Source organism: Ostrea edulis, chromosome 5, assembly GCF_947568905.1.
Source record: "Ostrea edulis chromosome 5, xbOstEdul1.1, whole genome shotgun sequence".
NCBI classification, from domain to species: Eukaryota; Metazoa; Mollusca; class Bivalvia; order Ostreida; family Ostreidae; genus Ostrea; species Ostrea edulis.
Genome location: NC_079168.1, coordinates 20,748,087 through 20,820,175, shown reverse-complemented (window position 1 = coordinate 20,820,175; position 72,089 = coordinate 20,748,087). Strand labels below are relative to the sequence as shown.

At 33.5% G+C, this 72,089-nt stretch overlaps 4 protein-coding genes and 1 long non-coding RNA gene across 7 annotated transcripts; 1 reads left to right on the top strand and 4 right to left on the bottom strand.

The window, feature by feature from the left end:
• Positions 1–1,272: 1,272 nt before the first annotated feature.
• LOC125648964 (uncharacterized) lies at positions 1,273–3,367 on the bottom strand. Its single transcript, XM_056166954.1, has 4 exons — positions 3,331–3,367; positions 2,256–2,495; positions 1,852–1,964; positions 1,273–1,599 (listed from the first exon to the last, which is right to left on the bottom strand). Coding segments are annotated over exons 1-3 (324 nt in total). The 5' UTR covers positions 3,332–3,367; the 3' UTR covers positions 1,273–1,599; positions 1,852–1,881.
• Positions 3,368–9,415: 6,048 nt separating this feature from the next.
• LOC125652052 (demethylmenaquinone methyltransferase-like) lies at positions 9,416–24,535 on the top strand. Of its 2 annotated transcripts, XM_048880955.2 has the most exons (4): positions 9,416–9,511; positions 11,456–11,588; positions 19,861–20,085; positions 24,012–24,535. In XM_048880955.2, the coding sequence occupies exons 2-4, from the start codon at positions 11,472–11,474 to the stop codon at positions 24,501–24,503; spliced, it is 834 nt and encodes a 277-aa protein (XP_048736912.1). In that variant the 5' UTR covers positions 9,416–9,511; positions 11,456–11,471; the 3' UTR covers positions 24,504–24,535. The 2 variants fall into 2 exon arrangements, with proteins under 2 accessions (XP_048736912.1, XP_048736913.1); XM_048880956.2 differs by lacking the exons at positions 9,416–9,511; positions 11,456–11,588 and adding an exon at positions 16,578–19,510.
• Positions 24,536–29,923: 5,388 nt separating this feature from the next.
• On the bottom strand, positions 29,924–31,822 carry LOC125652154 (uncharacterized). Its single transcript, XR_007361497.2, has 2 exons — positions 31,557–31,822; positions 29,924–30,693 (listed from the first exon to the last, which is right to left on the bottom strand). It is a non-coding gene; the product is annotated as an uncharacterized LOC125652154 (long non-coding RNA).
• A 4,678-nt stretch (positions 31,823–36,500) lies between these two features.
• LOC125650807 (uncharacterized) lies at positions 36,501–64,571 on the bottom strand. Of its 2 annotated transcripts, XM_048879328.2 has the most exons (5): positions 64,521–64,571; positions 37,997–38,199; positions 36,947–37,231; positions 36,712–36,804; positions 36,501–36,576 (listed from the first exon to the last, which is right to left on the bottom strand). In XM_048879328.2, coding segments are annotated over exons 2-4 (372 nt in total). In that variant the 5' UTR covers positions 37,998–38,199; positions 64,521–64,571; the 3' UTR covers positions 36,501–36,576; positions 36,712–36,718. The 2 variants fall into 2 exon arrangements, with proteins under 2 accessions (XP_048735285.1, XP_048735286.1); XM_048879329.2 differs by lacking the exon at positions 64,521–64,571 and having other exon boundaries at positions 37,941–38,044.
• Positions 64,572–67,221: 2,650 nt separating this feature from the next.
• On the bottom strand, positions 67,222–68,733 carry LOC125652532 (uncharacterized). The gene is made up of 2 exons (XM_048881829.2): positions 68,431–68,733; positions 67,222–67,467 (listed from the first exon to the last, which is right to left on the bottom strand). The coding sequence occupies exons 1-2, from the start codon at positions 68,618–68,620 to the stop codon at positions 67,325–67,327; spliced, it is 333 nt and encodes a 110-aa protein (XP_048737786.1). The 5' UTR covers positions 68,621–68,733; the 3' UTR covers positions 67,222–67,324.
• Positions 68,734–72,089: the final 3,356 nt, after the last annotated feature.

The following is a 72,089-nucleotide window of genomic DNA, read 5'->3' as shown; positions in this document are numbered from 1 at the left end:
TTGTTTTTAAATGTGACAGATGAGACGGGTACTTTATGACAAATACAGGTAAATGTACTCATCTAGCGCCGGCGGGTCTTCCGCGCCGATAAATGTGGTGCTGTTATTGGACTGACGAGTGTGTATAATCATATCACCTGTATATATTGTTAGTGTATATCTTATTTTCTCCGTACATGTTCAAGCGTCCAGCTCTGGTCAGCGATGAATGCTTCAACTTCCATGTATGACATTGTTATTCAATTTGCCCGCAAAACAATTCTCTGATTTTGTTCTGAATATTGCTACATGTAATATCTACATGTCGCTGTATGGAATGCATATCGCTGTTTATGATCGAGTTGAATGTGACGACTCATTCACTTAGCTAATTATCTATGATTCGCCACTCTCCTTTAGAACTGAACTTTTTTTCAGTAGAAGAGAACTGTGGCGGCACAATGCTTGACTTGGTTAATATTGATACAAAATTATTATTATGCGGTAATGTCAATACCTCTGCAAACTAATATAACTATTTTTTCAGTTGTTCATAAATTTATAGAAGAAACTTGTAGATTCGTTTAATCATTGTACATTTTACCTGTTAATTATTACCATGACATATTGTATTATTTTAGGAGAGGGACTTGTAAGTTGTCAGAACTTGTTCCCAATCCTTTTGATCTCATCAATAAAATATGTTCAAAACAAAACACAATGAAACAATGAATAACAGTTTAGCAATAATACACTACATAAAGTTCAGTTGCAAAGCTTCTAAATCATATAGAGCATTGCAAGAAATTACCACACGGATATGGATATATATATATATATATATATATATATATATATATATATACATATACATATATATATATACAGTGTGTGTGTATGTATATACATGTATATATATACATGTATATATATATATATATATATATATATATATATATATACATATATATACACACACACACTGGATATATATATATATACATACACACACACTGTATATATATATATATATATATATATATATATATATATATATATATATATGTATATATATATATATATATATACATGTATAGCTAAAGCTTTACTAAACGTCTTCGTGTTTCATTTTTATTTTTTACCTATACTTTTACCGATCATTGCGAAAAGTAACTATTATCTATCTATCTATCTATGTATCTATATATATATATATATATATATATATATATATATATATATATATATATATATATATATATAAATATATAAAACAATAATGATATCAACAAATGTATGTTAAGATGGTGTATTTCATTTGACCAACAGTACAGGTAAAACAACTAAAGCATTGTGAATTACGTAGGTAACAGACTGTTTCAAAAATCTTCGTTCACTTGGAATATGCAATCAATCAGTTCTTCGTATTTGTCAAAAATTTGAACTATAATCATATGGCTATTGTCATTGAATTCAACTTATGCACATACATGTATATTCAATTTATATTTATGTTGACCATGAAATAGAACAATCGGACAAATAAAAGATTGGAAGGTTATTTGTGATATACAATAATCTGTTGCGGGTTGTTGACGTTGATTCCCTTTCCAATTCTTTCTGGAAAAAAAATATAATGAAGATATCAGATCCACACATACATTCTCCTAGATGGCACGTTAACATTCCAGATCTGAGTATGTTATCAAAATCAATATTGAAAAGAAAAATATTGCATTCTACTTCTGTATCTTATAATATACTAAGTAAATTTCTACATTTTACAATACCTCATTGTTCGGTTCATTGAGTAATCATAGGAGACTTTAAATATCAGTAATTGCCAATGAAAACGTGGCAATACACACTTACTGCTAGATTCCGTCCTTAGATGATCTGCTTCTAGTCCAGAGACCCCAAAACTACTTCGTTACTGGAAGTCAGAGAAGCAATCATCAATGGCGCGAAAACGCCCAGCAGTACGACTGAGGAAAGAAATGGAGCAAAATTAAAGCAAATATTTACAGGTATATATATTCTCTCTTTTGACATTGTAAGCTGAACAATGGTGGCACATGCAATCATAGTCTCTTTAGATACATGACTTTCACGTACGTCAAACCGCTTCTTACTTTTTTCTCTCAAGGCGCATGAACCCTGTTTTTCTGTGACACGGATACTTTTAAGAATCCGCGAACAGCAATGTATTATAGTGAGGATTTTAGTATTTTCTCAACTTTCAAATTACATCGGAATAGCATATTTAAGATTCTTACGTATGAGAAGCAGCGGGAGAACGGAGCCGGTGTCAGATCCATAGAACAGGTTTCCACTTCCTCCCTGTCCAACGGCAACTAATGGTTGCTGAACATACCGTAACTGGGCATAAGCGGGTTTGTAGTACTGGTATTGGTAATGAGGGTATACAAATTGACCACTGTTGTACCCCTGACCATAGCCTCCGGCATAGACACAGGCAACAACGCCCAAGAGAATCAAAGAAAGTACAGCCTTCACTGAAAAATACAGCGATTGTTATATTTATACATATTCTACATCTCCAGCGTTATTGTACAAAATCCAACAATACTGAACAAAGCTAATGCTTTTGTACAAAATTTAGCGCTATTGTACAAAATCCAACAATACTGAACAAAGCTAATGCTTTTGTACAAAATTTAGCGCTATTGTACAAACTCTAGCGGACCTGTGTTAGCGTTATAGCAGTTTTGTGTGCTACATGTATACATATTTGTACTTCAAAGGACTGGTTCGTTGTTTCTGATTGGATATAAATATTTTTCATTTTTGATGTTAAACATTAAAAATGTAACTCATCTAAAGTTGACAACCAAAATTTGGACCTTCTTAATGTAAGGATAAGAGCAATATATTAAGCCTTAACTCTGTGTTTAAAACGGTCAAAAAACGTAACGAAATACAACGTAAATTTCCAAAAATCATGACGTCAAACGACTCGGTGCAAGTTTTTACGCAGTTTGATGGGGATTTTTGATGTCATTATCATTAGATTGTAACGGAATGCTACATATCAACAGAAAGAGGAGAAATTCCTCTAAAACATTTAAAAAGTGAAAAGGTGATATTTTTCACTTAAGGGTGGTTTTTGCTTGACGGTAATATGGTTCTATATTCAATGTTAGGTCTTTTCATGATCCTGGGGCCTGAACACAAATAGTTTAACAGAAATTCCTTCTTATACATGTATTCATGTTGAGAATTATATACCTATGCTATTTTTATCGTTTAATGTTTTATAAGGAAAAAAATTATATATCATATTAATTATCATCTTCCTCCACCAGTAAACAATGAAAAAAGACATCTTACTTTCTTCGCCTTTTGCTGAAGATAAAGGGAAAATTCCTTAATGAACGGGCGAGAATGTATGATTGCTTATATAGTTATCAATCTGACTCTCCCACTGGAAGAGGTTGACCTATGAAACCAATCCTTTACCTTGTTACCTCCGTTATTGTAGAATAGACCCAATGGCAGTTGTAAGTACTATGTAAACGACTTTGGGCAACTTTTGATCATGGAAGAAAAATGTCACGTACGACTACAATTAATTCTAACTATTGGCTCGTGGCTAATGATAGACTCTACGTTCGCTATGTTTTACACAGCGTATTTTCATTCATAACTGATCATGCTTATGTCATATTTGGATGGGGACCAATCAGGCTCTGTATGGTTTGTGGGGAGTCTGGTTTCCCTGTTGTTTATTTGTAATGAGTGTATGTCATATAGAGAAACGAACCATATGATATATGGGTGAACACAAAGAAAATGTTATATAATTCTTATATCATTTCAAAATATCTTCACCTTCCATGCAGAGCATGCACAAATTGTATTTTCTTCAGCATTTGTCTTGGGATCATCGAGTAGGGTTTTCAAGTGACTCTTCAAGAAACATCGGAGTTTGTATCGGATGATAAATTCGCAAGAAGTACCCTATCAAACAATATCATACTCACCCGTGATATGAGATTCTTTAAAGGTTTTTGAAATAATATATCACTTTTAGCATTATATTTGTTTTTGAAAATTACATTATGATAAGTTGGGATACATTATTAATATCCGTGGATATCTTTATAACATCCTTACCCCAGTGCCAGGACTTCCTGTATATTGGATGCATATACATTGTAGTACTATGAATAATACTCGTCGTAAATGTATATATGCATATATCTTAAAATCATAACCTGTAAATGTTCTATTTTTGTTTATCACAATAATTTCAATTAATTATACAGCAGTTAAAAAAAAAACGTTTGAAGGAATTCAACAATGTATGATTTATGATATTTTTGTACAAGTAAGATCAATAACATATTTTTTTAATGAAAGTACTTCGTTTGCCTAGCGGTTCATTAACAGCTTGAGGGCCGGTCTCATCATGCAGAGAGGCTGTCGCCTTGTGATTAATAAGTACATATATTTCCTGTTACAAATATAATTGTATAATTAATAATCATGTACATATACAGGTAGTTAAGTAGAGGTAAAATTTATCTTTATTATCATTAGACTCCGATGAAGCGTGTTACAAAACATCCATAATGTTTCGTTTCGTTTCGAGCAAACCGTTTATCGTTCCGTGCAAATCGTTCATTGTTCCGCGCAAACTGTTTCGTACAAGAATCGTTAAATCCGTAAATAATCAAGCCTTGCACATATAAACGTGCAGACCGTTCAAGTCACGCCCTTAGAAACTTAGAGACCGTGCAAAACGTGTAAACCGTCAAAGTGTTTCGTTTCGTGCAAACCGTTCATCGTTCCGTGCAAATCGTTCACTGTTCCGTGCAAACCGTTTCGTGCAAGAATCGTTCCATACATGATTAAGCCACACCCATAGCAACGCTCAAATCGCGCCCTTAAAAACTTACAGGTCGTGCAAAACTTGCAAAGCGTTGTTTCATTCCGCGCAAACTGTTTCATGCAGAAATCGTTCCGTACATTATCAAGCCATGTCCATAGAAACGTGCTTGCCATTCAAACCACGCCCTTACAAAGTTACAGACCGTGCAGATGGACATTATTGGGAATTTAAAGTAATTATTTCAAAAAAATTCTAAGACGGACTTTCAACTGTTGAAATCTGCAAATGACCGAAACAAAAAACTTATTTTAAAACCACCAAGCAGAACAAAATCCGATACATTCACGAGTAGCCCTCAAAGCAATTTTAACATCCTTGGTAGTCCCCCAGCAAGTGCTGAGACATATAGAATATCACACTCTAACGTTGATCTCGAATGACCGAAAGATTCTTCAATCATGTATGCGAGCATATCTAACGTATGATTTTAATTAGATTGTTGTATTTGCATCAACTTTAAAACATAAAGAAAAATTGATTCATTTTTGAGAGACAAAAATTATAAACACCTCCTTCGGCCCCCGCCGATTTTTTCACCTTCCGTGCGAAAGTTAATTTCGTATACTCGGATTAGCTGACCTCTATTGTGATTTTAAAAAAAGAAAAAAAAACAACAAAAAACTTGGAACTTTATATTAGAGCCTACGGGCTCGGGCCGAGATCAACTCTTGGGGCCAATCCCAGGTCCGCTTACTGTAGTTAGTCATCATTTCTTTTATTTATTCATTAATATATTTGATTTATTTCTCAATCTATTTCATTCAAAATTTGATTGTTTCGTTTTGTTATTATTGTTGCTTCTTATCCAAGGTGACAGGTTCTTATCGAAAGGCTAGTACGATGTCTAAATGCACCCCCCCCCCCCCCCCCCACCGGAGAATATGTTTCAGTCTTGCATGACGAAAAGTTTTTAAAATCATTGTATCTGTTGTCATATATGTATATAAAATTTAACACCTGTCTTTGAGAAAAGGCTTGGAAAATATAAATTTCACATGCATTTTAACGACACTCAGATTGAATGTACAAGTATTGCGAAACAGAAGCGACCATTTCATTTTCAGTTTAAATAAATTTACACAATTTAATAGAGCAATGAATCAATAAAGTTGAATAATTAATATTGCATGACGTACGGTATCATTTTTGCAGCTTTTTGTTTTTATCCCAACGTGTTAGTAAGTAAGTAAGTAATTTTTATTTAAAGTCGGAACTATATACAGGTAACAATAAACACGAGCTAAGAGCTCTTTAACCGACTATATAGCATTAAAAAAACCACAAAGCACTAATGATATATAATTGCATGCATAGACATAAAAACAGAAATTTGAAATAAAACAGGACACATACATGTATACAGACATCACAAGTCATGCATATATATACACAGAGACTAGCTATATTAAGATGCACACGCAGCACTGAAAACAGTTTGCAACACAAACATAAAAATATGGATATATACATAGACTAAATAAATATGCACACCTAAGTGACAGAGCGGAGTAAAAATAATACAGTTAAAATTTGTACATGTAAGCTTAGAAGCATAGTTAGAAGTTAGATAAAAACTTTAAGATTTAGGCAGGAGAGTCTGGAATCTGCATGAGCTTCATTTATAATTTAATTCCCCACACCAATTTTGAATATAATTTGAGAATTTCATATTTCTTTTAGCTGATAAGTACAAATGTTTACCGCATCGTACATGAGCAATCATTTCTTTCTCAACACTTTTTAATATCAAGAATATATTATATTGAAATTATATTGAAATGTTTTCGTTTTTAAACTAACCCAAGGAAGAGCCAAATAGAAAAAAACAACAACAAAAAACACCCCCCCCCCCCCAAAAAAAAATCAAAGTGTACAGGCTATGCCTACTATTTCGTGGATACCATTCACAAAACGCGTCATCCTCTCACTAGAGGGGAGGGTGCGTTACGCAAGCTTCTCTTACAGTGCGAGTAGCGCACGGAACTCTGGGTAGAGAATGAAAACGTGCAAGCCACGCCTACAAATTGGTCAGGATTTCATGGAAGCGCTCTGTGCAAAACGTTCAGTACAAGTAGTTCAAGGGTCTATGTACTACGGCTCAGAAATACACAGCCAATTGTTTTCCTATATACATGTAGCTACGAATTAGGTCACTGTTACGTCATGGCATTATTTTTTGCAGATGAAAAAGGTGATATGGTAGGGGTATTCTATAGATTTTGAAAAAAAAAATTGAAGTATTTAGTTTGATGTTAACGGATTATATCAATTGCCTTGAATAAAGTTCAAGAAAAACTAGTCTGTGCATCATCATGTTTACACGTGTATCGCTCTCGGAATGCATTGTTCTCTCACCAGAGGGCGCGTTACGCAAACTTCACTTACACCTCTGTCAACGCTTGGAATCACGTGACAATATAATCACATGATATAAACCTTTACCTTTAAAAGTTCTGGCAACAGGTGATACGTACATTTGGCTCTTGTCAATGTCCACTGGCACATTGATAAGTACATATTTACCATTTAGCTGTTTGTTTCTTATTCCACAAAATTTATTGTATTTTGACAGCCTTTCTTACTTTTGATTCCAAGTTTACATTTATATCTCCACCACGTGTATGTCCTACATTCATACGCATATTACGAAGTAGTTCCAAATCTAGGACCAGAAAACAGCGATTTTAAAGAATTTACAGTAAGCATCAATTTAACTGCACCAAAAGCATTTCATAATATGACTAGATATTTAGTCGAAACCATAAATGCTGGATATTAGAAGCTTTTACAATGATTTCTGTAAAAAGCCGTTGACAAAGGTATAGTGCGAGTAGCGCACGGAACTCTGGGTAGAGAATGCTCGGAATGGAGGTGATTGGTTTATGCTGAATGACAAATGTTCTTCAGTCATTGATGAATTTGTTTTACAACATATATTGATTGATATTTACGATTTTAGAATTGAATTATCAGTCATCAACTTACTGAATATTCTATTCTAAATTTATCAAAACACCCGCCATGATACCACTCTTGGAGAACAGAAAGAATATCATTCCCCCACGATCTCTCTTTACAGTGTATACTGAGAAGAAAGAGAGATAAAGAGAAAAATATTTCTTGCCGCAGTATGTTTATCTCCGGGTGATTGAGTTATGTAGCCGAACATTTTTAGCCTCAATTTGTCACACTAATTATGCTTATTTTCTCTGTCGTTCGGACCACGGACATATTCACATGGGGAAAAAGGAAGGAGGCTACAATCTTCCCTGACCAATAAAATGGAGAGATTACTCGCTGTTAATCCATTTTCACATGTTCTCTGTCCCGGGTTTGAATTATGTTTATCTCTGTAGGTGGTTGGGAAAAAAAAGAAGCAAAAATTTCGAAGTCGGAAAATTAGGAAACACGTATTTTTACGACAGCGTAATCTTGCTATTCCAATCTAGTAGAAAATTTAAGATAGTGAATCGTTTATACGACTTATAATTAGTAAATCGTTTCTGCGATATAAGCAAGTAAGCAATTACCTTCAAAGTGATTAAAACTGGATATTACCATTAATATGAAATATCATTTGGAAATAGCGAACTTAATACGTAAACAATAAATGTATCATACTACATTGAAGTAATATATCTAATAAAAGTTCCCTCCTATACCCACATGCTAAAGGTATTGCGATATGTGAAAAACAGTACTAGTTTGACCTAAAATGATGAACTAGAACGAATATGGATGAACTTTCTTTAAAGACTAAAACCATTCCGATACATTAAGTTTTTTCTTTTGTAAGCTTAAAATGATCCTTTCAATGTTACAGATAATATGAATAATAGTTCGCAGTAAAGGCCTCATGTGCTATTAATACGAAGAGGAATAAGTGAAGTAAGCATCAGTAATTTGCACGTGATTTTCATTCCGGGTATATTTGAATGTAACTTCATGGATACATGTATATTTTTACAATGACGTATTTCGCGGTGTTCTTTTCTTGACTTAGGAATTTGCATAATTTGAAACATCCGTATTTTAGAATAGTTTTATGAGCTTTGAGAATTTAGAAAATTCGTTAGCAATATTACGTATGCCATAGGCGTAGCTTAGGTTCGAATATTACCGAGGCAGGGGGTCTGGGGGGGGGGGGGGGGGGGGGGGCGTAGCCCCCCAGAAGCTATCGACATTTTAACAACGTAAAAGGTGTTTTTTTGTTGTTGTTTTTTTTTTACCGAGGCAGCTGCCTCGGTTGCCTCAATGGAAGCTACGCCACTGTATGCTGGTTAGGATATTTGTTTAAACATGCTATCGATATGTATATATGAAACAAAAGTAATGCCACATAGCATAATGACGTACTAACAAAAAATTGCAGGGAGATTGCGAGGAACCCCTGGGGACCATGGGTCGCGATGCGCAATATAGTTAATGTTGTAAACTTTTTTTCGTTTTTGAATTTCCTTCTTTATAAAATGTCTTACTGTTATGCCCTCTGGGCCCAAAATTGGAATAAACTTATCTTATCTTATCTTATACAGTATACTTCAGGCGTGACCGGCGTACCATAAAGATTTCATTCTGGTGTTCCATAAAGTGGAAACTGAAGTGCAAAATCAAAAGGTGAGTCAATAGGATAAAGACGGCAAGTGTGTCATCAATCAATAGGTCGGTTATACATGTAATTTGTTTGTTCATTGGCAGTGTTGATTTAATAGGATTTCACTACTGACATCTAAATGTAGATACATTAATCATTTACACAAACTTAAAACGCACTTACTTTAGGACATGGCACCCAATGTCCTAAAGTAAGTGCGTTTTAAGTTTAAGTTCAGAGTACTACCGTTGCATGGTTGACATAAGTCACCATCAGGAATTTTTTTTTTTACCATTGGTACTACAGTGGTACCAATGTTTGCCAGTGAAATTTACCGATGGTAAACATTTCTGCAGATAACCTAGATCTCTGGTAGCGTTGATAATTTTATTCAAGACGTAATAAAAATGGCGGGCATCGCGTACACACTGAAAGCAGCAGACTTTCTCCTTTAAAATCTTCGTAGACATCAGCTAAAGGCAATTTCAGACATATTGCTTTAACCATGTCCCTGCTTAGACGGATGTGGGTTTTTAAAACATCACGTGTATGTGATTATAGTATAGTAATCTGTCACTCTAACCATTTAGTCCGGTGATCTATATACTCATGATGTTTTGAAAGAGAAAATACACATTCGCTACGCTAGCCAAGGGCTTTCGGTCCACTCCGCTCTCCATTTATGGACCGAAAACTCTAGGCTATCGAAGATGTAGAAAATAATCTACAGGAGAATGTAGAATTGCATATTTCTAAACGCATTTTCCTGATGCAAAATTCCACAAAGATAATATGAGCGTATTATTTTTGAAATTTCGTGCTAACTGATCAGCTAGTGGTATACCAATGGTACCATTGTTGGATTTCTCCTCATTTGTCACCCAAACTCGTTCGGAGTACTCAAGGATCCAATAGTACCAACGACTCAAATATTTATCTTTGGCAAATCGGTGATGGTGCCATTGGGTTTACTCTGAAAACACCCAGATGGTGAATGTAATTCTCGTACAATAGATAGTCAATGACATACACACACAGACACACATGCATAGACACACATACACATATATACACACACACATACACACAGACATACATAGATACACACAGGTATAGATGTCGCAGGGTTGCTGTTTTGTTGCAAACAACACAAAACTGGGTCGGTCTCAGACAATTATTTTATTTCAATAGAAGGGGAAAAAACCTAGAAAAAAATATGAAAACATACTCACAAACATGCACACAAGACAATAGACAAACATAAAACACAAGACGTAAACTAAAAGACATTTAAACATTTACGATAAACGATAATATTAATACCACTGCCAGTATAGTTACATATATTTAACAAGTAAATGAATTACAAGATAAATGTAAATCTTACCAGGCATCCAGTATTATGAATGAAAAATATTTAAGTTACATCGAGTGAATCGATATTTTAGCAAGAACTGTCCAATATAACCGTATTGGTACAAGGCTTAGAGTGGGGATTTTGGCGGGGTTTCTAACTTTATATAGTGCACGGGTTAGTAACACATGCATAATTAATTAGTATTCGGTAAAATCCATTGGTCCGCAGTATTATGAACTCAGACCACTGGTCAGTCAAACATAAAGTTGAACTGAAAATAGAAATAATTACCACCTGTACAATACAAAACGTTCACACTGACTCTGCATACTTGAAAAACTAGTTTGTATTCAATATGAATACTGATATAATCATAGCGCATAAATATATTTTAAATAAATTGCAACTGTGACATAGACACACACACACACACAAAATAAAATCCACACACTATCAACTATACATATCTGTATAAAATTCACGCACTACTAACTACACATAACTGTATAAAACTTTTGTTAGCGGAATATATGTCCCTCCCCGTTCAATCTGAAACTAAGAAACATGTCTGTGCCGTGCTCATGGTTATGGTCTTCTATTGTCTTTTCAGGAAGTTGTCAGTCAGTATGAGTCACATCACGGATTACAATGAAGTCTGTACGACGTATGACGAGAGGAGACGGGCGTCTGGTGCATATGTCCTGAAATCCATGATGGAGAATTTTACTGGGAAGAAAATCCAAGTAAGAAATTATTATAACGGCAACTAAGTGCCGCTATTCAAACTACTTATAAATGAGAACGACCATAATGTAAAGCGAAGCGTATTAGCTTTGAAAATAAACACGTGATTTTATTTCTAATTAACTTAAAATGTTATGGGAACACGGAGAATTATATGAGAGCAATAGCAGATAATTGCAACTTACACCAACAAAAACCTCTGCCACATTATTTATCAAAATCATTAATTGTGTGGGACTTCAAGTGAAAGGATATACACAAAATCCGTATGTGTGACAAATTCTTAGAAACCCTTAACATGAGAGAGAGAGAGAGAGAGAGAGAGAGAGAGAGAGAGAGAGAGAGAGAGAGAGGTAATTTTAAAACATCATTGATCTTTACGTATACACTTAGAAAAATACCGTAAGCGGTAACATCAGCCCCCCCCCCCCCCCTCTCTAACCCAAGTATGATGATCAATTTCACACTATAAGATGAATTAACAATTTTCATGTTTGACGTCACTTTATAAAATGATATCACATCACGTGATCTCTAAAACGTATAAAAACACCACTAGTAAATATATTCATTCTTTTAAAAAAAAAATGAGAAGACGTGATATTTTGCAGAAAATTTACGGTGAATAGCTATGCCGCCATCTCTATAAAGTGAAAGGGACACTGCAACTCAATTTCCACACTGACAATTTTAAACAATTTGAATGCATCTATTTTCTATATTCAACTGCGCTTTGAAGATCATCCGGAATTCAAAGGTTTCTTTATGCTGACTCGGACTTTCAAATGCATATTTACATCATGTGATTTGAATGACAGCAAAGGTGTTGTGTAGAAAATTATCTAAATAATCCTTACGGGGGTCCACAGACTTCTAAGATCCGCGCCGTATACTCTGCTATTGAAGTGATTGTGAGCGTATTTTAGGATATGATTTTAATTAGATTGGGGTCCACACTTGCCTTCAAGTACGATATTATTCCCCGCTTCTTATAACTAAATAATTATAAATCATTATTTTAACAGAAACTCTTCCATGTTTCTATTGACCAATGTTTATAAACTAACACGTGACGTGTTAAGATAAAAATAACACTTACTTTTAAAGCAGCGCCTTCGCTAGTTCCAGTGGCGGATTTAGAGGGGGCAGATCCCTACTCTTTTTTTCGTCACAAATTGTGAGTAAAACTAAAGATTAGGCACCTAAAATAACACTCCCTCATTCCGAGTAAGAAATCCTGGATCCTCCACCGAGTCCTGCTTGTGTTTCTCCAAATTTTTGGTTTTCCAACGGTCATGCTGATCCAAACATAAATTTTAGTTCACGTATGAGTTTTATCTTAATCTATTTTTACCCCTTTTCTCGCAGAATCTGTCAAAAGTCTGGATCTATCCACTACACTTTCTCTCACTGGATGACATGCTGGGCCGTGTTCAAGACCGTAGCGGCTACGTAGGGCTCGGTAGCGCTACGATCTTGAACGATGTGCTAGGCTAGCCCTACGTAGGGATAACAAGCGTTAATTCATACAGTGCGTTCAAGATACCGAGATATCTAGCCTAGCAGCTAAGCTAGCCGCTACGATCTTGAACGCAGCCCTGCACTGTTTACCGTATATGCGCATGCGTCTGAAGAGCAAAAGGAGGCGACTCAATGTTTTTTGTATAGGCCATCAAAATGTATTAATTTTTGCGTTAAAACGTGGATTTTCAACTTTAGATAAATGTTATTTTTGCAAAGTCCATACATTCAACTATGCAACAAAATTAGAGAAAGCTCTGGGAAACTTGTCATTTCATGCATGATTTCTGCGCAAAGTGAGCCATAGTGTCTCTTAAGGTTAACATGTTGTAAACTCAATTGTCCTTCGGATGAGACCGCAAAAACCGAGGCCACATGTCACAGCAGGTGTGGCACGATAAAGATCCCTCCCTGCTGAAAGGCCTTAAGCGACGAGCATAGACCTAAATTTTGCAGCCCTTCACTGGCAATGGTGACGTCTCCATATGAGTGAAATATTCTCGAGAGGGACGTTAAACAATATATAAAAAATCAACTGCACAAGCTGTTTTCAGTATCTTGTGTAACTTCCGTGACATAAATGACGGACTCTAGGCGTCGTCTTAAGCCTCTGATCAAACGTTGAATTTGATGTGGTAGAGCTTGCCACTCCTGATGCAGTGCCTGTGCCAGTTCATGTAAAGTGTCCCTTGGCGAACTCGGCGACCATTAAACTCCACCTATGACGTCATTCTTTTGTTCGAACACTCCATTATTTTTCAGGAATGGAGTGTTCGGAAAGTAGGTCAACCTTTATACAAGTAGATATAAATGCATGCAACAAAAGAATGAAAAACGTAAGACATGATTAAAATGCACAAAGTTTAGTTTTTATTAATCCAGCAAAGGTGGATTTTAAGTGGGTTAATGTACTCGTATCACTCCATTCATTAAAAGCAATGGACCGAGGCTCCGAAGGAATGGAGCGATACTCGTACATTAACCCTTACTTAATGTCCCAAATGTGCTCAACAGGGTTAAGATCTGGACGTCTAGCAGGCCATGGTAGTGTCGTAACTGATTCTACGCACAAAAATCAGGCAAAGCACGAGCACGATGTGGTTTGGCATTGTCATCCATGAACACTGACCTTGGTCGAAGAGATGAGACACAACACTTGCAGCAAGAATATCCCTTTGATAATTTTGTACATGAAGTTTGCCCTAACTGTGATAGGATCCAGTTTAAAGACGTAGGAAACATAACCCCACAACATAACTGATCCACCACCAAACGGTGTCGTCTCTACAATATTTCTTTCAGTATATTTAGTTTTAGGTTGCCGCCACCCACGCATTCGTCCACCTGTGATATGTAGCAAAAAGCGACTCTCGTCCTACAAATGGACTTTCCTCCAAGAGACTAGGTTTTAACGTTGGTGAACTTGACACCATTGTACAGGTGCTGGTTTGTGGTTGTCTTTTTATGGGCCTTCTTGCACGATAACCAAATGACTGTAGTTGATTCCGCAATGTTCTCGTCGAAAAAAACAACAACTTGGCAATCATTTCCTTTTTAAAACTGATCTATGGGTCAGCAAGAGGCCCACAGACCTTATCGGTCACCTGAGTTAAAAGTATCACGAGCCCTAAGGGCTATGGAATCTAGAGAAAAACTCATGTTCTGCATATCTATAAGCTAATACAAGGTGAAGATAACGAACAGTGATCAATCTCATAACTCCTACAAGCAATGCAAAATAGATAGTTGGGCAAACACGGACCCCTGGACACACCAGAGGTGGGATCAGGTGCCTAGGAGGAGTAAGCACCCCCTGTTGACCGGTCACACCCGCCGTGAGCTCCATATCTAAAATTTAGTGTTCAGCAACAGTATAAAACAAGATGTATTCTTAAAACCTAAATGCTCCCGAAAATGGCTATACTGATGAAAGACTTTCTATAATATAATATATGTAACATTAACACGATCCTGACTAATTTGAACCATAGAGTCAAAACCCTGGGGTTGCGAAATTCACAATTTTGGTACACCCTTATCTGCTTTTCCTAGATATGCATTTCCTTTTCATACCGTATCAAATGATAAAGACAATAATCACTACAATGCTTTTGGCCCCATCCTTGAACCAAAACCCGTCCCCTGAAATATGAAACTTACAATTTTAATGAAGTACGAGCTACACCTTCTCAGTATTTATTTAGATGCAATTTAGTATCAATAGCAAAACCTATACATCGGGATAATAGAATGTACAGCTTGGGTAGAGGCCTTCCTCCTCTACATGACTATGTATTTACTGTTTCTTACAGTGCAATTGTAGAAATGATTTTTTAATATTGGTCAATGAATGACAGGTTTTACCTTGCATCTAAGGCCCCAAGGGTGAAAAAGCTTTTGAATTTACAACTTGTCTGACATCCTTGTCCAAAGGATGCTTCATACCAAATTTTGAATTGGTATGGTAGTTATCAAGAAAAAGTTAAAAATGTTCAATTGTTTACACATTTAATCACTGATCACTTTGGCCCAACCCTGATACTAAAATCCCATCCCTAGGATCATGAAATTTACAAGTGTGGCAAAGGACTACCTACGCATTCAAAATATCCATTCAGTTTTAATTCAGTATCAACAGCATTAAAAGATGTTTCTTAAATGTTTTCACATAAACACTATACATGTAAATAAAAGTTTGGCCAAGGAGTCAGAACCTCTACCCTGGGGAACGTAAACTTTAGAATTGTGGTAGATGCCTTCCTGCTCGACATCACTATGCATCTAGATTGACTAAACGATGTGCGTTTGTAGAGGAGATGTTGAAAAATTGGTCAAATTTTGGCAGTTTATGCCCCAGCCCTAGGGTCTGTTGGTGCTGTACCATCCTTCATGTTTGGGGAATGCTTTTAATTGAAATTTGACAAGCGATGGAAATTTGTCAGACTAAATGAGCTTGTCAAAAGAACAATTATGGCAACTACTCACATAAGCAAAACACTTCTAGATTTTGAAAGATGCTCAGATCTCTGACGAATAAGATGATGAAGTTACTGGACGTGTATGTTATCAAGGTGTAAGCTCCCCTCTGAGATCCTCTCATTGACGCTGCAAGTAGAAGATTAAATAAAATCAATCTAACTATCCTCTGGGCACAACGAATCTAGTAAGGCATACATCTTAAAACTGTTACAAGTGAGAGTTGATCAGTTATGCCTCGAATTCAATCACTAGATGTCAATAGAGCTGATAATCACTGTAAACATCGGTGCCTTCAGAACTACCGCGAGGTCCTCGTGTAAATATCAGTGCACCTCATGGTGATTTCATACACATCACTGCAACTCAGTGTCTTGTCAGGACACCTCCAAGCACCATTGGGTCGTCTGAAGGATTTATTGAAGTTTCGGGATGTTTTACAAACAGTAGTTGAAGCATTTATTGGCACGCCTTTTAAGGCAAGCTTTTATTATGTCCTGTATATTCACAATGCCTGATTACTTCCGTCCAGTTCGTTAGTGATTGATTAATTGTGTATTGTTTAACTTCCCTCTGGAGAATTTTTCATTCATATGGAGACATCACCATTGCTGGTGAAGGGCTTCAAAATTTGGACCTACATGTATGCTCGGCACTTCCACCAGGGAGGGACCTTTATCGTGCCACACCTGCTGTGACACGGGACCTCGGATATTTCGGTCTCATCTGACGGACCGCCCCATTTAATCGCCTTTTACGACAGGTAATGGGGTACTAAGGACCGATTTTAATGTGTTTGTTAGTTACGTACTAGTATTTTATGATATTAGTACATGGATGTAAGGGCAAAAATATATTGCACCATGCCTACTAATTGGTAGGCCGTTCTTTACATACAATTTTGACTATCGGATTACTTCGTTTAACTGATCAAGGAATAGGGCTCACGGCGGTTATGACCGGTCAACAGGGGATGCTTATTCCTTCTAGGCATCTGATCTCATCCATCGCTATGTCCAGGGATCCGTATTTGTCCATCTTTTAATTTTGTAATCTTCATATGATTTATGCGATTAATCACTGTTCGTTACCTGCGCTTGTTCATGAAGTAGTTGAAGCTTTCATTGGATTCTCAGGGTGTTTTAGATACAGTGGTTTATGTTGGGTTGTTTTAGATACAGTAGATACCTATAAAAATTATTGGATTATTGGGGATTTTTACAGGGGCGGATCCAGGAGTTAAGTTGGGGGGGGGGCGCAACTTTATGAGGCAGGGGGTCTGGATTTTACAGACTTTAAATAAAGGGCTTCCAATATGTCTCCTATGTAATACTTTTGTAACGGATTTGGGTAAGTAAAGGCAAATAGCGTGGGTGGGGGTTGGACTTTATATATGTATGATATATCATGACTAGTTGTGTGGTGTTTAATACTTGAACCACTAGGCAATTGCATGTGGATAATTTGAGATCCATTTCATCTATTTATTATTCATTCATAGTGGTCATGTTCATTTAGTTTTATCTTTCCATATTTGTATATACACATATGTGGCCATTCACTTTGTACATATATTTGATATGAGCCATATAGAAGGGAAGACGTCTTCTAGAGCTTCATTAATTCATATTGTCCTGTTTTACATTTCAGGAATTGCTTTGTTGATTTGTATTATATTTATGTATATATTTACTATATATTGTAATAAGCTGAGATGGAATTCTTTAGCCTTTACCGTAGTCCAATGTTTACATGGTCGTGACCATATACGAAGACGCCATTATTTGGACGAAGATGCTTCGTTGCTGTTGGCGACCACTTATGTCGTTATCGGAGTCGCTCCAACTCCTATCGTTTAAGAGACAGATCTCATCCTGGACAGATCCGAGACGGACGTGTTTTAGCTGTCGGTAAGCTATCCCCCATATAAATTACTCCCAATCCCAGGGAGATGTGCCAATCCATCGCGACTTGTTTGTAAATCGTCTTCAGTTTCATTTTCACTTTCGTTTTAACCATTTCCGTTTTGTGCTATAGAATTCCCCATCTTGTCTTAAAATAGCACATTGTTTTCATTGTAAATATCATTTCTATGCTACAGAAATCGTAATAATACTTGATCAAAACTGATACCGCCTTGTCTTATTTACTTGAAATTCACTCGCTACCAGAGTTTTATAACTCGATTCAATACCAGATTCGTATGCTACTCGCTACCAGAGTCTGATATTTGTTTACCCTGACGACCACGTTACACTTTTTACTATTTTCTGTCATTTTTGATTGAGGGAAATCAACAAAATGACGCAAATTTTAAGGGTTTTTGGGAGAAAATGTAAGTTCTCCCAAATCAATTTATTGGTCTGAGAGTGGAAGAAATTATTGCTTCTTTTATCGTTTACATTGTACATTTATCTAAACAAGAGACCACGATTGACCTTAAATTTGAAAATGTCTCCCAATATACTTTCTGGATAAGCACGATTTCGACTTCGATACTTATGTACATTCCATTCAAGAATCTTTCAGATAGGGACGTGCTAACACCCGTTACTCTCGCTTCTTTCCATCGTCAACTTCCCATATTTATGCAACAATATTCTTTAACTGATTCTATACGCAAGGTCTTGTTCTGCGTATGGAAAGTTTTTAAATCGAGACAGGCTACTGACAAACAAGTTGATGTTACAGGGGTTTGATAGATGTTTTTATATTCGAGATATTTTGTGACGTCACTGTTTTGATTTATCGCCTATTAATTTTCGATCATTTTTGTACATAATATACAAGATTTTTAGGATATGTATATCGTCAGTTGGAGTTGTATATAATGTCATAGATTTTAGACGTCAGAGGCGCAGAGCGTCGGAGTTCGTTATGGTCACGGGGACTAAGTCCGTTTTGGGCCCGAACTTTGTGATACAATTAATAAAGAAAGGGGTCTAACTCAGACCCTTAAAACAAAGCTACTCAATCGCTTCAAATGCCCAAAGAATCGGACACTAGTTAAAACATTATTCTATGCAAAGGGACTGGCAAATTACGCATATCGTACCTACTTTCTGATTTTTAGGCATTTAAAGCGAAACAATTTCTCGACAAATAAAAAAGTTCTGAAGCAGAGCACAATTCATACTACTAGTATATTATCATATAGACATTATCAAAAGAATACTTAAGTTTAATCATAATAAAAAATTATTTAGTCAAAAATAAGAAAGTCGTCAAATTCTCATTAAAAGATTCAATCCGAATTCAAAGCACGTATGCATGTGTTTGCATAATTGCTGGGAGAAAAAAACCCACTATGTAGCTTGTAGAATTTCTGGCTTGACAAAGAGCTACTAAAAAAGAAAAAAAGAAAAAAAAAGGAATTTCATGTTTTAATGTATTATACCCGAGACATTATATGCTGTGTGTGCGTGTGTGTATTTTATTATTATTATTATTCTAATACGCCCTGAAACTGATGTTTATTCTTATCTAGCATATTTATGGTATCTTGTGTTTTCATGTTTTATATGTACAATGAGGATAGGTACAGCTTTTAATGTTTTATTTATTTTCTATGTATTATATGTATAACATTCTGTTGTAAGGTATACATGTATATGCATTGTAAAGCACCTTTGAGCGTACATAGTGTATGAAAAGGGTGCTATATAAATATGGTATTATTATTTAGTATTATTACTATGGGGAAATGTGGCGGGGAAAAGCTACTATACAACAGCGGTCAGTAGGTTTCTTGATAAACGTTTTGTTATATTACAGGACATGGATATTCTAGATGCTGGTTGTGGGACAGGGAACTACGCCCGTTATTTTCTAGATCACCATCCTCGCAGTTTGTCTCTTTTTGACGCCAGTGAAGGCATGCTTAGAGTGGCCAAAGAGAAACTACAGTCTACACAAAAGACGGCTCTTTGTTTCAAAATGGGAGTACTTCCTGCTGTTCCATTTGACGATAATTCCTTTGATGTTGTTATGATGAATATGGTACATATACACTTTTAGTTTATGTCTTGGGTAAAATTCTACTCAAGATATGAAAGCAAGTATTAAAATGAAAGGTGAAGATAACGAACAGTGATCAATTTCATAACTTCCACAAGGAATACAAAATAGATAGTTGGGCAAACACGGACCCCTGGACACACCAGGGGTGGGATAAGGTGACTAGGAGGAGTAAGCATCCCCTGTCGACCGGTCACACCCGCCGTGAGCCCTATATCCTGTTCAGGTAAACGGAGTTATCCGCAGTCAAAATCAGTGTGCCAAGAACGGCTTAAAAATCGGTATGAAACACGTCAGACAGCATTTGGCCCAATGATAGGTTGTATTGACGAACTAGATCGTTATAACGACCATATAATTTGCAAAATGCTGACTTCAATCGAAACTGTTGAAACCTCTGTACCATCAACTTGTTTGTCAGTAGCTTACCTCGATTTAAAAACTGACTATACGCAGAACAAGCTCTTGCATATCGAATCAGTTGAGATATATAAACACCATATGCAGGTGATAATGGAATATTGCTACATAAATATGGGAAGTTGACGATGGAGAAACTGAAATCATCCAGTTTGTCATACATTTAAGTTGTCAGTTTGCCGTTAATGTCTACTTTCAATAAAATATGTAAGTATGAAGCAGAAGTGGACGACTCTGTGGTGTCCTTTTTTTTCGAGCTCACAGGGATATATCAAATCGACATATGAATGAAAGTTATTATTATTAAAAGACAAAACGTCATCGATATATCTTAATGTCGAATTGAAGGCCACAGCGGGAGATTTTTTTCTTTTCGCGTAGAAGTTTTTTAATAAATTCTGCTTCATTAGTCTGAGCTTTAGGACAGTGAGGGTAGATATTTTTTCACACTGAAAACCACGCATTTCAAAATGGAATTATCTTGCAAATGATGCTAGAACAGATGATTTCAGTCATTTTTCTATTTCTTACCAAGATTGAATAGTTTATTTGGCAGACCATTCCATAACTTCACTGCAGATGATACAAAAATATTCATACAACGTTCTTAAGAGAGTCCTGATCTGAAGAATATTGACTTTTATGGTGTCTTCATTCCTCAGTGGATATGACTTGCATGGAAGTATATATGGTATTACTAATTCCCTTCATTTTATAGGGACAATGTCATGGACGAATTAAAAAAAAAAAAAGTTTAAGAATCTTCCTTCTGTCTGATATGGCTTCGCATCCTGGTTCCTCGTGTTAACTCACCCAAGATGAATAAACTCTGAGACCTGTTTTATTTGATTCTCAAATATCCCTTGGACTTGCTTATCTTCCCAAACTTACCTGATGGAAATGTTTACTCAATCTCAGCACAACGTTTAGTTGCTTTTATCCCTTGAACATCTAATTTCATCTACTTGTATTTTTTCGCATGCGTTGATGTAATTCCCTATATAGTGAATTTTGAATACGGACAAGTTTGCTATCAACACGACTTCTGTCGATCATGTTTTCTAATTGAATTATTCATTAATATTTTATCTTTAACTTTCGTAGGTATCTTATATTTCTTTACTACATTTGAATGTGCATTATCACTTTTTCTTGTATCTTTTTATCTTCTGTGTATCTGCTCCATTAGCAAATTAGAAAAACAGGGATATATCAAATCGACATATGAATGAAAGTTATTATTGTTAATAGACAAAACGTCATCGATATATCGAAATGTCGAATTGAAGGCCACAGCGAGAATTTTTTTCTTCTCATGTAGAAGTTTTTGAATAAATTCTGCTTCATATGAATATAGAAACAGGTCAGCTAAGAAAGGAGCACAATTCGTGCCCATGGGAATTCCAACAGACTGTTGGAAGACCTGATCACCAAAGACCACGAAGATTCTGTCAATGAGGAACTCTAGCATATTTTTTATGTGATACATTGTTACTTGTAAGTGAGAAAGAGAGAGATATGATGAACCTTTAAAGTCATACTTGATTTAAACTGAATTTCTAACAATTCAAAACAAATACCGGTAGTACACAACAAAGTTAATCATTTTTATCATCACTAGGTAAATTTATCATCACTAGGTAAATTTATCATCACTAGGTACATTTATCATCACTGGGTAAATTCATCATCACTGGGTAAATTCATCATTACTTGGTACATTTATCATCACTAGGTAAATTTATCACTAGGCAAATTTATCACTAGGTAAATTTATCACAAGGTAAATTTATCATCACTAGGTACATTTCTCATCACTAGGCACATTTATCATCACTATGTACATTTATCATCACTAGGTACATTTTTCATCACTAGGTACATTTATCATCTAGGTACATTTATCATCACTGGGTGAATTTATCATCACTGGGTAAATTTATCATCACTAGGTAAATTCATCATTACTGGGTACATTTATCATCACTAGGTACATTTATCATCACTGTGTAAATTTATCATCACTGGGTACATTTATCATTACTAGGTACATTTATCATCAATAGGTACATTTATCATCTAGGTACATTTATCACCACTAGGTACATTTATCATCACTAGGTACATTTATCACCACTAGGTACATTTATCATCACTAGGTACATTTATCATCACTAGGTACATTTATCATCACTAGGTACATTTATCACCACTAGGTACATTTATCACCACTAGGTACATTTATCATCACTAGGTACATTTATCATCACTAGGTACATTTATCATCTAGGTACATTTATCATCACTAGGTACATTTATCACCACTCGGTGCATTTATCATCACTGGGTAAATTCATCATTACTAGATACATTTATCATCACTAGGTACATTTATCAGGTACATTTATCATCACTAGGTACATTTATCATCACTGGGTAAATATATCATCACTGGGTAAATTCATCATCACTAGGTACATTTATCATCACTGGGTAAATTTATCATCGTTAGGTACATTTATCATCACTAGGTACATTTATCATCGCTAGGTACATTTATCATCACTAGGTAAATATATTATCACTGGTTAAATTCAACATTACTAGGTACATTGATCATCACTAGGTACATTTATCATCACTGGGTAGATTTATTATCACTAGGTAAATTCATCATTACTAGGTACATTGATCATCACTAGGTAAATTCATCATCACTAGGTACATTTATCATCACTGGGTAAATTTATCATCACTAGGTACATTTATCATCTAGGTACATTTATTATCACTAGGTACATTTATCATCACTAGGTACATTTATCATCACTAGGTACATTTATCATCTAGGTACATTTATCATCACTAGGTACATTTATCATCACTAGGTACATTTAACATCTAGGTACATTTATCACCACTAGGTACATTTATCATCACTAGGTACATTTATCATCACTAGGTACATTTATCATCACTAGGTACATTTATCATCACTAGGTACATTTATCATCAATAGGTACATTTATCATCACTAGGTAAATTCATCATCACTAGGTACATTTATCATCACTGGGTAAATTTATCATCACTAGGTACATTTATCATCTAGGTACATTTATTATCACTAGGTACATTTATCATCACTAGGTACATTTATCATCACTAGGTACATTTATCATCAATAGGTACATTTATCATCACTAGGTAAATTCATCATTACTAGGTACATTGATCATCACTAGGTAAATTCATCATCACTAGGTACATTTATCATCACTGGGTAAATTTATCATCACTAGGTACATTTATCATCTAGGTACATTTATTATCACTAGGTACATTTATCATCACTAGGTACATTTATCATCACTAGGTACATTTATCATCACTAGGTACATTTATCATCACTAGGTACATTTATCATCACTAGGTACATTTATCATCACTAGGTACATTTATCATCACTAGGTACATTTATCATCTAGGTGCTACACCACTTAGATACCAGTGATGGAGAATCGTACCCAAATATGGCTAAAGCATTGAAGGAAGTCTATCGAGTGTTGAAGCCGGGCGGAGTGCTAGCTGTTACTACCTGCACCCCAGAACAAACAGAGGCACACTGGTTTGCTCATTTGGTTCCTGATCAAATGAAACGATACACTAAAAAAATTCCCCGTCATAAGCAGATAAAGGCGATGTTGACTGAGGCTGGGCTGACTTTGAAGGCAGCATTCAACACTTTAACAACAGACTATCACCCCGGACATCATGATTTGGAGGGTCCGTTACGGGAATCTTGGCGCAATGATATATCATTCTGGGCCTCCTGCACCGAGACGGAAATTCAAGACATGGTTCAGAGAGTCACAAAAATGAAAGAAGAAGGAACTCTTCAGGATTTTCATGATACTCATGAGAAAATTGAGGTTTTTGGGGCAATGCAAATTTTTGCAGCTCAAAAAGTATCGTTGTAAATTACAAGAAATTAAATTGTTGACCATAAGAATTAAATATTCCACGTGTTTTCATTTTATGCCCCCGCCAGGAAATGAGTAGTAAGAGGCGACTAAATAGGGCGGTCCTTCGGATGAGACCGGAAAAACCGAGGTCCTGTGCCACAGCAGGTGTGTCACGATAAAGATCACTCCTTAATTGCTTAAAGGCCGTTGGCGCCGAGCATAGGCCTACATTTTGCAGCCCTTCACCGGCAATGGTGACGTCTCCATATGAGTGAAAAATTCTCGTGTGGAACATTAAACAATATACAACCAACCAACCGAGGTATATGGTATTGAAGTCGTTGTCCGTCTGTAATTCTGTCATCCTATCATTTACTCACACATTTGATCCCTTCAATGTTTGTGGGGCGCGTGTCCGGATGAATTTTCTCTCCTTAAAGTATATGAATTTGGCTACGAAAGTCTTTGGATATATGTTTCTCTCATCCCAGTTCCCCATGCGATGTACTTTTCATAGTCCAATCGGAGTTTCCTGTTGAAGTCTTCAGGAACTACTTTCGTGTTCTCCCTTCTCTCCTCCTCTATTCCAGTAAAGATTATAAGACTCTCTTGTGGGTAGCCATGAAATATAAGGCAATTCCACCCGAGGGTTGCAAAAACGCGGTTAATCCCTCGGCAAAGCCTCTGGTTTTACCGAGGGTGAAATTACCTTAATATTTCATGGCTACACATAAGAGAGTATTTTACTCTCATATTTCTAATTATTTTTCGTTTTCCTTGTGCCCAGAGACGCCACATTGAGAATTTTAAAGTTGATTAAATCTTTGCTATACAATAAAATGACCCCAGAATTGGATTATACGACCTTAATTTTGGCAACTATTTTGCTGACAGACAATCAACCGATTAATGATTGAGTAAATAGTATTAGAGTTATCCCTCTTTGAATAAAAACCCAGAGATCATCTGTAAAAATGCTTTAATGCCTGCACACACACAAAATAGTACTTGTAATTTTGCTGGTTTCTTCATTATATTATTTAGTTATAAATCTAAACATCAATAACTTTAACCATAGTATATATAGAAAACTGACACGTAATAAAAAATGAGACTTGCGACCTAAATCAATTCCTGTGGGGATCCGGATTAGAATAGGTCCTTAGTAACCCTTGCTTGTCGTAAGAGGTGACTTAATGGGGCGGACCCTCGAATAAGACCGCAAAACCGAGGTCCCGTGTCACAGCAGGTGTGGCACAATAAAGATCCCTCCCTGCTCAAAGGCTGTAAGCGCCGAGCATAGGCCTACATTTTGCAGCCTCTCACCGGCAATAGTGACGTCTCCATATGAGTGAAAAATTCTCGAGCGGAAGGTTAAACAATATACACCCAACCAACCTGACATCTGGGGAAGTCTTTTAGTGCAGCGCGAAGTCCGAGTCCCAGTTAAGCCTTAGTACGTTTTCAAATGAGCATTGATACTGATAACAAATGCACAGTTACATATGTATCTAACGACGAGTGTGTAAATAGATTCCAAGTGTTTTTGTTAGTGGACATTGACATGGATTTTACTTTCGTTTTCAAACCTACACGAGCTCAAGTCTCATATAGACCTACATGGAAGTATTGAAGACATTTGTAACATCGGAGACACATGTCATGTGGACGTCGGGAGAGGGAGTGCAGAGATAGTATTAGAGCTTTCGAGATGGCAAAAAATTAGATATTAAGTACTAGTCTCTGTAAGAATCATGCGGAAGGTGGCATACTGATAATCGGGTTTTAACGACATAATTACTGAAAAGTTTTCAGATGAAAGATTTTCATATTTTGTTTGAACCCCCTATGGTATAATGATGAAATAAAGATTCAAAATAAATACATATTTTGCAAGCCATTATATGACAAAGGGTTTCATATTAGATAGAAAAGGGAATTTTATCAGCTACGAGAGTATCACAAATAATTACTCAATTCAGATTCCATTTACTAAATATGAGGGATTGAAACAAGATATTGTGCACTCGTGGCCAAATATCAAACTGCTTATACATGATACTTTTCAACCATATCAACCTGAATTCATTAAAATTCTGTGCAAATACAAAAACAAAGGTTCTAGGAATATTTATGACTATCTAATATCAGACCAATGATCCATTTGTCTGCATACAAGCTAAAGAAGTATGCAGACCAATGGCTATGTAATGGTTATTCAAATACTTGAATAGTTTAATATATTACATGTATGAAAGGTGAAGATAACGAACAGTGATCAGTCTCATAACTCGTATAAGCAATACAAAATAGAGATATGAGCAAACACGGACCCTTGGATACACCAGAGGTGGGATCAGGTGCGTAAGAGGAGTAAGTATCCCCTGTCGACCGGTCACACCCGCCGTGAGCCCTATATCTTGATCAGGTAAACGGAATTATCCGTAGTCAAAATCAGTGTGTCAAAAACGGCCTAACAATTGATATGAAACACATCAGACAGCATTTGCCCAATGACAGGTTGTATTAGCAAACTAGAACGTTTTAACGACCATAGAATTTGCGAAATCCGAGGGATTATTTATTTTGAATGTTATGAAGGATTTCATTGGTCAACTTTTAACCTGTATCGTGTTAAAAACGAGCGAGATGCTGTCGATGCTCAACAACAAAATAAATTGGTCCCTTGATTCCGCGCAGGATGAGGTTGATAAGCGAGAGAAAGTTCAGTAGATTTTACGTATAGATAGACATATAAAGTAGATATGTAAAGCCAAGTAGCTATAGATTATGAAAATATAAAGTCTATGGGTTGATAATCAAAGCATGAATTTAAACCAATGAGATCCTTTGTAACAAACCAAAATAAGCAATCCCTCAGATTCAATACATATGAAAAATTATGATACAAATAACAAACATTATGCAACACAAATGGAAAATAAAGACGGCAAATGGATACTATATGATACAAATGGAGAATATAAAATACATATATTTTTTTTTCACAATACAAATGAAAAATCATACCATACGAATGGAAAACTTCAAATAATGCAACGTTTGCCATATTCATGTCATACTGAATATTATTTTATAGTGTATTGTAAACTTCTTTGTTGCTACATCCCACCTCTGGTATATCCAGAGGTCCGTGTTTGCCCAACTCTCTGGTTTGTATTCCTTATAGGAGTTATGAGATTGATCACTGTTCATTGTCTTCACCTTCCATCAGTGTTCGAAATTCAAAATTATTTCCAATGGGACCAAAGGACCCAAAGCAAAAAGGTCTACATGAGTCCTTCCAAGGCAATGTAGGCCCAAAATTTAAAATTACCCATTGCATTGTTTTGGGAAAAATAAAGACTTGAAATTGATTTCAGACTTTTATTCTATCATGCTCATTCAGAAAAACATTCTCTACCCAGAGTTCTGTGCACTCCTCACACTACACCTCTGTCAACGGCTTTTTACAGAAATCTAAAGTTTCTAATATCCAACATTTATGTTTTGGACTAAATTTGTAGTCATATTATGAAATGTTTTTGGTGCAATTAAATTAATGCTTACTGTAAATTGTTTAAAATCGCAGTTTTCTGATCCTAAATTTGGAACTACTTAGTAATATGCGTATGAATGTAGGACATTCACGTGGTGGAGATTTAAATGTAAACATGGAATCAATAGTAGGAAAGGCTGTAAAATTACGATAAAACTTGTAAAATAAGAGACAAACAACTAAATGGTAAATATGTACTTATTAAAGTGCCAGTGGGCTATGAAAAGAGCCTGATGTATCACCTGTTGTCAGAACTTTTAAAGGGAAAGGAAACTGAGAATGATTGTTTATATCATGTGATTATACTGTCACGTGATTCCAAGCGTTGACAAAGGTGTATATGAAGCTTGCGTAACGCGCCCTCTGGTGAGAGGATGTCAGAAAACGCCACATTGTTTTCCCTACCAGATTGGTTAAAAAAAGTTCATTTCACGATGGCTGTCTGTCACAACTCACAATTTATTTAGACTTTAATTTAAAATACCGTTTAGATACGTAGGAAAAGCACGATTGATTCTATCATGATACAATTGACTAGTTTTACCAATTTCATATGTAATTTCTTTTAAAGATGCTCATTGGTTCATTTATTTCAACAAATCCAATCAAAATGCTAGATAGATATAAACTAGGTAATCTAAATGCATAAACCAACGCACGTTGTAAAGTAATATTCCCGACAGCCGCTTCACAGAAGAGTCCGTCAAAGGGTCTGACATAATTCAAGAAGGTTATGTTCACATAATTTTAGTGAGTAAAAACGCGGAAGAAACAGTAATTATAATATAACTTATTTGTTAGCGCTAGATGCTTTTGCTGCATTTGAAGTAAAGAAACACCACATCGTCTAACCATCGAATTACAGGATCGGCTGTCATCGATGCTTACTGTTCGTGCACAGCTGGGTTAATCACGAAACGTTTTCCGAGTTTTGAATAATTGATTTGTTACGGAATTGACGATGTTTGTTGTTAGGTTGAAACTGAATAACTATATCATATATGCTGCGTTGACCGGTTCAATAAAATGTTTCATCTGCTTGCTTGCGTTTGCATCTTTTATTTTACTATTATCTATGATTTACTTATTTACCTATTTTTGTACATTTCTTGCAAAGATAAATTAAGTCTTTTCATTATATGGATTAATATTTTTCATTAGATAATCAAATGTAATTTCATAAGTTTAATATATTTGGTTTGTTGAAACTGACCAAAATATCTTCAGTACCTACCAGAGGTTCACAGTTCTATAGCATAGCTTGACAATTGAGACAGACCTCTTAATACATGTACCTGGGCAGATTAAGAGTAAAAGGTAGCTGGACATTACCTGAGCACAGGAAGCAGAGTTGACAGGTGTTAATAAGCATAGGCTGGGACCAGAGATGACCAGTGTGCCTGTTATTGTTATGAAAACATCACCAACCCACCCCCTCAAATGTTTATTCAACAGTTAAAATGAAGATTAATGAAACAATACTGATAGGTATTTCTTTTTAAACTAAGGAATTTGAACAGAAACTTTTACATCATCCCCAATTCAACAGTCATTGTGTACATTATTTATTTAATATTATGACTTATAAGTTATTATAAACTGATAGTGCATGTTATGAATTACAGTATTTACCATAATGGTCACTTAAACATTTAAAATAAATAACACAGACTATAATGACCAAATAATTTTCAATCGACCAGTATTAACCACTATTGACTTTTAACCAGTATTGACTACTGGCCCGGTCAATACTCATATCGACCACTTTTTTTCCAACCCTGCACCATCAGTTAACAAAGGAGTTTGTAAAATCCACTATTCTCTGTAACAGCAACATCTGACATAGATCCAGTAAATAATTCACTAACAAATATGATAATAATAATAGCTTTTATTTATCCAGGATAACACAAATTAGCATACAACATACAGCTAGTTTCCATTGTGTCCCCTAAAGGATCACAATCCACAAGTCCCCTTTAGGTTGTAGCTGATTTGTAGTCAGAATGTATATTTTGTAACTGCAGTTTTAAAGAAGATGGTTTCTGTGATTCTGTGATTTCGTTTCTGCACAATCAATGATAGCGATGGTTGTTGGGAAATGAGCTTTTATTCAGTTGTCATGTTGTTAATATCATTCCTATAGGACTATATTGAAACACAACCTAACACAACATAAGGTCAATTCGGGCACAGAAGATATCACTGATACACTGTGTTGAAATACAAAATCTTGATACCAAGTCCTTGATTTTAAAATTATGTCGCAGCCTCATCAGTGTTAATAACAACTGAGATTGTTTTGTCATATTTGTTATGTCCCTCCTTTTTTACACACTGGGGAATTTGCTCAGATGTATATATATATATATATATATAAACCTCTTAACAAAGTACAAAATGTGGCATGTCTCAAATTGATATAATATAAAAACAACCCTGGTTTTTTCTTCTCTTGCTGTAGAGTACTGTTAATGTCAAAAGGGGTGGCCTGTGGTGGGGTTAATCTTGGGCTTCCATTGATAACTGGAGTTGCAGATGATGATTCAGTATGCTCTGTTGATGAAAGGCATTTTCTGCTGTTGTTAATTGGTCTTGTACATTCCCTGACTTGTGCTGCTGTTACAAGTATATCCAATGAATCTATAAAGAAACAACAATTTTTTTTAGCATTTGGAAGTAAAACATAGATGCTGAGAGGGGCCATGGAATTTTAAAAGGTGACCTGACCTATTATATGAAAGTTCTTATGCATACACTACACCCAACAATTTATTAACTACTTATTTCAGTTTGCTCTAATTATTATGAAATCTAGATTCTAATCTAAAACCATTTACATGTATTATAAAATATATATGGACATAAATTCTATTGATATTTAAAAACTTTGACCACTGAATCAGTCTGATTACTGAAACTTTAGAACTTTATTCCCTGGTATGATCTATTGTAGGAATCATGGAACGAAAACCTTGAATATGGCGATCTTACAGTCATGTTATGATATGTATGGCCGAGCCAGGGAAAATTTAAGACACCAGACCAGAAACTGCATATATATTGGTGTAAACATTAAATGAATTGACCCTAGATATGAAAATAGTTTAGATATGGGATTCTTTTTAATAGATAATATTATAGTAAAAAAAAAAGTATTGTGTAGCTCTTAGCACAGGTGCTTGGGTTCATGACACACCCCCCCCTCCCTTGAATAACCTATCTACACGAATTGTTATATCCAGTGGGGGTAATTTTAAAAAAGAACTATTTTGGGGTATGCACGACATTGTTGACATGCATTAGTGAGATTTTCAACAATAAATAATTTAAATCAAGTCGTGCAGGTTATTCGGGAGAAGAGGGGGGGGGGGGGGGGGTCCTAAACCCAAGCACCTGTAGCTCTTAGTACATTTATACACATGACATGGGCATGTATTATTATCAGTCCCTGATTTAACTATTACTATTAACTAATACATAATTGTCTGCTAAGACTAACTTACTTTGTGTGCCGGTCCATTCTGCTCTTACTGTGGGGCCTACCGCACGCCTTTATCCAACGTAAACATTAATCTTTTTTGTGAATTTGGCTTTGGAAATGGAATAAACATCACTTCTAGTATCCTTTCTGGGTAACGTGAATCACTGTTGCATTTCCCCGACGCACAAAATTCCACCAATTTTATGAGAACTCGAAGTTAATCAGGCTAAAACATCTGTACCTCAAAACCTCCGTCATCACAAGTTTTGACGGAGGTAATGGCGGACAATTCTTCCGCGATTCTGATTGGCTGTGCGGAGATGATAACCGCACCTCCCCTGACGACAGTGGAAGCGTGAATTATCGACAACAAAATTTGCGAAGGTATGGGGAAGCTTGTCTGGAATTTAAAATCATTTGTGGTACTTTCCAAACTATTTATTTGTTTTATCTATGGGGTTGTCAATGAAGAATACCGCAGTGACGGCGACATTTTTTCGGAAGCATTATGGGTATTCCCCATCATTTTTTCAGCTGATGAATAGCAAACCACGTGACTCAATTGTGTAATCATTGGAGCGAGCTCGCCGCGTCGCTGCACAACGCGAGCTTCGCTCGCTAATATGTTGTACGGTGTCACCGTTGAGACGAGCGAAGCCCATTAACACGACTTATAGACATTTTATCCGCTTCTTCATTTAACGCGGGGGGAAAAACGTGGTGGATGTCAACAATTACATTGTGACGTCATATTAGCTGCAATATATGTTTTTTCTTCTTCTCTCAAACCAAGCAAAAACAAAACGTTTGAAGCTATGAGAAAACTTGTCTGGAATTTAAAAAGGTTTATGGTACTTTCTAAACAATCTAATTATTTTAATTACGAATTATACCGCAGTGACGGCGACATTTTTCCAAAGGCATTGTGGGTAATACTCATCTTTTTTCATCTGATGAAGAGCAAATCACGTGACTCATATGTTATTCTCGTTCAATCAGACACTCGGCTGTCTCCGTAAATTTCCGACGAGCAGAGAGTCTGGTAAAGACACGCGATAATAACTGTTACCGCTAGGGAGCGCTAATTTACTTTCCATTGGATTCTCTCTGACATAAACAGTCAATTCCGAAATTTGATGCTAATTAGTTGATCATTCATTAGTGATACTAATGGGAAAATCATTACTACATGTACAATAAAAAAAATTACGCTCTTTTTCAGCTGGAAATTGTACTTTCACTTTTGCCTCCTAAAGTAATTTTGATAAAACGGTTTTACCATTTCCCGTCGGTAGAACAGCAAGTAAATCCTTTCTTTTTACAAAAGTTTTTATAAACACTCTAGTTGTAAATCCTTAAGCTAAAACGGCAAATTCAATCTATTACAAATTTCTTCGGTAGTCGTTATTTTGAAGGTGTGTCGAATCAACCAATCAAATTATATACCGAAATTTTGGTAAGCCTCGTTCTGACGTTACAAAAGTTATCGCGTAACTTTACCAGACTCTCTGCTCTTCGGATATTTAAGGATAAAGCAGAGCGTCTGGTTGCACGAGACTACTCATATGTGTAATCATTGGAGCGAGCTCGTCGCGTCACGAATTATCAGGTCTATTTTTATTTTACATGGGTTGTGGTAAGTTTTATCTTTAATTCACTTGGGAATTCCACCATGGGCGGGGTAGGTCTATTTTAGTTCACATGGGGTGGGGACTGAAGATCTCTATATGCAATGCACACTGTCTCTCTATGGTGATTTTTTAAAAAAAAATCTTATCACAGTTAATTAACACATTAATCAAAATGCATATCTTGCAAACTGCTTGGCTTTAACATGTCAAATTTTGAAATTATCCTTTAAATATTCTGAAAATCTGGCATGTTTATCAAATCAAATCATTTCTTCGATGAATTGTACATGAATTATTATAATATGTATTTGTATCATTTTATTTCATTTTTCAATTACTGTTAGGCACCATTAACAGTTTTTGTCATACTTTTGACTGCAAACCTACACCTTAATTACACTGTATGCATAACATACAATGAATTATGTATACAAAACACTCCCTCACTTCGTATCTCAGTATATTGACACTGCCAGTTGGGAGTCCCTATCTCCCTATTCATACTCCATAACGTAATGTATTCTTTGTCTATTTTTAGGGATTCGGACACAATCCCTGCTGTTCCTCAGCTCTAATAAGTTAAGCTATCTCTAATTGAATGGAAGATAAGTATCTAGTTAAATTAAAGATAGGGGTTTGTATTTGTAACATATCCACAAAAGACTCAGTTACATCTACTTTTTATGAATTAAATGAGCCCATTTTTAATTTTCCACTATTTGAACATATCTGTAATTGAACTTGACATATTTAATTCACTTGATACTATTTAATCAAACTAACTTGAGATTATTTCATTGAAGCTACACGCATTTTTTATTCACCAAAATATATTTAATCAGACTTATGTTTAATTATTTGAAAAGGGTCAACACATAGAATATTTCTAAACTCAATATTCTCATATATTTTACACTATCTTCAAATTATTAGCCTATCTCTTAACCAATTAAAGAAAGAGTCAAATTTTATTAACGATGGGTCTATTTCAATAAGAAAATCGACCTATTTCGAATTTAATAAATATATATTTATTTGAGTTAACATTTCTTTCATTCGTTTTAGAGTATGTTCAATGATTTGAAGATAGATCTTAATTTGAAAGGATAGCTTAAAGGGAAAGGCAACCCAAAAGATGTTTACATGATAAATGATAGGATTAATCAAATGATGAAGATTTGTCATACAATTCTGTTGATACACGGCCTAGATAAGCTTCAGTACTAATTTGAAAACGTCAAAAATTGAAATTCCCGCGATCTATAGAGGCTGTCATGATGTGTAACTCTTTTGTATTCAAGACCACAAAAATCAATGATTTAGACGTCACATCGTCTGTTCCGGTTTTGATGAGATTCTAAGATCATCAAAGATGTGCATGTGGTTGATCTTACTAATAAATAGGTTGATGCCTTCCTGGCAAGCAATTAATTACGCGAAGGGGAGATATGAAGAAAGTTTCTTTTTCGAAAGTCCCGACCAACCAAGTCATTTGAAAAGAAAATACAACGTAAACTGTGGATCCATCATTTGCGTAATGACAAGTTGAGGTTCGAGACATTTGTATGAGGAAACGTTTATACCGTCTGCCTTGTCTGCGACTCGACTGAACGTCTTCTTTTCTCAATTTCTTCTTGCGAAAGAACGGGCTCAAATCTATACAACTCAAAACTTAACTGTTCGTGACTTGTCATGTTTACAGTGCTGCTGATGAAATAAACCGGAACAGACGGTGTGACGTCATAAATTAAACATCAATGACCGCTCTTTTAGGGGCGGGAAATTTAAAATACAAGATAGATTAATATTGATTTAATTGTTATGCAAGGATTTTTGTTGTTAAAGACTGTCAATTACGATATCAGTAAGTGATACTTTATTAATAAAAGCAACAATGTGGTTAGGGTTACCTTTCCCTTTAATAAGATTTCACAACTAATTCACCTATATGGAGACATTACATTTATGCATTATACAATATACAACATCCACTTTCAAACAAAAGAAAATCCCAACCTCGATGTAATTAATATTGTTATATACTTTCGTGCAAGCAGACGAATTTAATTGGTTTAGAAACATTTGTTAAAAAGTGCTGTTACCCCACTGCGTGCATAAGCCACTCCCTCCGGGTAACAATGCATAGGAACGGTTGACATTACAGGACAACAGGTAACAGTATAAAAATTATTAACTGCGCAGAATGTTTGCGCACACGGTTCAAACACTCAGTATAACAAAATAAATATTGCATTAAGGTTTAAAAACTCTGATGTCTAATTTTTACTTCCAAATTCACACAAATTATCTTATATCCACCCGTGCATGCCTAGTATATTATTAAAATTAAATAAGATACATGTAGGTATTCCGGACTTTCGAGCCTCAAAACTAGTCTCGCTCATGCCGAGTCATGGCCGTGATGGCTGTTGCCTGGGAACAACAGGTTATCATCATCATAAAGTCCTATAGATCTAAATCTGCCTCCATTTCTTCGCTTCCAGTATCAAAGTCATCATATGAATTCGCCATGTTGCAGAAGTTGCAGTTTTAGGCCTAGTTGCAAACGGTATTTAAAATGAAACATTTGAACGGTATGTTTAATGTTTCTGTTTTATCAATTAATGAAACTCCTGTCTGTTTACAAAATAAACTCTGTGTGAATATTCCGATGCAGTTTCTAAAATGAAGTCATTGCAGTGGCGGATCCAGGATTTCCGAAAGGAGGGGGATGTGAAAGTAGAGTTTTAGCCAAAATGCTGTCATTTTGGGTACCAATCTGGACTTGTACTCTCTGTATATCTATTTTTTTTTAATTTGTGGCGAAAAGAGGGGAGGGCCTCTAAATTCCCCACTGTATTGCATATTAAATTAATGAAAAAGCCGGGTGAAAGTACCAGACTTTTGAAGCGGTGATTGTATTCATGCGCACGAAAAGACTATAATTGAATGTCAATTTCATTAGTATCGTCATACACAGAAATACATAGGCATATGTAAATATAAAAAAAATATATATATAGTCGTTAATAAAGAAAAAAATATGGTAATATAAAATCATTTTAAGTAAAGTTCTGTTTAATTAGTTACACACATTTGATTAACCTTCTTGCACCCCTCGTATTTTTGGTGTCGATTATGATGTCAGTAATTATCCCATAGGGGGTCTCTAGTGTGTAACAACTGACCAATCGGTGTCCAGCATCTTCATTATCCTTTGTTTTATGTTGAGAGTGCATGCTGCTATTTTACTGCGCTAGATACAGTTGGTGGATAGGGTAATTTCAAATAAAACACATGTTCTCTATATTGTGTTTTTTAAAAAAAAAAATACATTTCTAAATTCATTGATTTATTGAAACTATGTTACAGGCAGTCCACAAAAAATCCCTTTAATCCTATTCACTGTCTCTGAAAATTAAAAAAGTTCTAATTAGATCAAATCTGTTATTGCAAGTGAATAAATATAAATCTATTAAAGTCAATGGAACTGAAATGAAAACTGATTGCCTTGGATTATTAGTTTATAAAACATGGTACACAAACCTATTTACTAGCTGTCAAGACTCTCAAAGAGAGCTTCATTACTGGACGCCAGGGATCCAATCAGAAGTGGAGCAAAGATGGCCAACATTAGGACTACAAAAAATAACCACAATTCAGTTGCTGAATGCTGAAAGAACCGGGGATGAATGCGGAAAAATTTCAAAGGGAGGGGGTTGGGGTTGGGAGAAAGTGGTATCTCCCCCTCTCCCAACTGAATTTGGAAAAATGTACTTACAAACGAGAAGAATAGGGAGAACGGATCCCATATCAGATCCTCCGCCTCCATAACCTCCAGCACCAAACATGTTTCCAGATCCGCCTAAGAGGTTTCCAGACCCGGATCCACCGCCTTGTTGTACTCCGTAATACATAGGTTGCCGCATGGCGTAATACATTGGTCTCGCTTGGTATTGCATATAATTATACGCTGGTGCTGTTCGTACACCTACGCCTCCGTAAGACCCAGCGGATACACAGGCAACGAAGCCCAGAGCAGCAAGTAAAGCAACGGCAGCCTTCACTGTGGAATGACATGATGCGTTTTAGACGAAGTTCATTGAATCATACAACCAACACAGTGCTTATTCTTCTAAACAAATTCATTTTTCATGATGCTTATTCCTTCCACCCCTGTCTCCCATTTCGTAGTAAACAAAACTATTTTTCCTATTATTGCTGTTTGACATATGAGCATTTTTCATATCATCACGTTTGATTTTTTATTTAGCACATTTCAAGTCTTTATTTTTACTCTACCCCCCCCCCCCCTCGAAAATTAAATTTTGAGGTGAATTTTGTAGTTATCAGATATTGACACCTGTTTACCGCGTCTGATAGAAATAAATGAACATGCCCGGCTACTGTAGAGAAAAATCTTAGCATTTGATTGGACGACAAGCCGGAAATATGAGTGAATAGATGGGATACAAAATGGCTTCGATGGCTATGTAAACTTAACCACTTCTTGAAATAAACTCTTTTTAAAAAAAATAAATAAATTGATCGCTCTGCAGTAGATCGTATTCGTTATATGGATTCTTGGCAGGATATATGATTCCCTATCAAAGTTTATATTCTCCCTCGGCTAACGGCTCGGGAAAATATAAACTTGGACAGGGACTGTGAATCCATAAACCCTGCCAAAGATCCATATAACTAATAATGTATATAGATGTTTAAACTAGAGTTTGCGTCGTCTTTATGAAGAATTTAAGGAAAAATATACTTACTGTTTTTGTAGAGTTTGCGTCGTCTTTATGAAGAATTTAAGGAAAAATATACTTACTGTTTTTGTTATGGTCTGAAATGAAAAAGGGCAAAATCCTCTCTGTGTAAAATCATTAAACCAGCTCCTTATAAAGCGTCTACCACACCCGCAAATCCAGGGAAAGCGAATTCATGCTAATGAACAGCACTCCCGTACCTCGTACTCAAATGGAGAACGGAACGCTCCAATCAGAAGTAGTGCGCCGTACTCGTCTAACCAACCTTTGATTTAATTAGTCAAAAGTATCACACATTCGTGCCCCTATTTGTTGCCATGGGGAAGACTACATGTAAAATACTTAACGAAGTTTTCGTTGTGTACTTAGCCATCTGAATACTTATTTTTCATTAAGAGACAGTTTACTACTTGCATTTGGAAAGCTACTGAATGTATTCATTTGGTAGAAAGATTATACAGGTCATATATACGTTTTACTTCGCTAACCATAATTTTATTTGATTATCTAGATAAATAAATACTCTATTTCTTCCGGTATATTTTGAAACAAAAATATATTGCAATACAGATCATTTCATTGGTATTACTAGTACTAGCATATTTTGCTGCGGTATTAAACTGCGTGTTGGTTTTCTATCATACATGCAATGTGTTATTTTTGGCGATTCCTTTTGACATCACATACTAAATTATAAACTTGTAAAACCGATGTTAAGTCAGTTTCTGGATAAGCAAGGAGTGCAGTATGTTCCTGAGTTTGCTGAGGGAGCTTGTTGTTAGGATACAGCTGGTCCACGAGACGCCATGTCTGATTGAAAATGTCCTTTTAACGTAAATGACAAAAGGTGTGTCTATATTTGGAAGAAGAGGTTTTTTTTTTATTTACAAGCAAAATATTATTTTTCATCCAAAATGACACTATTGAAAGCTCTACATCTCGGTTATAGATAGCTATTTTCATTCAACTTGAGGGATAATAACAATGTAAAATGTTTAAACGGTTTAAGATATCAAACCCTTTATTATGATATATATGTATGAAATTTACCCTCATTTGAAAGCGCAAATAGCTCACAAAATTTATACTGAAAGAGATATTATGAAAATACTAGTCTACGAGTGGGTTAGATTAGATTATTTTAGCGTATTTGTTATGGAGGTCCAATCGCGCCTAGTGTAACCATCATGATGGCAAGTTAGAAAAGGCTAAATTTACGTGTAAAAAGATCAAATTTTTTGTAGTGTCATCTAAATCTGGTTCATTGATAAGACTCCCACTTCTCTCCATAGATTTTGAAATTCGCCATAAATAAAAAAGATAAAATTATTTATTACTTTCATACCCAGGTTTTAACATACTTAAAACAGTTTACACTTCTGGCTTTCAACAGCTGGACTGTTAGCATGTCATGTTCAGCTGTAGATTTGTAGAGCATTGTATTTTTTGCATTTTGTTTATTTTGTGATAGCCTATGGCAACTGTTTGATTGAATATAATTTATATGCATAAGAAAGACAATTCATTTGGGTTCAAGGAGTTTACACGGTACTTGAATGTGACAGGTCTTGGAATCACAGGACTGCATTAAAAGCAAATCTTGAAAGAGATATTTTTCGTTTTGAGCTGTATTTCTATCAAATATTTAAGAAAAACGGGTTACAACAGACCATCTCCTAATCTTATGTCAATGTAAGGGACTATAATGCAGGATATAATTCATATTCCGGCCAACACATGACATAATATAACCTGTGCGAATGCCTTGATAAATATGGTTTTTGTTTATGGTGCCAACATAGGCCTTTCTCTCTGTTGTTTGTCTCGGGAAATAGCATGCCTCATTATTCACGTTAGGGAGGGGATTACACGGTTCATTGAACATTGATAGGACAGATGTGGTTTTGTTTTTTTCTTAAGATGTGTTCTAGTTACGTGGCATAAATAGTAACATATAATAACCCAGAACGCATCACGTGAGGTTTCCATGGTAACTATGGTACTACAGTTGCCTCAGTAACTTATTGTCAAACTTCATGACGTAATAAATGCTACAAGTATCCAGATAGTTTGTAATCGCTATGGATAGATTGAATCGTATGGCATGTCAAACGTTGCAATATTTGATCTTTTCCATTTGTATTGTATAATTTTCCATTTGTATTCTATATTTTCCATTTGCATTGTATAATTTTACATTTGCATTGTATAATTTCCATTTGTATTGTATAATTTTCCATTTGCATTCTATATTTTCCATTTGTATTGTATAATTTTACATTTGCATTGTATAGTTTCCATTTGTATTGTATAATTTTCCATTTGTATTCTATATTTTCCATTTGCATTGTATAATTTTTCATTTGTATTGTATCCAGGGAATGTTTATTTTGATTTGTTACGAAGGATTTCATTAGTTAACGTCACTGATGTACCACATCTGTACTGTAGACGTGCTTAGCACACAGGGCCGCATCGTCGCTAACCACGGTTTTGAGTCCACTCACGCTCGAATAGAAGCATCCGTGGGTAACTGACGATGACAGGCCGTAGCAATGACGGTTCTTTATCGTGCCAACGCCTGTGCAGCGATACGGAATATCTGTTTTTAAGGTCTTTTAAATGCCGAGTGTTTGGCAAAGGAGCAATCACTGTGTTTGTGTCTCTAAAGCTTTGATGCGGCAATAACAGTAACGGTTCTCGAACTCACGACCTCTCGCCCACAAACCAAGCGATATATTACTGAACTACCACGACCAGGTCCTGGACTAGTTATTTTTAAAAATACTTAGCTAGCTCTAGTAATGGCGACCCCCCCCCCCCCCCCTGATCATTTTTTTGAAAAATAGAACTGTCCAGAAAAGGTAACGGTTCTCGAACTCACGACCTCTCGCCCACAAACCAAGCGATATATTACTGAACTACCACGACCAGGTCCTGGACTAGTTATTTTTAAAAATACTTAGCTAGCTCTAGTAATGTCGACCCCCCCCCCCCCCCCGATCATTTTTTTGAAAAATAGAACTGTCCAGAAAAGCATGCACATTTTTATGAAGTCAGAATTCAGTAGATTCGGGGGACTTAATTCAGCCCTTGGGTCCCCACCAATTGTTAACCTCGAGTTTGGTTTGTTACAACTATTCAATGGATTAATCTTAAGTTATCGTTTATCGAATTTTGTAATGCGCGAGATGTTGAAGAGGTAAAGTTCAGGAGCCACGTTTCGCAGGAATGTACCGTATTTGCTAAGTGTAATGGCGTAACCCCCCCACCCCATTAATTGATCGCTTTTATGCGTCTAATGTGATCAGCATATTCAAACTAGTCTCCTATTTAACCACTGGCTGATCTACATAATTCTGAACGAAAGGATGCAGTAAACTGCTGGATGTCTGGGGACTATCTTAAGATCCCTAGTGAATCCAGTGCAAAGCCTTGGGGGAGGGGAGTTGCAGTTGGAGGGCGAAGTCAGTGGCGGATTTAAGGGGGGCGCAGCCGGCGCCCCCCCCCCCCTCAAAATTTCTAAATTTAAGGTAAATCTTGGTATCTTGTTTAGAAAAATGTATCAAACAATAAAATGATTTCTTCCATTCCCAGAGAAATAAATGACAAAGTCTTTTGATTTCTTGAAGTACTTTATTGAGAGAACTTAATTTTTCCAGAAACCCTTAAAATTTGCGTCATTTTACTAATTTCACTTGATTAAAAATGACATATTTCAAGCCCTATGAAATCTGTAAAATCCAGGAGCTTCCGGGGACTTCGCCCCCTGGACCCCTACCCACTTGAGGCAGCCCCCAGACCCCGTGCCTCATAAAATGGCGCCCCCGTAACCGCAATTCCTGGATCCGCCCCTGGAAGTCCCCTGGACAAGTGCGTTCTGACAAAATAAAACGTACATGCATGCTTTTTTCGACATCTGTATATAAAATATCATTTGTGAAGGGAGGGGAGGGGGGGGGGGTGTCTCCCGGCGCAAGATTCCTCATTGCTGGCTACATGTATGTTCAACTAGTCCTATATGAAACCGATCGCGGTGGTTCAGTGATATGCCCTTTGGTTCATAACTGTGAAGTTGCATGTTCGAGTTCTACTCGTGTCATGGCTGCATCAAACCTTAGACGTAAATATCGACAGGCGTTGACACGTTAAAGTACCCCCAATGTTACGCCACTGTGCCCATACATGTAGCATAGTAAGTCTATTTGTGGTACGTCACCTGGTGACGGCTAAATATAAGTGGGACCTAAACTAATGAAATCCTTCGTAACAAATCAAAATAAACAATCCCTCGGATGCAATATAACTGAAAGATTTTGCAATGCAAATGGAAATTATACAATGCAAACGAAAAAAAGATATAATACAAATGGAAAATATAGAATACAAATGGAAAATTATACAATACAAATGGAAAATATAGAATACAAATGGAAAATTATACAATACAAATGGAAATTATACAATGCAAATGAAAAATTATACAATGCAAATGGAAAATATAGAATACAAATGGAAAATTATACAATACAAATGGAAAAGATCAAATATTGCAACGTTTGACATGCCATAGAATCGATGAAATGGGCGCATTATATTTAAAAAAAAAATATTCCAATCTAGTAAGATTGTTTATATAAATACATTAAAAGTTTAAAACTGATAAATTTTGAGGTTTTAAAACACTTACTTAAACAGACACAGACGGTATATTGGTTTTATATTAAGAATGTTTTTTGAAGCCAGAATGCTGGGACAATACCTATAGTCCTCTGACTAAAACCCTCCCCAAAACAGACGAGATCAATGTGACATTGCTCGCCTTGATTTTATTAGAGAACTGACACATCCCCTACACGGAACCTCAAGTCGTCCGCGAGGGCATCTGAAATACTGAAAGCGGACCATACCACGACACAAAATGGTTTATTACAATTGATTTAGGCATACAATCTCTTATCTATATCAAGAGTCATAGGGGACAAGGCAGGCGCGGATCCAGAATTTTTTCCCGGGGGGGTTGGGGGTTCGAACCTTTTCACAAAATCGAACCCGTGATATAGCTCATTTTTCTTATAAATCGTTATATTGTAAATTTTTTTTATCTTTGCAAATTCCAGGGGGGTGGGGGGTCCGGACCCCCCTCGACCCCCCTCCCCCCGACAAGATCCGCGCATGCAAGGATATGTTCACCAATGAAAGGTTTGTATATGACACTTTTTGTGTATTACTGATTGAATTATATGTAACTAATCTTATAATATTTTTTCGTTTGACAACTATTTGCTATGACACTAACACAAAATAATAATCTACAATGTCTCAGGTTTTTTCGTATCAGTGTCTGTCGTTTTTCTTCTTCTTTTGAAAGCAAGTTAAAATACTATGTGCGTGAATGAACAAAACTAATTTTTCAATTTTTTCATGATTATTTTCAAAGAAAAAGCAACTTTATACACTTTTACAGTGAACAATCAGAGGCAAGATATTTGTTTTTTCCGGTGTTTGATTATTTATACATCTATTCTGATTAATGTAACAACGAAAAACAATTCTAGTAGTTAATTTCTCATAGCTTACATTACAGGGTATATATCTGTATTGACTGTGTAGTATATTATTGACTGTGTAGTATATTTTACAGGGTATATACTGTATTGACTGTGTAGTATATTTTACAGGGTATATATCTGTATTGACTGTGTAGTATATTTTACAGAGTATATATCTGTATTGACTGTGTAGTATATTTTACAGGGTATATATCTGTATTGACTGTGTAGTATAGTTTACAGGGTATATATCTGTATTGACTGTGTAGTATAGTTTACAGGGTATATATCTGTATTGACTGTGTAGTATAGTTTACAGGGTATATACTGTATTGACTGTGTAGTATAGTTTACAGGGTATATATCTGTATTGACTGTGTAGTATATTTTACAGGGTATATATCTGTATTGACTGTGTAGTATATTATTGACTGTGTAGTTTATTTTACAGGGTATATATCTGTATTGACTATGTAGTATATTTTACAGGGTATATATCTGTATTGACTGTGTAGTATATTATTGACTGTGTAGTTTATTTTACAGGGTATATATCTGTATTGACTGTGTAGTATATTTTACAGGGTATATATCTGTATTGACTGTGTAGTATATTATTGACTGTGTAGTATATTTTACAGAGTATATATCTGTATTGACTATGTAGTATAGTTTACAGGGTATATATCTGTATTGACTGTGTAGTATAGTTTACAGGGTATATATCTGTATTGACTGTGTAGTATATTATTGACTGTGTAGTATATTATTGACTGTGTAGTATATTATTGACTGTGTAGTATATTTTACAGAGTATATATCTGTATTGACTGTGTAGTATATTTTACAGAGTATATATCTGTATTGACTGTGTAGTATAGTTTACAGGGTATATATCTGTATTGACTGTGTAGTATATTATTGACTGTGTAGTATATTATTGACTGTGTAGTATATTATTGACTGTGTAGTATATTTTACAGGGTATATACTGTATTGACTGTGTAGTATAGTTTACAGGGTATATATCTGTATTGACTGTGTAGTATATTATTGACTGTGTAGTATATTTTACAGAGTATATATCTGTATTGACTGTGTAGTATAGTTTACAGGGTATATATCTGTATTGACTGTGTAGTATATTTTACAGGGTATATATCTGTATTGACTGTGTAGTATATTTTACAGGGTATATACTGTATTGACTGTGTAGTATAGTTTACAGGGTATATATCTGTATTGACTGTGTAGTATATTATTGACTGTGTAGTATATTTTACAGGGTATATATCTGTATTGACTGTGTAGTTTATTTTACAGGGTATATATCTGTATTGACTGTGTAGTATATTATTGACTGTGTAGTATATTATTGACTGTGTAGTATATTTTACAGGGTATATATCTGTATTGACTGTGTAGTATAGTTTACAGGGTATATATCTGTATTGACTGTGTAGTTTATTTTACAGAGTATATATCTGTATTGACTGTGTAGTATATTTTACAGGGTATATATCTGTATTGACTGTGTAGTATATTTTACAGAGTATATATCTGTATTGACTGTGTAGTATAGTTTCCAGGGTATATATCTGTATTGACTGTGTAGTATAGTTTACAGGGTATATATCTGTATTGACTGTGTAGTATATTTTACAGGGTATATATCTATATTGACTGTGTAGTATAGTTTACAGGGTATATATCTGTATTGACTGTGTAGTATATTTTACAGGGTATATATCTGTATTGACTGTGTAGTTTATTTTACAGGGTATATATCTGTATTGACTGTGTAGTATATTTTACAGGGTATATATCTGTATTGACTGTGTAGTATATTTTACAGGGTATATATCTGTATTGACTGTGTAGTTTATTTTACAGGGTATATATCTGTATTGACTGTGTAGTATATTATTGACTGTGTAGTATATTATTGACTGTGTAGTATAGTTTACAGGGTATATATCTGTATTGACCGTGTAGTATAGTTTACAGAGTATATATCTGTATTGACTGTGTAGTATATTATTGACTGTGTAGTATATTATTGACTGTGTAGTATATTTTACAGGGTATATATCTGTATTGACTGTGTAGTATATTTTACAGAGTATATATCTGTATTGACTGTGTAGTTTATTTTACAGGGTATATATCTGTATTGACTGTGTAGTATATTATTGACTGTGTAGTATATTTTACAGGGTATATATCTGTATTGGCTGTGTAGTATATTTTACAGGGTATATATCTGTATTGACTGTGTAGTATATTTTACAGAGTATATATCTGTATTGACTGTGTAGTATATTATTGACTGTGTAGTATAGTTTACAGGGTATATATCTATATTGACTGTGTAGTATATTTTACAGGGTATATATCTGTATTGACTGTGTAGTATATTTTACAGAGTATATATCTGTATTGACTGTGTAGTATATTTTACAGGGTATATATCTGTATTGACTGTGTAGTATATTTTACAGGGTATATATCTGTATTGACTGTGTAGTATAGTTTACAGGGTATATATCTGTATTGACTGTGTAGTATATTTTACAGGGTATATATCTGTATTGGCTGTGTAGTATATTATTGACTGTGTAGTATAGTTTACAGGGTATATATCTGTATTGACTGTGTAGTATAGTTTAAAGGGTATATATCTGTATTGACTGTGTAGTTTATTTTACAGAGTATATATCTGTATTGACTGTGTAGTATATTTTAGAGGGTATATATCTGTATTGACTGTGTAGTATATTTTACAGAGTATATATCTGTATTGACTGTGTAGTATAGTTTACAGGGTATATATCTGTATTGACTGTGTAGTATATTTTACAGGGTATATATCTGTATTGACTGTGTAGTTTATTTTACAGGGTATATATCTGTATTGACTGTGTAGTATATTATTGACTGTGTAATATATTATTGACTGTGTAGTATATTTTACAGGGTATATATCTGTATTGACTGTGTAGTATATTTTACAGGGTATATATCTGTATTGACTGTGTAGTATATTTTACAGGGTATATATCTGTATTGACTGTGTAGTATATTATTGACTGTGTAGTATATTATTGACTGTGTAGTATATTTTACAGGGTATATATATCTGTATTGACCGTGTAGTATAGTTTACAGGGTATATATCTGTATTGACTGTGTAGTATATTATTGACTGTGTAGTATATTTTACAGGGTATATATCTGTATTGACTGTGTAGTATATTATTGACTGTGTAGTATATTTTACAGGGTATATATCTGTATTGGCTGTGTAGTATATTTTACAAGGTATATATCTGTATTGACTGTGTAGTATATTTTACAGAGTATATATCTGTATTGACTGTGTAGTATATTATTGACTGTGTAGTATATTTTACAGGGTATATATCTGTATTGACTGTGTAGTATAGTTTACAGGGTATATATCTATATTGACTGTGTAGTATATTTTACAGGGTATATATCTGTATTGACTGTGTAGTATATCTTACAGGGTATATATCTGTATTGACTGTGTAGTATATTTTACAGGGTATATATCTGTATTGACTGTGTAGTATATTTTACAGGGTATATATCTGTATTGGCTGTGTAGTATATTATTGACTGTGTAGTATAGTTTACAGGGTATATATCTGTATTGACTGTGTAGTATAGTTTACAGGGTATATATCTGTATTGACTGTGTAGTTTATTTTACAGAGTATATATCTGTATTGACTGTGTAGTATATTTTAGAGGGTATATATCTGTATTGACTGTGTAGTATATTTTACAGAGTATATATCTGTATTGACTGTGTAGTATAGTTTACAGGGTATATATCTGTATTGACTGTGTAGTATATTATTGACTGTGTAGTATATTATTGACTGTGTAGTATATTTTACAGGGTATATATCTGTATTGACTGTGTAGTTTATTTTACAGGGTATATATCTGTATTGACTGTGTAGTATATTATTGACTGTGTAGTATATTATTGACTGTGTAGTATATTTTACAGGGTATATATCTGTATTGACTGTGTAGTATATTTTACAGGGTATATATCTGTATTGACTGTGTAGTATATTTTACAGGGTATATATCTGTATTGACTGTGTAGTATATTATTGACTGTGTAGTATATTATTGACTGTGTAGTATATTTTACAGGGTATATATCTGTATTGACCGTGTAGTATAGTTTACAGGGTATATATCTGTATTGACTGTGTAGTATATTATTGACTGTGTAGTATATTTTACAGGGTATATATCTGTATTGACTGTGTAGTATATTATTGACTGTGTAGTATATTTTACAGGGTATATATCTGTATTGGCTGTGTAGTATATTTTACAGGGTATATATCTGTATTGACTGTGTAGTATATTTTACAGAGTATATATCTGTATTGACTGTGTAGTATATTATTGACTGTGTAGTATATTTTACAGGGTATATATCTGTATTGACTGTGTAGTATAGTTTACAGGGTATATATCTATATTGACTGTGTAGTATATTTTACAGGGTATATATCTGTATTGACTGTGTAGTATATCTTACAGGGTATATATCTGTATTGACTGTGTAGTATATTTTACAGGGTATATATCTGTATTGACTGTGTAGTATATTTTACAGGGTATATATCTGTATTGACTGTGTAGTTTATTTTACAGGGTATATATCTGTATTGACTGTGTAGTATATTATTGACTGTGTAGTATATTATTGACTGTGTAGTATAGTTTACAGGGTATATATCTGTATTGACCGTGTAGTATAGTTTACAGAGTATATATCTGTATTGACTGTGTAGTATATTATTGACTGTGTAGTATATTATTGACTGTGTAGTATATTTTACAGGGTATATATCTGTATTGACTGTGTAGTATATTTTACAGAGTATATATCTGTATTGACTGTGTAGTTTATTTTACAGGGTATATATCTGTATTGACTGTGTAGTATAATATTGACTGTGTAGTATATTTTACAGGGTATATATCTGTATTGGCTGTGTAGTATATTTTACAGGGTATATATCTGTATTGACTGTGTAGTATATTTTACAGAGTATATATCTGTATTGACTGTGTAGTATATTATTGACTGTGTAGTATAGTTTACAGGGTATATATCTATATTGACTGTGTAGTATATTTTACAGGGTATATATCTGTATTGACTGTGTAGTATATTTTACAGGGTATATATCTGTATTGACTGTGTAGTATATTATTGACTGTGTAGTATATTATTGACTGTGTAGTATATTTTACAGGGTATATATCTGTATTGACTGTGTAGTATATTTTACAGAGTATATATCTGTATTGACTGTGTAGTATATTTTACAGGGTATATATCTGTATTGACTGTGTAGTATATTTTACAGGGTATATATCTGTATTGACTGTGTAGTATAGTTTACAGGGTATATATCTGTATTGACTGTGTAGTATATTTTACAGGGTATATATCTGTATTGGCTGTGTAGTATATTATTGACTGTGTAGTATAGTTTACAGGGTATATATCTGTATTGACTGTGTAGTATAGTTTACAGGGTATATATCTGTATTGACTGTGTAGTTTATTTTACAGAGTATATATCTGTATTGACTGTGTAGTATATTTTAGAGGGTATATATCTGTATTGACTGTGTAGTATATTTTACAGAGTATATATCTGTATTGACTGTGTAGTATAGTTTACAGGGTATATATCTGTATTGACTGTGTAGTATATTTTACAGGGTATATATCTGTATTGACTGTGTAGTTTATTTTACAGGGTATATATCTGTATTGACTGTGTAGTATATTATTGACTGTGTAGTATATTATTGACTGTGTAGTATATTTTACAGGGTATATATCTGTATTGACTGTGTAGTATATTTTACAGGGTATATATCTGTATTGACTGTGTAGTATATTTTACAGGGTATATATCTGTATTGACTGTGTAGTATATTATTGACTGTGTAGTATATTATTGACTGTGTAGTATATTTTACAGGGTATATATCTGTATTGACCGTGTAGTATAGTTTACAGGGTATATATCTGTATTGACTGTGTAGTATATTATTGACTGTGTAGTATATTTTACAGGGTATATATCTGTATTGACTGTGTAGTATATTATTGACTGTGTAGTATATTATTGACTGTGTAGTATATTTTACAGGGTATATATCTGTATTGGCTGTGTAGTATATTTTACAGGGTATATATCTGTATTGACTGTGTAGTATATTTTACAGAGTATATATCTGTATTGACTGTGTAGTATATTATTGACTGTGTAGTATAGTTTACAGGGTATATATCTATATTGACTGTGTAGTATATTTTACAGGGTATATATCTGTATTGACTGTGTAGTATATTTTACAGGGTATATATCTGTATTGACTGTGTAGTATATTATTGACTGTGTAGTATATTATTGACTGTGTAGTATATTTTACAGGGTATATATCTGTATTGACTGTGTAGTATATTTTACAGAGTATATATCTGTATTGACTGTGTAGTATATTTTACAGGGTATATATCTGTATTGACTGTGTAGTATAGTTTACAGGGTATATATCTGTATTGACTGTGTAGTATATTTTACAGGGTATATATCTGTATTGGCTGTGTAGTATATTATTGACTGTGTAGTATAGTTTACAGGGTATATATCTGTATTGACTGTGTAGTATAGTTTACAGGGTATATATCTGTATTGACTGTGTAGTTTATTTTACAGAGTATATATCTGTATTGACTGTGTAGTATATTATTGACTGTGTAGTATATTTTACAGGGTATATATCTGTATTGGCTGTGTAGTATATTTTACAAGGTATATATCTGTATTGACTGTGTAGTATATTTTACAGAGTATATATCTGTATTGACTGTGTAGTATATTATTGACTGTGTAGTATATTTTACAGGGTATATATCTGTATTGACTGTGTAGTATAGTTTACAGGGTATATATCTATATTGACTGTGTAGTATATTTTACAGGGTATATATCTGTATTGACTGTGTAGTATATCTTACAGGGTATATATCTGTATTGACTGTGTAGTATATTTTACAGGGTATATATCTGTATTGACTGTGTAGTATATTTTACAGGGTATATATCTGTATTGGCTGTGTAGTATATTATTGACTGTGTAGTATAGTTTACAGGGTATATATCTGTATTGACTGTGTAGTATAGTTTACAGGGTATATATCTGTATTGACTGTGTAGTTTATTTTACAGAGTATATATCTGTATTGACTGTGTAGTATATTTTAGAGGGTATATATCTGTATTGACTGTGTAGTATATTTTACAGAGTATATATCTGTATTGACTGTGTAGTATAGTTTACAGGGTATATATCTGTATTGACTGTGTAGTATATTATTGACTGTGTAGTATATTATTGACTGTGTAGTATATTTTACAGGGTATATATCTGTATTGACTGTGTAGTTTATTTTACAGGGTATATATCTGTATTGACTGTGTAGTATATTATTGACTGTGTAGTATATTATTGACTGTGTAGTATATTTTACAGGGTATATATCTGTATTGACTGTGTAGTATATTTTACAGGGTATATATCTGTATTGACTGTGTAGTATATTTTACAGGGTATATATCTGTATTGACTGTGTAGTATATTATTGACTGTGTAGTATATTATTGACTGTGTAGTATATTTTACAGGGTATATATCTGTATTGACCGTGTAGTATAGTTTACAGGGTATATATCTGTATTGACTGTGTAGTATATTATTGACTGTGTAGTATATTTTACAGGGTATATATCTGTATTGACTGTGTAGTATATTATTGACTGTGTAGTATATTTTACAGGGTATATATCTGTATTGGCTGTGTAGTATATTTTACAGGGTATATATCTGTATTGACTGTGTAGTATATTTTACAGAGTATATATCTGTATTGACTGTGTAGTATATTATTGACTGTGTAGTATATTTTACAGGGTATATATCTGTATTGACTGTGTAGTATAGTTTACAGGGTATATATCTATATTGACTGTGTAGTATATTTTACAGGGTATATATCTGTATTGACTGTGTAGTATATCTTACAGGGTATATATCTGTATTGACTGTGTAGTATATTTTACAGGGTATATATCTGTATTGACTGTGTAGTATATTTTACAGGGTATATATCTGTATTGACTGTGTAGTATATTATTGACTGTGTAGTATATTATTGACTGTGTAGTATAGTTTACAGGGTATATATCTGTATTGACCGTGTAGTATAGTTTACAGAGTATATATCTGTATTGACTGTGTAGTATATTATTGACTGTGTAGTATATTATTGACTGTGTAGTATATTTTACAGGGTATATATCTGTATTGACTGTGTAGTATATTTTACAGAGTATATATCTGTATTGACTGTGTAGTTTATTTTACAGGGTATATATCTGTATTGACTGTGTAGTATAATATTGACTGTGTAGTATATTTTACAGGGTATATATCTGTATTGGCTGTGTAGTATATTTTACAGGGTATATATCTGTATTGACTGTGTAGTATATTTTACAGAGTATATATCTGTATTGACTGTGTAGTATATTATTGACTGTGTAGTATAGTTTACAGGGTATATATCTATATTGACTGTGTAGTATATTTTACAGGGTATATATCTGTATTGACTGTGTAGTATATTTTACAGGGTATATATCTGTATTGACTGTGTAGTATATTATTGACTGTGTAGTATATTATTGACTGTGTAGTATATTTTACAGGGTATATATCTGTATTGACTGTGTAGTATATTTTACAGAGTATATATCTGTATTGACTGTGTAGTATATTTTACAGGGTATATATCTGTATTGACTGTGTAGTATATTTTACAGGGTATATATCTGTATTGACTGTGTAGTATAGTTTACAGGGTATATATCTGTATTGACTGTGTAGTATATTTTACAGGGTATATATCTGTATTGGCTGTGTAGTATATTATTGACTGTGTAGTATAGTTTACAGGGTATATATCTGTATTGACTGTGTAGTATAGTTTACAGGGTATATATCTGTATTGACTGTGTAGTTTATTTTACAGAGTATATATCTGTATTGACTGTGTAGTATATTTTAGAGGGTATATATCTGTATTGACTGTGTAGTATATTTTACAGAGTATATATCTGTATTGACTGTGTAGTATAGTTTACAGGGTATATATCTGTATTGACTGTGTAGTATATTTTACAGGGTATATATCTGTATTGACTGTGTAGTTTATTTTACAGGGTATATATCTGTATTGACTGTGTAGTATATTATTGACTGTGTAGTATATTATTGACTGTGTAGTATATTTTACAGGGTATATATCTGTATTGACTGTGTAGTATATTTTACAGGGTATATATCTGTATTGACTGTGTAGTATATTTTACAGGGTATATATCTGTATTGACTGTGTAGTATATTATTGACTGTGTAGTATATTATTGACTGTGTAGTATATTTTACAGGGTATATATCTGTATTGACCGTGTAGTATAGTTTACAGGGTATATATCTGTATTGACTGTGTAGTATATTATTGACTGTGTAGTATATTTTACAGGGTATATATCTGTATTGACTGTGTAGTATATTATTGACTGTGTAGTATATTATTGACTGTGTAGTATATTTTACAGGGTATATATCTGTATTGGCTGTGTAGTATATTTTACAGGGTATATATCTGTATTGACTGTGTAGTATATTTTACAGAGTATATATCTGTATTGACTGTGTAGTATATTATTGACTGTGTAGTATAGTTTACAGGGTATATATCTATATTGACTGTGTAGTATATTTTACAGGGTATATATCTGTATTGACTGTGTAGTATATTTTACAGGGTATATATCTGTATTGACTGTGTAGTATATTATTGACTGTGTAGTATATTATTGACTGTGTAGTATATTTTACAGGGTATATATCTGTATTGACTGTGTAGTATATTTTACAGAGTATATATCTGTATTGACTGTGTAGTATATTTTACAGGGTATATATCTGTATTGACTGTGTAGTATAGTTTACAGGGTATATATCTGTATTGACTGTGTAGTATATTTTACAGGGTATATATCTGTATTGGCTGTGTAGTATATTATTGACTGTGTAGTATAGTTTACAGGGTATATATCTGTATTGACTGTGTAGTATAGTTTACAGGGTATATATCTGTATTGACTGTGTAGTTTATTTTACAGAGTATATATCTGTATTGACTGTGTAGTATATTTTAGAGGGTATATATCTGTATTGACTGTGTAGTATATTTTACAGAGTATATATCTGTATTGACTGTGTAGTATAGTTTACAGGGTATATATCTGTATTGACTGTGTAGTGTATTTTACAGGGTATATATCTGTATTGACTGTGTAGCTTATTTTACAGGGTATATATCTGTATTGACTGTGTAGTATATTATTGACTGTGTAGTATATTATTGACTGTGTAGTATATTTTACAGGGTATATATCTGTATTGACTGTGTAGTATATTTTACAGGGTATATATCTGTATTGACTGTGTAGTATATTTTACAGGGTATATATCTGTATTGACTGTGTAGTATATTATTGACTGTGTAGTATATTATTGACTGTGTAGTATATTTTACAGGGTATATATCTGTATTGACCGTGTAGTATATTTTACAGGGTATATATCTGTATTGACTGTGTAGTATATTATTGACTGTGTAGTATATTTTACAGGGTATATATCTGTATTGACTGTGTAGTATATTATTGACTGTGTAGTATATTTTACAGGGTATATATCTGTATTGGCTGTGTAGTATATTTTACAGGGTATATATCTGTATTGACTGTGTAGTATATTTTACAGAGTATATATCTGTATTGACTGTGTAGTATATTATTGACTGTGTAGTATATTTTACAGGGTATATATCTGTATTGACTGTGTAGTATAGTTTACAGGGTATATATCTGTATTGACTGTGTAGTATATTTTACAGGGTATATATCTGTATTGACTGTGTAGTATATCTTACAGGGTATATATCTGTATTGACTGTGTAGTATATTTTACAGGGTATATATCTGTATTGACTGTGTAGTATATTTTACAGGGTATATATCTGTATTGACTGTGTAGTATATTATTGACTGTGTAGTATATTATTGACTGTGTAGTATATTTTACAGGGTATATATCTGTATTGACCGTGTAGTATAGTTTACAGAGTATATATCTGTATTGACTGTGTAGTATATTATTGACTGTGTGGTATATTATTGACTGTGTAGTATATTTTACAGGGTATATATCTGTATTGACTGTGTAGTATATTTTACAGAGTATATATCTGTATTGACTGTGTAGTTTATTTTACAGGGTATATATCTGTATTGACTGTGTAGTATATTATTGACTGTGTAGTATATTTTACAGGGTATATATCTGTATTGGCTGTGTAGTATATTTTACAGGGTATATATCTGTATTGACTGTGTAGTATATTTTACAGAGTATATATCTGTATTGACTGTGTAGTATATTATTGACTGTGTAGTATAGTTTACAGGGTATATATCTATATTGACTGTGTAGTATATTTTACAGGGTATATATCTGTATTGACTGTGTAGTATATTTTACAGGGTATATATCTGTATTGACTGTGTAGTATATTATTGACTGTGTAGTATATTATTGACTGTGTAGTATATTTTACAGGGTATATATCTGTATTGACTGTGTAGTATATTTTACAGAGTATATATCTGTATTGACTGTGTAGTATATTTTACAGGGTATATATCTGTATTGACTGTGTAGTATATTTTACAGGGTATATATCTGTATTGACTGTGTAGTATAGTTTACAGGGTATATATCTGTATTGACTGTGTAGTATATTTTACAGGGTATATATCTGTATTGGCTGTGTAGTATATTATTGACTGTGTAGTATAGTTTACAGGGTATATATCTGTATTGACTGTGTAGTATAGTTTACAGGGTATATATCTGTATTGACTGTGTAGTTTATTTTACAGAGTATATATCTGTATTGACTGTGTAGTATATTTTAGAGGGTATATATCTGTATTGACTGTGTAGTATATTTTACAGAGTATATATCTGTATTGACTGTGTAGTATAGTTTACAGGGTATATATCTGTATTGACTGTGTAGTATATTTTACAGGGTATATATCTGTATTGACTGTGTAGTTTATTTTACAGGGTATATATCTGTATTGACTGTGTAGTATATTATTGACTGTGTAGTATATTATTGACTGTGTAGTATATTTTACAGGGTATATATCTGTATTGACTGTGTAGTATATTTTACAGGGTATATATCTGTATTGACTGTGTAGTATATTTTACAGGGTATATATCTGTATTGACTGTGTAGTATATTATTGACTGTGTAGTATATTATTGACTGTGTAGTATATTTTACAGGGTATATATCTGTATTGACCGTGTAGTATAGTTTACAGGGTATATATCTGTATTGACTGTGTAGTATATTATTGACTGTGTAGTATATTTTACAGGGTATATATCTGTATTGACTGTGTAGTATATTATTGACTGTGTAGTATATTTTACAGGGTATATATCTGTATTGGCTGTGTAGTATATTTTACAGGGTATATATCTGTATTGACTGTGTAGTATATTTTACAGAGTATATATCTGTATTGACTGTGTAGTATATTATTGACTGTGTAGTATATTTTACAGGGTATATATCTGTATTGACTGTGTAGTATAGTTTACAGAGTATATATCTATATTGACTGTGTAGTATATTTTACAGGGTATATATCTGTATTGACTGTGTAGTATATCTTACAGGGTATATATCTGTATTGACTGTGTAGTATATTTTACAGGGTATATATCTGTATTGACTGTGTAGTATATTTTACAGGGTATATATCTGTATTGACTGTGTAGTTTATTTTACAGGGTATATATCTGTATTGACTGTGTAGTATATTATTGACTGTGTAGTATATTATTGACTGTGTAGTATAGTTTACAGGGTATATATCTGTATTGACCGTGTAGTATAGTTTACAGAGTATATATCTGTATTGACTGTGTAGTATATTATTGACTGTGTAGTATATTATTGACTGTGTAGTATATTTTACAGGGTATATATCTGTATTGACTGTGTAGTATATTTTACAGAGTATATATCTGTATTGACTGTGTAGTTTATTTTACAGGGTATATATCTGTATTGACTGTGTAGTATATTATTGACTGTGTAGTATATTTTACAGGGTATATATCTGTATTGGCTGTGTAGTATATTTTACAGGGTATATATCTGTATTGACTGTGTAGTATATTTTACAGAGTATATATCTGTATTGACTGTGTAGTATATTATTGACTGTGTAGTATAGTTTACAGGGTATATATCTGTATTGACTGTGTAGTATATCTTACAGGGTATATATCTGTATTGACTGTGTAGTATAGTTTACAGAGTATATATCTGTATTGACTGTGTAGTATATTTTACAGAGTATATATCTGTATTGACTGTGTAGTATATTTTACAGGGTATATATCTGTATTGACTGTGTAGTATATTTTACAGGGTATATATCTGTATTGACTGTGTAGTATAGTTTACAGGGTATATATCTGTATTGACTGTGTAGTATATTTTACAGGGTATATATCTGTATTGGCTGTGTAGTATATTATTGACTGTGTAGTATAGTTTACAGGGTATATATCTGTATTGACTGTGTAGTATATTTTACAGGGTATATATCTGTATTGACTGTGTAGTATATTTTACAGGGTATATATCTGTATTGACTGTGTAGTATAGTTTACAGGGTATATATCTGTATTGACTGTGTAGTATATTTTACAGGGTATATATCTGTATTGGCTGTGTAGTATATTATTGACTGTGTAGTATATTTTACAGGGTATATATCTGTATTGACTGTGTAGTATATTTTACAGGGTATATATCTGTATTGACTGTGTAGTATATTATTGACTGTGTAGTATATTTTACAGGGTATATATCTGTATTGACTGTGTAGTATAGTTTACAGGGTATATACTGTATTGACTGTGTAGTATATTATTGACTGTGTAGTATATTATTGACTGTGTAGTATATTTTACAGGGTATATATCTGTATTGACTGTGTAGTATATTTTACAGGGTATATATTTGTATTGACTGTGTAGTATAGTTTACAGAGTATATATCTGTATTGACTGTGTAGTATATTATTGACTGTGTAGTATATTATTGACTGTGTAGTATATTATTGACTGTGTAGTATATTTTACAGGGTATATATCTGTATTGACTGTGTAGTATATTTTACAGGGTATATATGTGTATTGACTGTGTAGTATATTATTGACTGTGTAGTATATTATTGACTGTGTAGTATATTATTGACTGTGTAGTATATTTTACAGAGTATATATCTGTATTGACTGTGTAGTATATTTTACAGGGTATATATCTGTATTGACTGTGTAGTATATTTTACAGGGTATATATCTATATTGACTGTGTAGTATAGTTTACAGGGTATATATCTGTATTGACTGTGTAGTATATTATTGACTGTGTAGTATATTATACAGGGTATATATCTGTATTGACTGTGTAGTATATTTTACAGGTTATATATCTGTATTGACTGTGTAGTATATTATTGACTGTGTAGTATATTTTACAGAGTATATATCTCTATTGACTGTGTAGTTTATTTTACAGGGTATATATCTGTATTGATTGTGTAGTATATTTTACAGAGTATATATCTGTATTGACTGTGTAGTTTATTTTACAGGGTATATATCTGTATTGACTGTGTAGTATATTTTACAGAGTATATATCTGTATTGACTGTGTAGTTTATTTTACAGGGTATATATCTGTATTGACTGTGTAGTATAGTTTACAGAGTATATATCTGTATTGACTGTGTAGTATATTTTACAGGGTATATATCTGTATTGACTGTGTAGTATATTTTACAGGGTATATATCTGTATTGACTGTGTAGTATATTTTACAGGGTATATATCTGTATTGACTGTGTAGTATATTTTACAGGGTATATATCTGTATTGACTGTGTAGTATATTTTACAGGGAATATATCTGTATTGACTGTGTAGTATATTTTACAGGGTATATATCTGTATTGACTGTGTAGTATATTTTACAGGGTATATACTGTATTGACTGTGTAGTATATTTTACAGGGTATATATCTGTATTGACTGTGTAGTTTATTTTACAGGGTATATATCTGTATTGACTGTGTAGTATATTTTACAGGGTATATATCTGTATTGACTGTGTAGTATATTATTGACTGTGTAGTATATTTTACAGGGTATATATCTGTATTGACTGTGTAGTTTATTTTACAGAGTATATATCTATATTGACTGTGTAGTATAGTTTACAGGGTATATATCTGTATTGACTGTGTAGTATAGTTTACAGGGTATATATCTCTATTGACTGTGTAGTATATTTTACAGGGTATATATCTATATTGACTGTGTAGTATAGTTTACAGGGTATATATCTGTATTGACTGTGTAGTATATTTTACAGGGTATATACTGTATTGACTGTGTAGTATATTTTACAGGGTATATATCTGTATTGACTGTGTAGTATATTATTGACTGTGTAGTATATTATTGACTGTGTAGTATATTTTACAGGGTATATATCTGTATTGACTGTGTAGTATATTTTACATGGTATATATCTGTATTGACTGTGTAGTATAGTTTACAGGGTATATATCTGTATTGACTGTGTAGTATAGTTTACAGGGTATATATTTGTATTGACTGTGTAGTATATTTTACAGGGTGTATACTGTATTGACTGTGTAGTATAGTTTACAGGGTATATATCTGTATTGACTGTGTAGTATAGTTTACAGGGTATATATCTGTATTGACTGTGTAGTATAGTTTACAGGGTATATATCTGTATTGGCTGTGTAGTATAGTTTACAGGGTATATACTGTATTGACTGTGTAGTATATTTTACAGGGTATATATCTGTATTGACTGTGTAGTATAGTTTACAGGGTATATATCTGTATTGACTGTGTAGTATATTTTACAGGGTATATATCTGTATTGACCGTGTAGTATATTTTACAGAGTACATATCTATATTGACTGTGTAGTATATTATTGACTGTGTAGTATATTATTGACTGTGTAGTATATTTTACAGGGTATATATCTATATTGACTGTGTAGTATATTATTGACTGTGTAGTATATTATTGACTGTGTAGTATATTTTAGAGGGTATATATCTGTATTGACTGTGTAGTATAGTTTACAGGGTATATACTGTATTGACTGTGTAGTATATTATTGACTGTGTAGTATATTATTGACTGTGTAGTATATTTTACAGGGTATATATCTGTAGTGACTGTGTAGTATATTATTGACTGTGTAGTATATTTTACAGGGTTTATATCTGTATTGACTGTGTAGTATATTTTACAGGGTATATATCTGTATTGACTGTGTAGTATATTATTGACTGTGTAGTATATTTTACAGGGTATATATCTGTATTGACTGTGTAGTATAGTTTACAGGGTATATATCTGTATTGACTGTGTAGTATAGTTTACAGAGTATATATCTGTATTGACTGTGTAGTATATTTTACAGGGTATATATCTGTATTGACTGTGTAGTATATTTTACAGGGTATATATCTGTATTGACTGTGTAGTATATTTTACAGGGTATATATCTGTATTGACTGTGTAGTATATTATTGACTGTGTAGTATATTTTACAGGGTATATATCTGTATTGACTGTGTAGTATAGTTTACAGGGTATATATCTGTATTGACTGTGTAGTATAGTTTACAGGGTATATATCTGTATTGACTGTGTAGTATATTTTACAGGGTATATATCTGTATTGGCTGTGTAGTTTATTATTGACTGTGTAGTATATTTTACAGGGTATATATCTGTATTGGCTGTGTAGTATATTATTGACTGTGTAGTATATTTTACAGGGTATATATCTATATTGACTGTGTAGTATAGTTTACAGGGTATATACTGTATTGACTGTGTAGTATATTTTACAGGGTATATATCTGTATTGACTGTGTAGTATATTATTGACTGTGTAGTTTATTTTACAGGGTATATATCTGTATTGACTGTGTAGTATATTTTACAGGGTATATACTGTATTGACTGTGTAGTATATTTTACAGGGTATATATCTGTATTGACTGTGTAGTATATTTTACAGGGTATATATCTGTATTGACTGTTTAGTATATTATTGACTGTGTAGTTTATTTTACAGGGTATATATCTGTATTGACTGTGTAGTATATTTTACAGGGTATATACTGTATTGACTGTGTAGTATATTTTACAGGGTATATATCTGTATTGACTGTGTAGTATATTATTGACTGTGTAGTATATTTTACAGGGTATATATCTGTATTGACTGTGTAGTATATTTTACAGAGTATATATCTGTATTGACTGTGTAGTATATTTTACAGGGTATATATCTGTATTGACTGTGTAGTATATTTTACAGGGTATATATCTGTATTGACTGTGTAGTATATTTTACAGGGTATATATCTGTATTGACTGTGTAGTATAGTTTACAGGGTATATATCTGTATTGACTGTGTAGTATATTATTGACTGTGTAGTATATTATTGACTGTGTAGTATATTTTACAGGGTATATATCTGTATTGACTGTGTAGTATATTATTGACTGTGTAGTATATTTTACAGGGTATATATCTGTATTGACTGTGTAGTATATTTTACAGGGTATATATCTATATTGACTGTGTAGTTTATTTTACAGGGTATATATCTGTATTGACTGTGTAGTATATTTTACAGAGTATATATCTGTATTGACTGTGTAGTATATTATTGACTGTGTAGTATATTATTGACTGTGTAGTATATTATTGACTGTGTAGTATAGTTTACAGGGTATATATCTGTATTGATTGTGTAGTATATTTTACAGAGTATATATCTGTATTGACTGTGTAGTATAGTTTACAGAGTATATATCTGTATTGACTATGTAGTATATTATTGACTGTGTAGTATATGATTGACTATGTAGTATAGTTTACAGGGTATATATCTGTATTGACTGTGTAGTTTATTTTACAGAGTATATATCTGTATTGACTGTGTAGTATATTTTACAGAGTATATATCTGTATTGACTGTGTAGTATAGTTTACAGGGTATATATCTGTATTGACTGTGTAGTATATTTTACAGGGTATATATCTGTATTGACTGTGTAGTATATTTTACAGGGTATATATCTGTATTGACTGTGTAGTATATTTTACAGGCTATATATTTGTATTGACTGTGTAGTATATTATTGACTGTGTAGTATAGTTTACAGGGTATATATCTGTATTGACTGTGTAGTATAGTTTACAGGGTATATACTGTATTGACTGTGTAGTATAGTTTACAGGGTATATATCTGTATTGACTGTGTAGTATATTTTACAGGGTATATATCTGTATTGACTGTGTAGTATAGTTTACAGAGTATATATCTGTATTGACTGTGTAGTATATTATTGACTGTGTAGTATATTATTGACTGTGTAGTATAGTTTACAGGGTATATATCTATATTGACTGTGTAGTATAGTTTACAGGGTATATATCTGTATTGACTGTGTAGTATATTATTGGCTGTGTAGTATATTTTACAGAGTATATATCTGTATTGACTGTGTAGTATAGTTTACAGAGTATATATCTGTATTGACTGTGTAGTGTATTATTGACTGTGTAGTATATTATTGACTGTGTAGTATAGTTTACAGGGTATATATCTGTATTGACTGTGTAGTATATTTTACAGGGTATATATCTGTATTGACTGTGTAGTATATTATTGACTGTGTAGTATATTTTACAGGGTATATATCTGTATTGACTGTGTAGTATAGTTTACAGGGTATATACTGTATTGACTGTGTAGTATATTATTGACTGTGTAGTATATTATTGACTGTGTAGTATATTATTGACTGTGTAGTATAGTTTACAGGGTATATACTGTATTGACTGTGTAGTATAGTTTACAGGGTATATACTGTATTGACTGTGTAGTATATTATTGACTGTGTAGTATATTATTGACTGTGTAGTATATTATTGACTGTGTAGTATATTTTACAGAGTATATATCTGTATTGACTGTGTAGTATATTTTACAGAGTATATATCTGTATTGACTGTGTAGTATATTATTGACTGTGTAGTATAGTTTACAGGGTATATATCTGTATTGACTGTGTAGTATATTTTACAGGGTATATATCTGTATTGACTGTGTAGTATATTTTGTCGGATTTATTAGTCTTATCATCATTCTCTTATTAATTCTCAGTGTTCAAATTTTAATTCCAGAAAATGGGAGTGTTATTCTAAAACGAGTGTACTAGTTGTTATAGTACATAAAGTGTGGTAACACCACCACATTCACATCATTCAATCTATATTATCCTATGGAAACATGTTTATATTAATGTATCTATTGAAGTGATTACAACACGTTATTCTATCGAACACGTAGTTACGTTATTCTATCGAACACGTACTTACGTTATTCTATCGAAGACGTACTTACTTGGTGTTTAAATTTGTTATTTATCCTGCAATTTGATTGGCTAAAGTAAATATAGAATACCTGTTCTACAAGTATTCAACACTTGAGTGCACACTTTCTCTTTTGTAAGAATTTACCGCATTCGAAGGCTCTCTCTCTATGCAGTAACACGCTTTCACACCCACCTGCCCTCAATAAACCATATTTATTAATTATATGCCGTCTTGTATTTAAATCATATTATTTTATTTTGTAAATTTTATAGATTTGGGGAAAAGAACATTAGAGATAAAAAAGTTTTATACTATATATACATATAAGATAAACTGAGCGCTTCTGTTCCTATATCACTGTTGTTATTATTTTTATAAATGATTTATGTTCGTTTGAGTGTAACGAATAAGAACATAATCGACAATATTTTCTAATCGTGCAATTAATTCAAAAACTTGACTACAGAATATATGGGATGCATACCTACATGTAATTTAACCCCCTCCCCCACCCCATCCACAATCACCAGGTGATTTTCTAACTGAAAAGATTACGAAAAATAGTTTTATCTAGTTTTGAGTTTGTTTATTTCGATGACAATTTTGATTTTAAATTTTTTGAACCTAGAATTCAGACCTAAAAAATTGCACTGAGAAAGTTTGCTGACATCCATTCCCCCCTTTCCAAATTCAATAATTTCTATTATTGATATCGGGAAAAATGTGAAATTCTTGCTTCAGTGATATCATAGGCCTATTGTGACAGTATTTATGTCAGTAGCATATTTAAGGGAGTTACGGGGTTTCGATCGCCCTTAGCTGATTTCTTAAAAAAAGAGGGCATTTTTGCCACTTTAGTGTCTTCGGTCCTATTTTAAACTTAGATCGACCCTCCTTGGGAAAATTTTCTGGATCCGCTACTGTATGTTGATGTTAAACTCTAGCTGTTAGCAAGAAAATCGAAAAGATTTTGAACGCATTATCTGGCAATATCAAGACCAAATTAATCATTTGGCGCACGCGTAGAGATAATACTAAATTGGACTCTCTTGATAATAATTTTCGAAGTTTGATACCGTATTAACCGTGAACATATTTTGGTAATTATATAATCATACATTTAACATAGGTCCCACTTTCAATATTTTTTTTTTACCACAACAGGAATTTGAATAATAAAGCTCAAGACGTTTGTTAAAAATTTACTTAACCTTTTATGTTTCCCACCAATAATCCACTTTTATAGGTTGACATGGACGAAAATCACTGAGTAATATTCTAGATCTAATTTGCTTGTAAACTCTACAATATATCAAAGCATACTATCTCTCCATCTTTGAGCAATTTGACCTTTTAATCTTTGACATCCAGATTTTAAGTTGGATTGTTTCTGTTCTTTCCTGTACATGTATGGGTGTCATTTTCTGACTGTAGACTAAGTGCAGTGTCAGTTGATTGATATACAAAATAAGAAAGACAATTTACTCAAACTTTATTCATATTCTGTGTCACAGGCAGCTGGCAAAAATAAAACCATTTTCCTATTGTCCCTGCAAAAAATATAGATCTATAACTAACATCATATACCTAAAACGAAATAATATAGTATTTTAGATATTGTATTTGTGTCCCACTGTTCAGATATTTTATTCCAATGATTCATAAACCGAAATGGTTTTATATCGAAATAATTGTTAATGGTATTATGAATAGTTAATGATATTATGCCGAAATAGTAGTTAATGATATTATGCCGAAATAGTAGGTAATGATATTGTGTCAAAATAGTAGGTAAGGGTATTACATGCATGTCGAAATAGTAGTTAATGGTATTGTGTCGAAATACATGCAAGGTGGTCAAAGAGAAACTCTGCAATTTAAGTTTATAGGGATTTTTTTAAACTAAAGAAACTAAACGGAAATTAATTGAAAAATTCAAATTGACGAGGTATTATGGAGACGTGATTTTATCTGCAAATTTATAATAGGGCTTTATCTGATTGTCCCGTTCATTCCAGAAAATTCAGCTGCGCCTGGGCACGACTCTATAGTAATTTAACATCAACTGCTTCTAATGGACGGTAAGATGAGGAGAAATTGTTTGAACAATATCTGAATTTCCCACCCCAAATCTTTCATAGAACTTGATCCTGTGTGGGGATTTTTGTGGTGTATCGGGAAATTGCATGCCAATATGCGTTGCGGCGATGTTCGACTGCCGATTTGGTCGCACCCCATTATACACATGGATGAGCATTACCCGTCCATTTTAAAGTCATATGTAGAACTTCACCGACTACAACTTGTCAATGTAGGTATTTATAAAATGATTCACACAAATATGTTGATAATGATATTTTGTGTGTTTACTGAACTCAATTGTTAAATCATTGCATATATTGACTGATCGAATCATTGATTGTACATGTATTAACTTATCGAATGATTGATTGTATTAACTGATCGAATCACTGCTTGTATTGACTGATGGAATAACTAATTGTATTGACTGATCGAATTATTGATTTTATTGACTGATCGAATAACTAATTGTATTGACGGATTGAATCACTGCTTGTATTGACTGATCGAATAACTAATTGTATTGACTGATCGAATTATTGATTTTATTGACTGATTGAATCACTGATTGTATTGACTGATTGAATTATTGATTGTATTGACTGATCGAATTATTGATTTTATTGACTGATCGAATTATTGATTTTATTGACTGAAAAGAAGGCCTTTAATAGTCACGATAGTTAGTAAACGTGTCCAATGTGACTAAGAAATAGAATAATATACTGCGTATATGCAGTGCCCAATGTGACTAACAAGTGGAATAAGACTCTGAGAATATGCAGTGCCCAATGTGACTAACAAATGGAATAAGACTCTGAGAATATGCAGTGCCCAATGTAACTAACAAATGGAATAAGACTCTGAGTATATGCTCTGCCTAATGTGACTAAGAAACAGAATAATATACTGAGTATATGCAGTGTCCAATGTGATAGACAATGGAATAAGACTCTGAGTAGATGCAGTGTGTCAGGAATCTGAGATGAATGTATTTTGCTTAATTGATGTGCTATCCCCGTAGCGCTTGATGACGTATGATAATCCAGTGACGCACTAGATGACACAGAACACGGTTATCATAATTGGTATTGTGAATATCAGTTGCCGATCTGGTATGACAGTCTGTATAACAATTATAAGGTGCATATTTTTGTATGTACTATGCCGAAATAGTAGTCAGTATTCAGACATACAGTAGCCACCAACACCTGTATCCTTACCACTATTCCCGAGAAGTGCATAACTATGAAATACTGTCAATGCTGCCAAGGTATATATACATGTGTTTTGGTCAGGTGTTTCACCTGACCAAAACACATGTTTATATACCTCGGCAGCATCATGATCTACGAATTGTTTTAATGTTGAATTTATTGTAACACATTCAGACATGCTGTTAGATAAACTATTTAAATTGTGTACATGCAATAATATTTTACAAATTGATTTCATGTCGATCAATGGTAGTATCCAGATAGATAGAGTAACTATTCCTAATATTATTAATTACTATCAATAAAAGAACACATTTATTTTAAACATATTGTTTACAGAAAATGTTACGACTAAGACAAGATTTTCTTTGAGCTTAACAATCATTTAAGCATCTAAATTACCTTGATTAACGTTCAGTTTTCATAGTCTTTACCCCCATATAAGGACATTACAGTGTTTATATTTTTTCTCTCTCAGTTGTAACATATTTTGTGAAATTGGTTATATTTTGTTTTGTAGTTATTTGAATGAGATAATTGGAGTCAGTGAGGAAAATAGGTTGATTGGAGATGTCAAAATAATTGCGGTGTCATTTTTATACCCAAGGTACAATGTATATATTATTTGTAACGAATAAAAGTATGGCAGGAAAATAATTCAGGTGAAATGAAAGGCAGTGCTACTTTCTCTCATGCTTTCTTTATACTCACCTAATCTATTTGTCATCATCATCATCATCATCGTCGTCGTCATCATCATCATCGTCGTCGTCGCCCATGCCCAGACTGTCAAAGAACACTTCGTTGCTGGAGGTCAGGGAGGCTATCAACATTGGAGCGAGAATTGCCAACACGAGGACTACAATTTAGTGAAAATGGACATCAGTTGGTGAGTACTCCATCACTTGTAAAAATGTTTTAGATTGTAGTTTTACGCCCATTTCGAGAATTTTTCATAATCTTAGAGACGTCAACAGCTGTAAGTGAAATGTCATATTTTGACCAACTAGTGTGCATGGCGCTCATTGTCTAACAATGAGAAAATTCTTTATCGATTTGGCGCCTAATGTGACACGACCTCCGTATCATAGGTCATATCCGAAAGACTACTGATTTTCACTTCTAACAGCCTGTACTTCACGAAGGACCATTCACTACCTACAGTATGTTGTACGTCTGGAGTCCGATACGGCGTCGGGATCGAGAATCGGACCCTAGACCTCCTGGTTGCAAAGCCAGCGCCTAACCACTAGAGTACAGTAACCAGTATAAAAAAATAATAATCTAGTTCAGTTGAAAGACACATCTTACGTCAACTTACACAGAATGAAACGAAACTGGTTTCAATATTATCCTAGTTTTTTTTTTTTTTTTTTACATCCGAGTTTATTTAAGAAGAAAAAAGAAAACTTTCTCATTCAGTGGCCATGTTAAGCTCTTATATATATAGTTCTTTAACCAATGTGAATATTCGCACCATGTGTTTATTGTTGGAAATATGTCCGGCCAAAAAAAAAAAAAAAAAAAAAAAAATTAAATAAATAAATAAAATAAATTAAGCGCGATAGATCAAGTAACCAATATTGTGTATATATATATATTTCTCACACCAGTATAACCTGCCGTAAAAGTGTAAAATAAATACATTGTATAAGAATATTTTCCTCATAGTCATCAAATACAGGTTGTAAAAATGTATTTGATGTTATTTTTTCCTATTTTGTGAATGCCACTATACAATTGATATGTATGACACGATTTATTCAGGAATGACAAACTCTTTCAAACTGTGCAAAAATCAAACACAAGATTCTATACGTACAAAAGACAAGGACTGGTAGAAGGCCGCCCATGTCAGATCCTCCACCCCCAAACAAATTTCCACTTCCGCTACCCTGCCCCAATCCGGTACCGAATCCCGAACCACCGAATGCAGGTCGGTAGTACTGCACTCGGGCATACGCTGGCTGAGGCATGTATTTTGCGTATTGGTAGCCATGGTGATAACCCATTCCAATGCCTGCCCCATAACCCTTTGCAGATACGCAGACAGCAGCACCCAGGGCAAGCAACAAAGTTATCACGGTATTCACTAGAAAAGAAAATTACAAAAGATGACAGGTGCCTATTGTTTTAGTTTGATGTAATGATATTACACAAGAGAATTGTACATCACTTCACAGGTATCTGCTTCCACGGTTTGTATGCCACCATGATACAATCTAAACATTTTTTTCTAAATAAAGGAATTGCGAACTTTATCTAATTATATCAGACTAAAACAACAGTCACTGAATACCATTGTGTATCAAGTTAAGATCGGTCGATGTTAGACTTCTCATTCCTTTTGACTGTTTAGGACAATGGACGAATCGTTTCAGCAAGATTTTTATAAATATACATGTATATAATTAAAACAGAGACATATAAGTACAAGCAAAACCTAAAAGGTTTGTTGCGAAACTTTTTATCAGGAAGTTTTGTCTTGTTGAAAGAGCAGTGAGAAGTGGCGCTAATTCCTATTTAAGCTCTCTGTATGAAAGAGAAGTTTAGTTGCCAAGATTAAAGGTATTCAACTTTGCTTAACTTTAACGTTTTCTCTCTCCAGAAGAATAAAGTGATTGTATTACATGTACATAACATGCAGAGGCTTTAAAGAGCGGTATACCGTACGTTATAATTTAAGTAGATTATCCATGTTTTGGCGATGAAACAAACCCTTTCTAACATTATCATCAATAAAGTAAAAGATGTTGTCTTACTTTTACCCTCTGCTGTGAAGAACAAATTCCTTATGGAAGATTCAAAGAAAAGGGGTTTTTATAAGCCCAAATCTCGACTTTCCTATTGCAAGTAATTGACCTATTATTCCCTTTTCTCTGCCTCGCAGTCATAATAGGGATAGTTGACCCAAAGAACTCCGATCGACATATTATGCTGTTACGTGACACTACAACGGGTGTCTTACGATTGGTCTGAAAGTAGTTCAGAAACAAAAGTTCGCTATGTTTCATAACATCATGTCTAAGGTCTCTTGTACCTTTTGCTGACTCAACCAAATTCAGGGCATTATCAAATATTGTAGCCTTGAGTGAGTGTTGCAAAAAATGTTTTTTGTTTGCCGTGCAGAAACTGAGATTTTGGATTCGTTAAATTTTAAACAGGTAGTTAAGATTTTTCCTATTTTTGAGTCCCTTGCGTTCATCCATTTCTATGAACTGGCCAAGTAATGAATAAAATTAGTGAAATGTTTTTACACTCCATGAAATAGCATTTAGTATTGAACAAATTTTAAAATGAAAAGAAATGGTTTCTGTTTAGATAAATAATGAAAAACGACAGGAAAAACAATTTATACATGTATGTCAACAAAAATACAGAAGAAGAAAAGAAAACACTGTAAACAAGTAAGAGAAAACAATATAAAAACATAAAAAGTCGAAAAATATTCATCTTATATTTTATATAAATATTCAGACTTTTCAAGTTCTATCCCACGCTCCAATGAAGAGCATAATAAATAAATAAATAAAAATAAAATAAAATAAAAATAAAACCACCATTATATATTACTTGAATTCTTTCAAGTTTTACTTATTTTTTTTCATGAAGATGTATAAGGAAATTAAAGTTATACAATATAGGAATGGCATGTTACCTGGATTTCACAAATGTGTTATTGATGTTTGAAAAGTGAAATTCCATATACGCATTTTTGTTTTGGAAATCTATCCTTGTTTACCGGTAGTGAATAACTATGTAGACGTCACATTCGTTTTCTTCATCAATTTTTCCCCATTTGTTTCTTCTTTTGACGTTTTTTTTTTTAGATTCAATGATTTAGGACATCATGATGATATATGAGATCAAATGGACCCCCCCCTTCCCCGCCAACTATTTCATAAAATGGAATTGTTATGTTGTCATGTCATGCCATATATTCTGAACTCTGTATGTACTGTCGTTCATTGTAATAGAATCTCAAATGTATGTTGATCTCAACCCCACAAAATCTCTTTCTTTCATAAGGTACTTACCGGTTGCAAAATATTTAATTTATAAAATAGGTAAAAAATAAAATGATTGGATGCACTATTTTTCTCTCTTCTCCTCATTCCAAGTTCGGTCTATATGTATGTGAATTTATGCATTTCGAATTATTGTGTATTCTATGATATTTAGTATTTTTTACGGTAGTTGAAATGGGAGGAATGAACTTTTGAACTACATGTATGAGCAATTATATTATCAAAATCAGGAAGAGGTCAATATTGAATCGTTAAAAGAACTTTAAAAATCCGTGAAGGACTTTGTGTGTTAGACACGTCTGACAAGTCATTTTTGCTTTTACAATTTTCTGATATATATTCAAAGCACATGCATATTAAATCAAAGAATGTAGCTGAGTGGATGCTGAATTACGTTTTTTGCAAAATTAACATTTTAAGAATAAAAATTCCTTTTACCTAAGCATGCAATTTAAAAAAAAATATTAGCGCAATATATTTGAAGTAAAACTGAGAAATTCTAGATTTGCATATAATATCATATTTTTATCCTCAAAATCTCCTTCCCTCCAAATCCTATAGATAGAAAAAAATTATGAAAAGAAATTACGTTTAATATTGTGTAAAAAAGAGATTTACATGTGTGTGTTAATACGAGAAAATAAGCATAAAGCTATAATGTATATATGGAGCGATTTATGCATTTTTGCCCAGACGTATGTACAGAAAATCAGAGAATATTCAAAATAGATATATATCATGAAAATAGATATATATCATGAAAATCAGATGGTCTCCTCCTATTTGAAATTATAAAAGATGGCATAGAGCCGTAGATAAATTCTGCTGTACATACAACTACTAACACTGCAGGTAAATACTCCGTGTATTGTATGAGATTAAATTTCATGTAATTTAATTTTACTTGTAACACGCAATCGGAGTGGCTGAGCACGCTGAAAAAAATTGTTTATATTGTATAAATGTAACTTGGTATGGAGACACACTCCCTTGACAACGAAGACGGCACTACTTTTTCTTTAGCACTGTTACGTTGATGGACCTTGAAATTGAAAATCAACGGTAGTAAACGTGCACAATAAAATACTGTATTGTCAGACAATTTTTTCTTCATTATTTCAAGCAAAACGTACAGTCTTTGTTTATAAGGTAAACTGCCCCAAACCAATTTATAGGGTACAAAATATTTAAAAAATAAGTTCATTCCTTAAATAAACAGTCACTTGCAGTTTTGGTTTCATATAAACTACATAAATTCAATGAATGGGATACATTATCCACCTTTAAACGCCAACTGGCAGGCGGAGGTTTAAGGTTTTAAGTAATATTTATTAACAATGAAAATTTTGTAGTAAAATTTAGACACTACTGTATCAACATTCAAAATTTTATTTAAACCGTTTATACACATATCTTCTAGAGGAGCTATCACTTTCACCACACCATTTTTGGC

What these genes read in the sequence shown, in the direction of transcription:
- LOC125648964 (XM_056166954.1), bottom strand. An exon ending in TCTCCCGCTGCTTCTCATAC is followed by an intron (nt 1,965 to 2,255) that starts GTAAGAATCTTA and finishes TTCTTTCCTCAG; the next exon opens with TCGTACTGCTGGGCGTTTTC.
- LOC125652052 (XM_048880955.2), top strand. Translation starts at nt 11,472, where the DNA reads ATGAGTCACATCACGGATTACAATGAAGTCTGTACGACGTATGACGAG. An exon ending in TTACTGGGAAGAAAATCCAA is followed by an intron (nt 11,589 to 19,860) that starts GTAAGAAATTAT and finishes GTTATATTACAG; the next exon opens with GACATGGATATTCTAGATGC. An exon ending in ATGTTGTTATGATGAATATG is followed by an intron (nt 20,086 to 24,011) that starts GTACATATACAC and finishes TTTATCATCTAG; the next exon opens with GTGCTACACCACTTAGATAC.
- LOC125650807 (XM_048879328.2), bottom strand. An exon ending in TCTCCCTATTCTTCTCGTTT is followed by an intron (nt 36,805 to 36,946) that starts GTAAGTACATTT and finishes TATTTTTTGTAG; the next exon opens with TCCTAATGTTGGCCATCTTT.
- LOC125652532 (XM_048881829.2), bottom strand. Translation starts at nt 68,620, where the DNA reads ATGGGTTATCACCATGGCTACCAATACGCAAAATACATGCCTCAGCCA. An exon ending in TCTACCAGTCCTTGTCTTTT is followed by an intron (nt 67,468 to 68,430) that starts GTACGTATAGAA and finishes ACTAAATTGTAG; the next exon opens with TCCTCGTGTTGGCAATTCTC.